This window comes from Perna viridis, chromosome 7, assembly GCF_037379345.1.
Source record: "Perna viridis isolate PV_CMFRI_1.1 ecotype Kerala chromosome 7, ASM3737934v1, whole genome shotgun sequence".
In the NCBI taxonomy this organism is placed as follows: domain Eukaryota; kingdom Metazoa; phylum Mollusca; class Bivalvia; order Mytilida; family Mytilidae; genus Perna; species Perna viridis.
This window is the reverse complement of record NC_142451.1, coordinates 10805631-10873100: the sequence shown is the minus strand read 5'-3', so window position 1 is coordinate 10873100 and position 67470 is coordinate 10805631. Positions and strand designations below refer to the sequence as shown.

The following is a 67470-nucleotide window of genomic DNA, read 5'->3' as shown; positions in this document are numbered from 1 at the left end:
TTATCAACACTTTAATCAACAAGATCATTCCATCCTCTCCATGAAAGTTCGTATTTTAGAAAAAAAAATACCATCCTACGAACAGTCCCGTTCGAAGTAAAAACTATCGTAGGAAAAGAGAGGAGTACTGGATACGCAGACTAGGTACTGCAATACCTTACGGATGCAATGACAACATCAAAAGTATAGGAAACCTTTCAAGCCAATATAACAATAGCATAAATGTGATGAATTTATTTGACAAAAAACCAAGACGGGAAAGGAGTCATGGCCATCGCCACTATACGTCACCTAAGTTATATTATGTCTCCATAGATGGTCTCCTTCCTTTCATACAAAAACCTCTTGGACTTCATCACATTAGAACCAAACTTTATTCTATACCTCTCACTCTACTACACTCCCTTTACAAAACAAGTCTTGACACTCCTGTTTCTGACCCCACCTCATCATTATACAGACTTGTTGCCATCATTTTGGATATTGGTTTCCACAGACTCTTTAAACCAGTTTGTGTAAAAAGTCAAGATGAAGAAAAACGATCATTTCTTCCACTACCGTTTGTCAACAAAGGTATAGATGCAATTAATTTGGGTAGCATCCTCCATAACAAAAACGTTCCCAACAAAATTCCCACATATTTCAAAAACAAATCCATACCAATCATTTCATATTCCTATACTTCACCCATTGCATCAAAAATTTTCAATTATAAAAGGCTATCGCAGAACCTCGAGATTGAGGACTTCAAGGCTAAACCACCTGACTGTTCTTGCAAAACCTCTCCATTCAAATATGGTCCTTCTGGTCACGTCGTTACGGGAGATTTAACCATTATCGAAAACGAATCTCTGTGTAATATTCTTTCTAAAGGTCTCAAGTACTGTGAACCACGCTCCATAAATTGGAATTATAACTTTAAAGTTCTTATGGTAACGTCGAGGACTATGCAAGAAAATGGATAAAACGAGAACAAGAAGACATTGATTCTCTGTCAGAGTGGTTAAAGGCCGTGAGGTCTTTAATTTAGAAACGAATGAAAGTTTTAAGTAGGTCAATGAGTGCCAAGGCTACATCAGTTTTCAAAGACCCCGATGTAGCAAAAACATTGTCTACTATATATGACAAATATGTTGTCGTAACAGCAGACAAAGCCTCAAACAACATTGTTTTTGTGCAAAACGTTTTATATCCAATGTTTATTATCAGAGGTAGACGTAGAAAATAATAGCAGTGATAAGACCTATACTGCTACCACTCTCTCCAAAGAAGAGATTGTGGAAAACCATAAATCTGTGCTATCCTCTTTTGGTCTCTCTACCAAGGACGATGATTGTGATTTACCGTCTATGTACTGGATTTCTAAACTCCACAAGAATCCATACAAACAACATTTCATAGCTGGATCTGCAAAATGTACCACCAAACCTCTTTCAAAACTTTTAACTTCTATACTCATAACTGTCAAAGAGGGTCTGCAGTCCTACCACAACCCTTGTTACTCCCGTACTGCCGTAGCGGTATCAATTCAATGTGGATCCTGAAAAATTCGAAAGATCTTTTGGAGACAATCAGTTCTAGACTATTATCTGAATATAATAGCATTAAAACCTATGATTTTTCAATACTGTATACTTCTATTCCCCATACTCAGTTAAAATCCCGACTTAAAAACATTATACATCGTTGTTTTTCCAAAAAAAGATGGTACACCTAGAAACAAATATATAGTTCTTGGTAGAAATTCCTCATACTTTGTAAGAAATAATTCCAAATCATCTTCCAAATATACAGAGGAAGATGTTTACAAAATGCTGGAATTTTTAATCGACAACATATTTGTCCAGTGTGGTGGACGTGTTTTTCAACAAACGGTCGGCATTCCAATGGGAACAAATTGTGCTCCTATACTTGCTGACCTATTTCTTCACTCTTATGAGGCTGACTTTATAGCTGATCTGATCCGAAAGAAAGAATATCGTTTGGCTAGATCCTTCAATCTCAGTTTCCGTTATATAGATGACGTATTATCTTTCAACAGTCCAGATTTCGAGGATTTGATACATCGCATCTACCCAAAAGAACTTGAGATAAAGGATACTACAGACACTGCGAAGTCAGCCTCATATCTTGACCTACACTTAGAAATCGATGGTAAAAGAAAACTATTGACTAAACTTTACGACAAACGTGATGACTTTTCATTCAGAATTGTCAACTTTCCTTTCATCTGTGGCAACATCCCATCGGCTCCTGTGTATGGAGTGTTCATATCACAACTTATACGTTATGCCAGAGCTTGCCGAAATTACGCAGACTTTTTGTATCGCGCTAGAACTCTAACAAATAGGCTTCTGGAACAGGGTTATGTTGCTAGAAGATTGAAGTCATCACTACAGAAGTTTTATGGTCGTCATCATGAACTCGTGGATCGTTATGGTGTATTCATCAGCACCATGATTTATTCAACGGGTCATAGTTTTCCTTTCCTCGTTTGTCTACCCCGGACTTGACTTTTTATGAGCAACTCAGCGGGTGTTTCTAGAAAAGCAGAGGTCGCTTACCCTACCGGTGCACCTGGTCCATGCTACCAGTTTTCAGTGGAGTCCGAGTTGCTCATTTACTTTTGTTACTTTGTATGTATGATGTTAGTTACTTTATGTTCTTTGTTGTGAATGTCTGTTTTCCATGTCTGGTCTTTGTCCCTGGATTACATTCTTTTGATTACCGCTATAACCTTGGTTCCTTTGATTACTCTTGGTAAAGGTCTTCTCAAACACATACAATTTACCTTAGCCGTGGTAAACAACGAACCCACATACTGTTCAGACATTCGATTTCGTTTATCATTGACAATGTCAATGCAGGTTTTCCAAAGAGTAGACTTTATATAGATAGATCGAATAGACGTCTTACTTGAGAAACTTTTTCGAAATGAACATTTTTATAAGGTCTCTTTTTGTATTTTTTCTTGCACAAAATGTGCCATCAGGTGATTCTGTTATACTTAAAGTTAAAATTTATATCGAATTTATTTTTTAACGTTCTAATTATTCTAGCATTTGATAAACATAAAGGTTTTCCACAGTTTTAATACATATATAGTAATCACTAATCCAAGGGAGATAATAATAATAAACTATCTCTGACGCGAATCAGAAATCCTATATTGATCAACCTAAGGGCCACCGGCCCGAGGGGTAATAAAATATAGGTCGAGGGTTGATACGTCAAATGATGCAGATTTTGGTGTGTCATATTCATCATATAATACATATTTCAAGTGTTCCGAGGAGGTATAATTATGATATATGGTGCTGCTGACAGAGAATAGAACCGAATTCAGAGACATAGAGTCTATTGCAATCGAGGACTAAATAACAATGGCACAAGAGTAATATATGGTTATTTGTTCGTGCATACAAACCATCAAACTTGGGTCAAAATTGAGAAAAAAGGCCAAATTTACGTCAGAACATGCAAATATTGAGTTAAAAACTTCTTTTTTTTTTTGAAAAAAAAATTTATAAAAAAAAAATCCTTCACTCAAGTGCTTGTGTCTGAAAAGAAAGCGATTGATGACTTCACGATGAATCTAACATGTGATAAGATTACAAAACAAGAGGCTCCCAGGAGCCTGAATCGCTCACCTGGTTGAATTGTGCCTTTCAAGGGCAATAAATTAAACAAGAAGTTTGCCAACAATTTTGACTCAAGAAGACTTTGATTGGATTTATCATAAGGGTCATTTCAGCAATTGAAAGTTTCTATCTATCGTAGTTTTCAAGCTATTGGCTGAAAACTGTATAAAAAAATGGTCCAGTAGTGTCAGATGAGAAGAGTTTGGAAAAATTGTTAAAGACGACAGACGACGACGACAACAGACGCCAAAATATGACAATTTTATGCTCCTTGATGACATGAATTTTAATATTAGACAACAATATAATATGTTTTTTTAAGACCTTGTTTCGACATTTTCTGATTGAAAAACTTTGTCAAGAAAGCTATATGATTCACCACCAAAAATTTTAAACCTAGCTAGTCTACTAGATTAAATTTTAACAAACCAAGTAAACAAATGTAGTTCAGTTGTAATTTAAGCGATGTTCATAATGTGATTGATATACAGGTCAAATGTGATTGGTATACAGGTCAAATGTGAAAGACCAACTTAATAAACCAAAATACAAGAAATTTTTTAAAAAGTTTTAAGAATTTTAATAAAACGGTTTATGCCAGACCTACGGGATATAAATTGGGATATTAATGTAAATGCAACATAAACCGTTTCAAATACAAATTAACAGAGGAAGTGAACAAACATGCTCCTCTCAAAGATAGAAAAGCCTTACTAAATCAAATACTATATGAATAAATATCTTAAATTAGCTGTCTCAAAAAATAATGCTTTCCATTAACTTCAAACTTATAACAACACAAAAACATTGGGAACATACAGGAAACGAAGAAGCTGTCACCATACTTTATATAAAACAATCAATAAACAGCTATTTTGTTGAAAGATGCTCCTGAGGTCCTAAAGCAAAAGATTGTTGGCCCATAATTAATTCATTTTTGACGAACAAAGGGGGTGTAAATAAAAAGATACCATATGAAATAATAACAAACCAATATGACATAGCAGAAACATTAAACCACTTATTTAATTGTGAATGTGGCAACACATATTGGTGATACAAATGGAAGTTAAAAACAACCATCCTAAGCCATGAAACAACAGTTTTCAGTCAGATGTGAGAAGAAAAGACTCAGATAATCTTAATTTTCAACCAGTTGATGAAGCTTTTGTTGCAAAACGTATTGAATCAATGTGAAGAAGGCTCCAGTTATTGGTGAGAAAACACTAAAAATATAACATTATGCAAACCAATTACCGAACTTGTAAATCTATCCGATCCTAATCTATTGCTGCATGCTTTCTCTGCATGGCAAGCTGAAAAAAAGCCCAAGCAGCACCATCAATCGGAACTCTTCAGCCTTTCTAGTTACACAATTTTTTTTTAGTGCGACGGAAATGGCCGATTAGTTCCGATTTGTGGCACCAATTAATTCACAAAATGAATACTATTCTTGATTAAGGCAATTACAGGTCTGTTAGTGTACTCTCTACAATATCAAAAATATTTGATACGGCCATTGAAACCCAACTATCAAGACATGTTGATAAGTTTTTTTAACCCATTCCTTGTCGCGTTTCGATCAGGATATGCATGTCAGTCACTCATACTATAAATACTTGAAGACAGACAAAAATAGATATTTAATTGCTTACCCTATGATTACCTTCTGTTAAAACTTTAAAAAAATATGGACTTAGTGAATCCACTGTAAATCTTTTGGAAAACTATCTTCGTAACAAAAAACATTGTGTTGAAGTTGGACAAAGCCTCAGTAAAATGCTAAATATATCAAGGTATACCACAGGGCTCCATACTTGGGCTTGTGTTGTTCAATATCTTTATTAACAACATTTTTCTCTTTGTCAAAAATGTGACCTTTTTAACTATGTCAATGATAATACCCTATCAAAACCCAGCGAATTTTTATAAAATCTCTAAATATATAGAGTCCCAGGCCAGAGGGCTGATATTGGTCGAGGGTGATACAGCATATGATACTGATTTTGCTATGTTTTATACGCTTTATTATATATTTGAACGGGAAAGAATTACTACTACTTTGATAACCATATCTCTGGTCAACTTTTGATGGTCAAGTACTCTTGTATTTCAATTTGATATAATTTTTTTTTCACATCAATAGGGTCTGCTATTGGGAAAATTCCTGAGAAAAACTGAATACAATAATGTTGGAGAAATCCTATCAGGGATACGTGTGATAAAGGTTGTGACATCATAATGCCCGATACTGATGAAACATCAATTCAAAACAGATGTTTGGTACAAAAAAAATATATGATAAGTTCCAATATCATACCAACACCTTAATGAGTCTTAAAAAATTAAAATAACACTTTCATTTTTTTTTATTAAAAAAAACCACATTGCTCCAAAACAGTAAACTATCTATAACAAAGTGTAAAAACAATTACAAAATATACTTCTCAAACAGTACCATCCACATACTGTAAAAGATTGCTTTTTCAATGTCTGTACCAGCAACTTTTTCTAATATGCATTCCATATTTTTGGACTAAACACTTTTAATTACTAAAAAGAAATGTAAACTTTGATGCCTTTCTGAAATCCACAAATTAAAAAAAAAATGAAATTTTGACAACCAACAAGACGTAATACCCTTGATAAAAAGTACTTTTTCAGTATAGAATTATTTTAGCAAAGTTTTTGGATTGTTTAGTGACATTGCATAGCAAAATCCTCATAACAACCATTCTGAGAGCAATGCATAAGACAACACACAATGTCCTAAAGGCAGATATTATGAGAATAGAATCCAGACTTCATGCATACATGTAATTTGTTAATGGAAAAGTGTGGCAACAGGTTTTTTGCATTAATTTTCATCTCCAAGGGCCATAACTTATAAAAAAACAATTACAAACAGGAACGGATTTTGAACTTGATCTGTGACTTTTCATTGCAGATAAATTTAGCAAGTTTCAAATGTTAATTTGCAGGCATGATGAATTAAAGGCAGAAAACTGATTTGCCAGACTGACAGATGGACTGAAAATGAAGATCTAAAACTAGGGGAGTAAAAAGCTGACATGTGCACATATTTTTTGTAGCAAGAAGATTTTTTTTCTATAAGTTTAAAAACAATTTCCCATGTCCTTTATTTTTTCTAAGTGAGATTATATCATCATATCTTAAGGAGGTAGCCCTAGGGTAGGCGACATAACTCTTGAAATCAGTGATATATTTGTATCATATTCAATTTTACCAAAGCCCATCAAGCTTTCCTATGAAACAGAATGAAATCAGTCCAAGTTATTGAAGCTTGCATGTGATTTATGTAAAATGCTGAATACAAACAATCCATTGATTTGTATGAGTTGTGTCCTTTACTCTTGGTCTACCTCCTTAATGCAAGGTACATGTATTCAAGAACATGATGCATATTAAGTGCAAGCAACTTGTACCAGGGTTAACGTTAGATCCAATTACTTGTACATTCCTTGAAATGTTCATGCTTCCTGTTTAAGCATTCGTGCATCCTTTATTGGCAACTACTCACTGATTTCTGTTCGCTTAACAACACACAATATAAGCATTCAATTAAACGCTTGATACGAACAATACGATAGTTCTTTTAAATGCACAAAAGAAGCATTTTTTTCATTTTTGTATTTTCATTATTTCCTCTTTTTTTTTCTTTTTTTTTCTTTTTTGTATTTTAATTAATTCTATTTTCTATTGTTTCTTTCTTCATTATTTGTTAATACCATTTTTTCATCATTTGCCTATCATGCTTCTAAAAGCACAATATGAGCATTTGTCTATCATGCATTTTAGCACACACTAAGAGTGTTTGCTTAAATGCATGATAGCTTTCGTTTATTGTGCAATTTGTGAGCGTTTACCATGAGTTTGAGTACCGTGCATACAGGAAACCTGAACGTCTCATGGAGTATACAATGTGAAATATTGACCACATCTACAAAAAAAAACAAAAAAAACAAATGATAAAGTTTTATTAAATCAATGATATTATCACACTATGATCCTTATTGACAATGGCATATCCTCATGATTCACTCTTCCTTCCTGCTATGAATTCTCTCACAAGTTTTTCTGCTTTGGCTTTGTTAGAAAGTTTGTTGCATTTTCCTTGATAAGGTCCTCTACTGCTAGAACCTTTCCCTTCTAATAATTCTGCAACTCTTAGAAGAAAAAACAAAACAACTGGGGTTAAGTCTACATTTAGAATACATTGACTGTTAATGTAGAAATTTACCGATCAGCCCCCCACCCCCACCCCCAATATGTTGAGAAGTAATAAAATATATATATATTTTTTAATTTGTAGTAAAATTTATGGTATCTGCTGAGATAACTGCATAAACTAGTACTTGGTGAAGACAAAGTAAAACACAAGAAAAGAGTCAGAATGTGGTTCAGTTATAATGACAAATCACAAAATATACAATATCAAAGCTTTCTGAGTGCATTCTAAACTTTTTGAAAGCAAAGAAATTGGTCTACATTTCTTCTTTTAAACTACATGTAAGTCATGCAGGTGTGTGAGGAAGGCGTACATAACTGAACTTGAATGTAAACAGATAAGGCAATCAGAACATATATACTCAGCTTTCCTAGTTACAAAAAGGAAAAAAACCTGATACGCACTAAGTGGAAAAAATTGTGTGTATTTATTTCAAATTCTAAATCCAATTTTTTATTGGACTATTTGATTTTTTATTTTTTTGCTTTATGCATCGAAGGTTATATTTTAATGAAGTGGAAATGTTCAAGCAGTTCCCATTGTAGAAACAGCAGAGAGACCCTTTTCCATAAATCATTTAATATGGGTGGTGCTTAATACATGTACAAACCATAACGAATTTTTGGACAAAACATTTTCCTAAGCTAAAATCTTACTTTGGTCCAAGTTCTTGTATAACAGGATCTTCACCTGATAATAAGAACAATCCTGGACCCTTCTCGTCACCAACTGTTAGAAAACACGTCACTGACTACAATTAATAACAAAGTAGAAACAATGTCATATGCTTATTCTATTCACTAGCAGTCTTTATAAATATCAGGCAGGAGGTGAATCATATATGCCATAAACCCACCAAGTTTACTTGTATTTAGTTACAGACAATATAATTGTTTGGTTGCTGCATTTTTGAGATAACAATTATTTAGATTTTACATGAAATAGGCATTTGCAAGTGTTGTCTCTCTTGATTTGGTCAATTCAAGTAGGAAATGAATGCATGATTTTCTCCAAAATACAAATCTGCTTGCAGAAAGGACAACAGTTACCAAAAAAAATATTGCATATGTAAATCAAAAAAGCATCCCTTGTTCGGTGTTTTTTTCTGCACCATGAATCACCTCTACCTTTGGCAGTGTCTGACTCTTATACTGAATGGTACGTCTATATTTTTTTATAAATCTTTATTTTCTTTGTCAATGAACACTGTAAAAATTATGCATAAGTTTTAGAGTTTCAGCCAAATTCACATAAAGTATCCACAAATAAACAATAAAAAAATAATTAACTAAAAATATGGTAAGGAAGCTCATGAAGAAAATGCCCCCACTAGGCCTTCCTGAAGTTAGATTATCTCCCCTTGCAGACATTGGACAATAATTATCTTCTTTCTTTCAAGCACATCTACAAAAAATGCCTTATATAGCTATAAAATTTCATCAAAATCCAAACTGAGCTTTTTAGGACGATTCAACATGTGAAACAGGTATTAAGTAATCTCCCTTTGCAAGCATTGGACAATTAGTACTTTTCTTCATTACTAGGTAATCTACTATTGCAGGTAATAGAAAATAAGCTTTTTTTCTTGCACATCTACATATGAGGAAAATACTGCATATCAAATTTTGTAAAAATCCACTGAGTAGTTAAGGAAGAGTAGTCATTACAAAATATATGGACAGACAAACAGACTGTGTGTTTTCTATGTACTACCAAAACTATGTTTGCAGGGGGTACAAATGCCTTACTACATCTCATCATGTAGCTTACCTTATCATTAATATCGTTGACAATTATGTTCATATATTCATTATCACCTTCTTTTCTGTAAATAAAACATGATATTTTTTATATTTAGTGTTGAGTTCATTGTCCATGTAAATCTCAATAAAAAATGTTTCTAAGAATCTAAGAATGGTTTATGTCATTTCCCTTCATGAATAAAATTAAGGAGAAGAGACATAACTTAGTTTTGGCCATATTGTCTCCTAGGCATGCCTTATACTGTACTAATAGTCATACATCAGAATCAAGCATACCAATTAGTGTTGCTCAAAGTAATGGTAACATGTCAGAATAAGGCATGCAAATTAGTAAGTCATACATCTGAATCAAGCATGCCCGTTAGTATCGCTCAAAGTAATGGTAACATGTCAGAATAAGGCACGCCAATTAGTAAGTCATACATCAGAATTAAGCATGCCCATTACAGTACCTGAACCGATCCGTGCAACAAAAATTGCAATCGGTCATTGATCACCGATGCGTCAAACCAATCCTTTAACCTGGTGATCGCATCACGCGACCACAGAGTGGTCAATGTATTTTACGGTTTTTGTTGTTTTCTTTGTCAAGTTTACACATATTTACATGATGTAATAGATTTAAACATTAATTTACATGTTTATTTTACATTTTTTATTATCTTAAATAGATCTAATGTCATTTTACAAAACTGCGATCATATAGGTCACTGGTCATTGATCCGTCAACGATCAATCAGTCAAATTGTTGAGAGCATCAGTTCAAGGATTGTAGTATCACTCAAAGTAATGATAAAATGTCAGAATAAGGCATGCAAATAAGTAAGTCATACATCTGAATCAAGCATGCCCTTTAGTATTGGTCATAATAATGATCATACAAATGAATCAGGCATGTCCATTAGTATTGGTCATAGTAATGATCATACATCAGAATCAGGCATGCCCATTAACATCACTTATAGTAATGATCATATGTCAGAATCAGGCATGCCCATTACCATTGGTCATAGTAATGATCATGTGTCAAAATAAGGCATTATAGTAATGATCATATGTCAGAATCAGGTATGCCCATTACCATTGGTCATAGTAATGATCATAAGTCAGAATCAGGCATGCCCATTTGTATTGGTCATAATAATAGTCATAAGTCAGAATAGGGCATGCCCATTAGTATTGGTCATAGTAATGATCATGTCATAGTAATGATCATACAATAGGATCAGGCATGCCAATTAATAATAGTCATATACATTGTTCTATTAAAAAAACCCAAAATCAATCCAAGCCTTCCATTTGAGGTAAGACTTCTTGTAATACAATTTCATAAAGTTCTGTACACAAGAAATTTCTATAGATGAAGATGATGACGACAATAGCATAATAACATTTTATAACTGCGACTTTTTTTACTGTTTCTTACTATTTGTAACAGTTTTAATGATAAAACCAAATATAGCAAAACATTTTTTTTTTGCTTTTCAAGGGAAAAACTGTAACAATCAATAGTCTTAATACCTTAACAAATCAAAGACTTCTTATAAGGATCCTGTCAGCAATTGACAGTTTCTTTCTATCTATTACAGCTTTCAAGAAAGAACCCAGAAATATCAAAAAGTATTATTATTGGCCTATCAAGGTAATAACTCTTCATTTAAATTGTACCTATACTTAGAAGTTAAAAGTCTATTGTAGAGCACTACAAAGCAGCAGCAGGAGTGTAACATTGATTTCCTGGGTCTCTTATAATTTTGAAGATATAAGTTTAACAGGTAACAGTACACCCCCCCCCCCCGCCCCCACCAACCACCCCCCAATCTTCTGTGTTCATAAATTGCACAGGCAATCATGCTTTATTTATGACCAGCACAGTCAAAGTAATATTTAAAAAGATACCCTAAAGATGCTTATGACCATATTTGGTTACAATCCACTAAGAAGCCATTCAAAGAAAAGTTGCCAATGTCAACTGACATTGAGGAGCTAATCTTTCCTTGAAGGATAAACTAATTAAAATCATAAAGAACTGAAGTATGAATAGTGATATACCAAAAAAAAGGAAAATAGTTTTAAATGTAAGAATCAGGCAGTAGGTGAGACATGGTAGGAAAAAAAACATCATTTTGATAGTGTAATTTGACTATTTGCACCATCAGAATCAAGAAAAAAAGATAAGATTTTCCATATCATTCTGGACTATTGAGTTACAATTTCATTGAAATGCACTAAAAATGAACATTTCAAGGGCAGATAACTCTGCCAAAAATCTCATTTTCCTAAGATTCTATTGAAAAATTTCTGAGCAAATCCAATGATGCAGAGATCAAATAATGGTCTTTTCAAATGAAGAAAGCATCGTTGAGTGGTATGTTATTGTCAGATTGGTGGGGTTTTGACATACATGTTTCCGATTTTTCCCATTTTGCCTGATTCTTACAAACAGTTATACTTAGTTTGTAAGTTTTTACGATTTCTATCCTATCTGAGATCTGAGTAAAAAAAACATCTATCTATAATCTCACCTATTAAAAGTATAAATACAGAATTTTCTGATTTTAATCATCTTATTGATAACCAGCATACCTATGGTATATACAAACTGGTTCCTTACCTGTGGTGTATAAAAACTGGTTCCTTCTCAGATTGGTTCTTAAACCTATAAGCTTCTAATATAGCTAGGTCTCTTAACAATGAAACAACTGCCTGACAGAAAAAAAAGAAAGGAAATTAGCAATCTCTATATACATGTATATTATTGTATGCATAATACAACTGATTTTTTTATGGTGGAGACTTAAATTTGGTAATTGACATTGTTTATATAGGTTGGCGTTAACCATTTATGAATCATGATAAGCATTGAATAAAGAGCTTCACAGAGCATAGCATGATACAACCTCAGCATATGTTGAACTCTGTTCACTAAGGACAAGAGTGGCCATAATATTTGTTTTTGACATAAGCGTAGGGATTTACAGTTCATAATGGACATTACAGATGGTCTGGACACAATAATGCAAAAAAAATTTTGAAATTTGATTAAAAGTGAAAGGAGTTCTGCTATAAGGGTGCTAATCAGCTATTCAATGACCCTTGCCTTTAATGCGATCCTTATAACTCAATTATTCTAAGAGATATCTGTAAACATATTGAAAAATGCAGGCAAATTTTCAAGTGTAATCTATAAAAAAATATTTTTAAAATCAGACCAAATATAAAAGAGTTGATTTTTCTGGTTGTGGCACACTTAGGCCACCTTAGAACTCGAGACCCGTGAGAGACATCTGAAATCACATTAAAAAATTCATGAAGAATATCATAAAACAATTCAAATTGAACCAAAAATAAATAAAATACTTCATGGAGCAAAGCTAGATACACCCGCAAAGGTCGAACCCTGAAAAGATTGGATGTAATATGGACACAAAATTCAAGCTAAGTACAGCTCTGAATTCCATTGCAACTAAATATTTGACACAAAATATATAAAAATCAAAAGGAACTTACATTAATGAAAATTCTTATGCAATTATGGGAAATTCCCCTTTATGAATGAAGTCCAAAAACCCCAAAACAGAAAATTCATAACAACTGAAGAGTGAGCTAACATCAATTGTAATATAAACCATTTTTCAGAAATGCAACCACTACCAAGTTATAGTCCAAAAATTGTGAAATTCACTCCATTTTTTTAGCTACTGCGAACAGACTGATGGTGTGGCCCAATTTTGTATCCCTTTAACTCCAAAACAGTTGAAGATAATCTATCTTGTAAAATTCTTTATAAACAGAATTTCAAAATGAAAACATTGACATCAGACTCATCAAAATTGGATTAACAATTAACTATTTCTATCAATCCTAATGACAGAACCCATTTCCCCCTCTTAGCCTCTTATTCTAAAAGGGGTAGGGTGAAAAACTCCAAATAGGCCCTCCACCATTTCCATAGTAACAATGTGTTAAAATTAAGAAAAAAGATTGGACAAATTTTACTCAAGTTTTCATGAATAGGCAAAAGTTAGCAGGCGCCCAATTATGATGCAGATGATGACACGGTGATACCATTATATGATTAAACTATTGCAGTGGTATAAAAACTTGCAATTTCCTTAGAGAAAAAAAAATGAAACCTATGAAAGCTAACTACTGTAGACTATGATATTTGCTAGTAGTGATTGGTTTACCAGTATAATCTGCTTTCTTGGCAAGATCAAACCCCTTTCAAAACTGATTGTCTGTTTCATTTTATTCGGTATAAAATCTGCATCTGGCTGTTTCAATTGTACTTCCTAGTATCACACAATTTTAAAAAATTTTTATAGTCTGGTAGAAATTTACCTTTTGTGCAGTTTTTGAGGTTTTGACAGCTTTGTCTGCTAAGTCTACCTGTTCCTCTAATGGTCCCCTAGAAAAAATACAATATAAGAAAATATGTACACAACATTCTTCAACCCGGTATTCATATCAGGAGAAATATTTATGTCATATCATGTTTGTTGGCATTATTAAAAAACTGTGCTCCATGTCAATGATGCCAGCACATAACCCTGTCAGTTTGGAGTATTTGTATCAAACAAAGCATCTATCAATGCACAGGCAACAGTGTTTTATTTTTTATGGAATATTAGTTTAAGGAAACATTGTTATCACCAGGCGGATCAACAATCAACACATTGCCATATTTGCCCCACTGCCATAAAAAAAAAAAAAAAAATGGTGCACAAGTCCAATAACTCCGTAAAATTGGTGGCGAAATATGATCAACTGGAAATGGTGACTAACAATCAAATACATTTTTGCACTTTTTTAATGGAGGTAAAGAAATACATAATGCATGCAAAGAATGAAATCTTTCCAGAGCATTTCAGTTGAAGAGAGAGTAATCAAGGGAACCAAGGTTATAGCGGTAATCAAAAGAATGTAATCCAGGGACAAAGACCAGACATGGAAAACAGACACACACAACAAAGAACATAAAGTAACTAAAATCATACATACAAAGTATCAAAAGTAAATGAGCAACTCGGACTCCACTAAAAACTGGGAGCATGGACCTGGTGCGTCGGTAGGGTAAGTGTCTCCTGCTTTTCTAGAAACACCCGCCGAGTTGCTCATAAAAAGTCAAGTCCAGGGTAGACAGTCCAGGGTAGACAAACGAGAAAAGGTAAACTATGACCCGTTGAATAAATCAGTTTTCATAGTACTGATGAATACATCATAACGATATAAGAGATAATTTAATTGAGAGTGTTACGAGGTGCTAGCATTATATTGCACATATGGACTCATTTTCCGTCAGAAAAAATAATAAAATTTAATCCAATTTCAGAGCCCTTTGATTCAACATTGACTCACATTCAAATGTTCATTTTCGTAAATTAGAATATTGACCATGCATTGCTAAATAAGTATTGACTATGTCAATAACTAATACCCAAACACTTGTTCAAATTTTATAGGATTGTTGTCATACCTTTGTTCTTCTATGATCAGATTATTTAAACAAATATATGAAAGTAGGGTTTCCTTCTGTATTATATCTTGCAAAAAATAAGTGTTGTGACAAAAAATACTTAATTTAATTTTAACTTTAACTTGATTTTATTTCTTAACTTCTAAAAACAGTTATATAAATTACTAGAATAATCTTTAATTGTTTTTAACCAGCAAACCAAAGAAACTCAAGGGAGATAATTAAGAATCATTTTTGGTTAAATGGTGTTCCACGAATGTGAACTAGAATATTACAAAAGATAAAGGCACATGCAGTGTCTACAATTAAAATGGAAAATAATTTAGTACAACCATACTTGTCCATAATCTATATTGGAGTCATTTCACAAAATACAGTCTCTGTAGATCATTTTTAATTTTCACCCTCGTAAGAATGGAGGCCCTCACTTGCTGCAGTTGCACCTGTTTTTACTCTATCACTTGTATGATAATGATATTGGAAGGTCAAAATAAATCAAAATTTACAGTTTCAAAATAATATTTCAATAGATAAGGTACTATTCATCTGGAAAATTTACATGTTATGTAAACAACTGAGTAAATCAACTTAATTCAAATAATGGTTCTTTGTAAGTAGGACTAAGATGATCATTTCTGTAATGACCAAAGGCAAAAACAAAAATCATCAGTAAATGATAATTTATTAATTAACCAAACCAATAGAGACATGAAAGATGCTTTGTTTAGGTCAAATAAAATTATAATTCTGTTAAGACCAAGTTATACCTTGATCCCCCTACCTAGAAATATTCCTGACATAAAAAAAGACCAATCCAACCTTTTTTCCAACTGTAGTCAACTTCCAGTTTACATAACTTTTTCCACAAAGCCTGTGCAGTTAATCAGGTGTTTTTGAAGTTGTTTTCTTTGAAATTTAGGGGAAAAAATTAGTAAAAAATCAAACAAAATCCCAACCTACTGACCCATTTTTTTTCTAATATGTAACAGGAAAGAGGTCTACTTTTATTTGGCTTTAAGGCAATGTTCCAGTATTAATAAATGCTTTGCAGGATGCAGCTTGATTCTACCTTAGAGATCAAACCATGAACAGATGGGGCAATTATGGATACACAAGTCAAGCATGAAACAGATTTGAAGTTTTGATAGTAACTTGACATTTGAGAGAGGATAACAATTTGACAAGAATCAAAGTAATCTCTTTATCTAAAATTCCAAAAAGGTTCAGTCACAACTCCCAAAATCAATCCCAACTTTCTTTGGGGGTAAGAAATTCTGTTGTAAAATTTCAAATAGATCCATTATACATTTACAAATGTACTTATATTATCATAAAAACTTTTTGGTAATGTCTGTTACTGGCATCTTTTTAGCCCTTAATTCCTAAAAAGATTCAAGCCACAACTTCAAAATAAACCCAGCCTTCCTTCGGTGGTAACACACCTTGTGGTTAAATTTTTTTAAAATCTATTATTTCGTACTGAAGTTATCATATACCGTAGATGTCATGAAAAGGCTTGTTTCTAGTCCCTTTTAAGCCCCTAATTCCTAATATGGGTCTAGTCACAACTCCATCATAAATCCCAGCCTTCCTTTGGTGGTGTGACACCTTATACTACAATTTCAAAGAAATCCACTTCCTATAAATAAGGTGATAGGACTTGCCACTGGAATAGGTACCATTTTTCAGCATGCAAATATGTGAATACCGGTAGGTGGGAAATACAAACAAAATTATATAATAAGTCAAGAAAGTTTACATTATGAATTATATGGTAAGTCACAAATATTCATGACCTATTATTTTTGTATTTATAAAATAAATGCATAATGGATATTGTTATATGTCCTAGTGTATCATAACCAAATGTAAACTCCTTTTTTATGGGATTAGTTCTCTTTTTTCTGACAAAACATATGAAAAGGTCTACATTTTTTCAAAAGCAAATTATTTGAATAGGGTTGGGTTACAAAATCTCAGCAGCACCCCTATCAAAGAAGTAAGTATTGGAGTGTGACATCTGCCCCTTCCCCACCAACTGCCCATCTGTGACATGTACACTCAGCTTATTGACCAGATTTAGACAAATGCTTGTTTCTTGTCCCTTTTTGGTCCCTCAATCATAATATGGGTCTAGTCACAACCCAAAAATGATCCCAGCCTTCCTTTGGTAGTATGACATCTTGTGGTACAATAGACAAATAGATTATTTACTCTGGAAAATGCTTATTTCTGGCTTGTTTATAAACCCTCACTTCTAAACAATTTAAATCCAAACCTCCACAGTCAATTCAAGTTGAACTTAGGAAGCTATTCCACCAACTTCACCCACAACAGAACCGTATTACTAATTATTGACAGAGTCAATAATGATCATCAGAAATTGTTTTGAAACTTAATAGGGTTATTAAATGCTTAGTCTGTCTGTGGACTAGATTTTTCAAAAAAGTAATAAATGAAGGGTATCCTTTTGTATTATATCTTGCAAAAAATGTGGGTTGTAATAAAGAATCTACAACTAAAATTCAGTTTTATCCTATTATATTTTTAGGTTGTAATAAACACTTGATTATATTACAAGAATGATTTTTAATGGTTTTATAACAGCAAACCAAATGAAACACAAATTCAAGGGAGATAATTAATAATGACATGAGCATGAACTAGAAATATTAGATACAAGAATGTTTTTTTATTTTTTTATTTTTATTTTATTTTATATTTCTCTGATTCGGTACATTAACACACACCTAATAATAGTTATTATGACAGATATATGCAGACTGAATTTGGGTCAGTTGTTTATTGTAAAATTGACTCAAAAAGGTAGAGCAATACACATACCAAGGCTGCAGTCTTTGACTTATTAAGATGTTTAGCGATGTCATCATATTTTAACTTGGTGTAAAAAAATAATGAATCCAAACGAAATTCAATATTCATGAGTATCGTGACCTAAATTTCATATCTTTTACCATCTTCCTATGCAAACCTAGTAGAAAGTTTAAGGAATACAAATAAAAAATCTACACAGAAGGACAGAGTACTGCATTTTGAAAACATCATATCTATCATCATAAATTGCACAAATGCAACTTTTTTATTATGAATTTCAATCACAATGTAAAATTTTTTTTTAGTTTGTATCTACTAATAAAATATACAAATCAGGGTTGGATCCAGTTCATCATGATTTTACATGCATTAAATGGTGGCATATGGGCCCTGGATCTGCCTATGTTGATTATCTTACATTATTAATCAATTATATGTACTTTCTACTGAATACAACTTATTTCGTCATATACAGGTGATATGTAGTACATGTGTACTCATACAATCAATGCTTGATTTGCAGAGTTAGCTGGATTGGTTGAAAAAAGAAGGTGTCTTCATCTGACTACATTTTCAAATATAATAATAGAAATAGGATTTCTTTTTGTGAAATGTCTTACACAAAATAGGTGCCTGTGATATAAAAATTTCAAATTGAATTTATTTGTAATTACATTTTTGATAACTACAGTAAACCTGTCTAAACCAAACCTTGAATAATCTGAAGAGGGGTTGGTTTAGACAGGTTTCAATGTATAAAGATTTCCCAATTGTAAATGAAAAGCACCCCTAAAATTCAAGGGAGATAAATACTTAACTCTAAATAATGTTAATATATTTCATTTCTTCCTACATAGACCCAGTAAAAGAGTTATAATTACAAAAAAAATAATAATAAACCATACCAAGACTAACACATACTGCATGCTTGATATCTGTACAAATCAAACATAGCTACATATCTAAAGAAGGAATTAGCAAGTTATATAAATTACCCAATAAATTACTTACTAAACCAGATTCTTTTTCTAAATATAGGTTTAAGTATTTAGTTTCTTATATCAGCAATCATAGATATTGATGGGAGTGATGTTAAATATACAGGGAAGAACATTTATAAAATGTCCCCTCCTTTTCCCATCCATCCTTTCAAGGATAACATATCAACACTGACTTGTCAGTAAATTTTATGACTGTGAACAATACATGTGTTGCAGAAATTGTTTTGACACTTTAAAGGACTAATTGAAGAAAAGAAAGGCTTTGTCCAACAGGACTTCCAAAAATAAAAGTATAAGTAGGGTTTCTTATTGTGATATGTTTTGCAAAAAATAGCCATTGTGAAATATAATTTCAAATTAAATTCATTGTAATTACATCTTTTTCAAATTATAATAAAAATTCAATTCAATAAGTATAAAAGATTTCTAAAGTTTTAAATATTTTAACACAAAACACAAACACACAAAACCAAGGGACATAATAACTGAACATCTCAAGCAAAAGAATGCAGGAAGCCACAATTAATTTTCAAGTGCATTTCAATACACTCATTTGAGCAGATTAGAAAAATTCCACTGGCACAAACTGAATAAAACTTCTCTCGCCTAAAATTGTAGAAAATTTTACCATCATTTTCTGAAATTAATACATATAACCCAGAGATGGGGTGAACATGACAAATCTACTGAGTTGAAAGTCCTACATTTTAACCTTCTTGGCCTGAACCAAATCACAACTTGTAGTCAGAATTGATTAATAAAAAAAAAATCCCATGTAATTTTAACCTATTTTCTATTAATTAAAGGCAAAACTTCCACAAATAAGTTTTCAGTGAAAATATGAAATAAAAGTGGAAGGTACCTACTAACAACGTAATGAAACCCAAGGGAAATTAATTGTGACCTGTATCTATAAGTTTGGAATTAATTATATAACATATCCAGTAGAAAATTCATTAAATACAAATATACCAGAGACATAACACCGCATGCTTGATCAGGGGCATATTGGGGGCTTAAATAGAGTTAAAGGTGAAGCACAGCCAGTAAGAAAATTTGGGGGATGTAGAATTTGTGAAAAATCAAAATTTCATGCAAAAAAGAAATGTTCTGCAATATTGGTGGGCAAAGGGGGGGGGCAATAAAGGCTCTGCCCCTATTGATCAACACCTGATATCTGACCAAAAACAATATAGTTTTAAACCTAAATTAGAAATTTGGAAGTTTAACTTTTTTAATTTTTGAATTTTAACTCACAAAATTATTACTTAACAAGGTTCAATTTTCAAATACATGTATAAGTAAAAAAAACCATTGCATTTACTTAATAAAGCAAAATATCATCCAAACTACAATGTGAAAATTAAATATTTAGTTCCATAACTAACAAATGAGCTAAAAGATTTATATCATACACATAAAATGATGATAAACAATACAAAGTGCTTTGGTGCATGATACATCTGCAGCATGTTGAACTCCATTCTCTTGGGGCAAGTGAGGACACAATATTAATTTCTGACACACTCAAGCATAGGGAAGTATGGATCGATATGGACACAAGAAAACTGGTTTGAACAATATAGCACAAAATTTAAAATTAAATGTGAAAAAAGTTTTGCTTAACAAAGCTGACTGTTGCCTACAGTTCCCGTAACTGAAAAAATGTAAGAATTTTAAGAATTATATATTACCCCCTCCTACAAAAAATTCAAAATTAGATAAAAAATAAATGAAACTTACATCCCCTTCCCCAACAAACTTCTTTTACCGGTATTATAAAAAGGCAATTTTTTTTGCCTTTATAACATTTTAGGCCAGGTGAGGTAAAAACAGCAAAGTTGCATTGAACCTTTTTTCTATTAGAATAGAAATAATTTCTGCTGGGTATGGTTCAAGAACATGGAGTTACACATGTTGCTGTGTTGTGCATACCCCACTCCTACAAATCAAATCAAATCAAGTAGTTTTATTTCCTGATCAAAGGCCTGCTGAGGGCATACAAAATTAACAGTAAAATCATGTTGAAGACATATACAATATCCACACACTCTCACAAGCAAAGTGATTGGTACATAATTGTTAATAATAGTGTGTAAAAAAAGCAGGAAACAACTATCATTTATATGTGATGAAGAAGAAAGCAGGTTATCTATACAAGATTTACAGAAAGTTGATACTGGAGAGGAACCAATTTTGGGAGAATTGTCATACATCGTAAATTTTACCATACTTTCATCCCAATAACCTATTACATAATTCAGTTAGTACTGACAATGTCAATACCAAATTCAACAAATATTTGAAACTTTATAGGATTGATTTGAATTGACACAAATTCTTAATCTGACCAGATTTTTTATAATGAAAATATAAGTATGGTTTCTTCTAGTGACATGTCTTGCACAAAAAATGGGTGTTGTGAAATTATATATCTACTGATTTTATTCTAGATTACATCTTTTTAAAATTTTACCCAGTGATGAACTTAAAAGCTAAACAAATTTTAATGGTTTTCAACATATTGAAAAAAGCAAACACACAAACCCAAGGGAGATAATCACTGAACTGAAATTTCATATATCATATTAACCTGACAAAGAAACAACACAGGCACTAACCCAATATGTTATATTACTACATTACTGTATAATTTATCCCTGAACAAATAAAATCATAAACACAGCCAATAACCAAATTCATTTACTGTGCAAGTACTTTATTTCATGGGTACTAATTTTCATGGTTTAGGGGAAAACAATCAGTTCATGGTTTCTTGAATTTGTGGATTTGACAACTTTTTCATACAAATGAATTAAATATTTTCTTTTCGTTAGGATCCAAATTTCATGGTATACCAAACCCATGAAATCCACAAAAATTGGTATCCCACAAATAACAATACTTTCAAAGTAATCTTTTCAATATTTTGTAATCACAAAGATATGTCTCACCTGTAGCACATGGATGCTGTTATTGAAAGCTGAACTGATGGTCGCATTCTTACTTGTTTTATATACTGTGTACAATTTATAATATCAATATATCTTTTAGACACCACCAGACTGGACAGATGCCTCAGGTAGTTTATTGTTTGCAAATATGGAACTGTGACTAAGTGGTGTTTCAGACTTTCAGTATATACCGGTAAAATTTCAAAGACTGATTGTTGGGGCATGCGCATGAAAAATAGAGATGATTCTCATGCAATTGACCTAGTACAAGTAATTCATGTTAAATGACCTTATCAGAAAACTTAACATGAAAATCTTAACAAAAAAACTTGTAAGTCAATTAACAATGACTGCAAAGGCAAAGGCAAGAAACAGATACAGAATTGTGATAAAGTGCATATGATGCTAATGACATAGCATACCAAATACGATTGACCTAGCATAAATGGTTCATATCAAAATAACCTAATTAGAAAACTTTACAAAATCTTAACATGAAATTTGAAATTTCGAGGTCTACAGACCATGATTGCAGGGGCATATATATGAAATGGATATAGAAATGTGGTATATTGATGCTAAGGCCAGTGCATACCAAATATGATTGGCCTAGCATAAGTGATTCATATCAAACTGACCTAATTAGACATAATCTTAACATGAAGTTTGAAATTTCAAAGTCTACAGACCATGGCTGCAGGGACATACTAATTTTCACTATTTTTGTGGTTGTCTCAAGAACATGGATATTAGTACCTGCAAAAATATATTCACATTTCCAAGCCTTTTGACCATAATAATCCTGGTTTCCACAATTTTGAATAGAAACATCTTTTGTGTTGGGGTCGTATCATTAAATGCAATCAATGAATTTATACTACGTCTATTATAAAAACGTATACCGTAAAAGCATGTGGGTTATAATTTCTAAATTCATGATCTTGTTTACATAATGATTTGTATCAATGGTCACAGATTACTTGTCACATTAATGAATAGAAATCAATACTGTGCAAACATTCTACCGGGTATTCAAAAAGAGCATACAATGTGTCAAATACACGCTACAGGTCATCACTGATAAAAAATTACCATTAAAGTTAATCCATAAACATGCAATAAAAGTATCAAAATTTAATCCCTACTATTAGCTACAGCTTGGGCAATTAAGTGAGTTCTTTTTAGTTTTGAATAAGAATAAACTGTTAGATTAAAATGGCCAGAGGAAACTTTATATGTGCACTTTCCAATTTGTTAATGTAATATTAACAGCAGTCATTAATTAATTGAAATATTGACATTAAAATAACTGATCAAAAGAGGAGTCACGCACTGCCAAGACTACTGAAAAAACTTTATTTCTCCAACCGTGAAAATTAATACCTGCAAACTTGTTGACTTTTCAGAAACTGTGAAAATTAAAACATTTACAGTACATGAATGGATATAGAATTGTGGTATAGTGATACTAATGCAACTGCATATCGGGTACAAAATATGATTGACACAGTGTTAGGACTGAAAATTGGACAATACTATTTCTCTAGTGCTTATTTTGTTTTCAATAATGATAAGGGCTTGTTGACCTAATAATTAACAGATATTAGTTATATGCACAGACTGATAACTGGACTTTCTCATAATCATATTTTCTTATCAGTGATGATAATTGTAAAAACAGAGTGAAGTATATGCCTGTCGATGAACTGTGACCTCCAGTGGTGCAACAGTGACAGATCCAATTATGAATTATGTTTAAACTGAACTTTTGTATATAGAAGACCAAACACTGTTCCGGTAGAACTATGTATTCTGCAGAATCAGCAAATATTTTTGTTATTGTAATTCTATCAGTAAATATAAAGTTAGGGACTTCCCACATTTAAGTTAGTTCTCAGTTATTTGTAGATGCTTTCACGTTTTTCATATGTTACACTAACCAGGGAATATTAGTATATAAATTGTCAGACTTTAATATGGGTTTGTTTAGTTATTGCCCAAGTGATTAAAGGACAGAAAGTTATGTGTAACACATAGCATAAGTAGTTCATACCAAACTGAACTAATTTGTAAACTTAAAATGAAAATCTTTATTTGAAATTTCCTAGTCAATAGACCGTGACTGTAGGGGCATATGCATGAAATAGATAGAGGATTGTGTTATAGTAATGTTAATGCCAGTGTATATCAAACATGATTGACCAGGGACATGGGGATTAAATCAAACTGACCATATCAAAAAACTTAACATGAAAGTCTTCACAATGACACATACACTGATGCCCATGCCAATGCCCACACCAGAAAAAGTAATACATTAATGGCTCAAAATCATTCTATTAAAAATGATAAATGTAAATTGGAAGTAATAGTTTAATCTTGAAACAAAGTCACCAATCAGGTGTAATAATAGTTACATAGTCACTAAATAACTATGTAATGAATTTATCACATCAATGACCTACAACATATAAGTAATTGATATAATTAGCTTTTTGTCTTTGTCACGATAACTCCAGCATTGACTGTGTATTGCTAAATTAGTCATCAAGTATAAGAACATCAACCAGGTTTAAGAAATACACAGCCTTCATGTAACACTTATGAGGCGCAGGGATTGGCCGATTTTTTCAGAGGTGGGGTAATATGCATTACCCCATTGGTTAAGACATTACCCATAACAACATGGCAATGCATTATCTACAAAGTTGTTATTGGAGTGTAAATAGCTCTGTCCCTCATATTCACATTGCCTTGCACAAGCAAAATATTGTGAAGTCAAATTTTATGATCCTTATGCACAGAAAAATGATAAGAAAAATTTTGAATCTATCTGCAATACTGATAGTTACTTTATCCAAACTTATAATATGAATACAGAAAAAAAAATTTCTCTTTCCAATACTTCATTCATATGAATGATAAGTAAATAATCTTTTAACACTCATTAGAAAGATTAATGCCATACCTTTATATAAGTCAACTAAGCATATTATTCACAACTACTGCCATCGCAACACAAGCCAAATTAAGCAAAGGGTTTACTGTTAGATACTCTATTTATCATTAAGTTAAACACCTACCAAGGGTCCAGAAATTTTGACAGCCCAAGTCAGTCATTTTATCAAACTGTAGCAGACATTTGTGTCAGATCGAGAATAAACTTTCTTTAATAGTAATTTAAAGATTAATATTGGAATTTGTGTTACTTCATCACATACTCTGTCTTTAATAAAATATCTGAACGAGTGAATGAGTTTGGTTTCGACCACACATGGATGTTCTGACATGTAAACAAAACACTGTATCTCTCGGACTTTTTCATAACATCGGCAGACAGCCGAAAACATCTGAGTGATGAAAAAAATGTTGATTATTTATAAAAGAAAATCGCAAACACATTTTGTATATTGATTTAAATGGGTTATTGAATTCTGTGTTAAAACGATTCAATCAACAAATTAATAACTACAAACTATGGCTGATTTCAGCACCATGTGCTTTCGTTACCACTAAAAGATCAGCGGGAAAATGATGGATTTGTCAAGCTTTTCCTTAATTAAATCAAGTTATAAATGTATGAAAATTCTCTAGGTCACTTCAATTAATTTGCATACACAATGGTGCTGCACATGTATCAGCTACAGGTAAATCACAGTAACAGGTAGCTGCACATAAGCTAAAATTGATGCACATCTGTCAATTAATTTTCAATAAACAATTAGGAGACAGGTAGACAGGATGTTTATACACTAATAAAACCACACAAACTGTAATTTACAAAGGTTGACAATTTTTATGTCTGATATTGGAAATGGTCGTCTATCATTTGCAAAATTTGTCGGTCAATGACCGGCATTTTTGACTGTTTCCAGACCCTTACAATCTACTATAAATATATATTTAAAGTCCTCTAAAAATCAATCCATTCATACACTTGACAAGCTAAAAAGATAGACCCACTCAAATTGCAAAGCCATTTATGCATCTATATATCTATACAGGTATTTAACCTCATGTGGTAAGTATATATCAAGAAATATCCTCATATTCTACGATATGACTAATCCTTACTTTAGTACTGTCATAAGAGACTTTTCAACTTGATAGCTGCGTCCCAAATACTGTCTCACTCTGTCACCAGCAACAAACAATAAATTGGTTTTGTTTTTCTTTCCTTTCTCTACTCCTAGTAATTTGATAAGCTATAAACGATAAAACTGTTGTTTAAAGACTAGTTGTGTAGTAAACAAGAAAAATTGAAACATATGTTAAACATGTTTTTCATATCGGTATGTTCAAGACCACCATGAAAAACATATAAAAACATGTCTTTCTGACTAAAGAATTAAGTACTTCTCCGTCTAAGAATGGGGCAAAATGTATATAAGGTGTGCCACATACAAGTAAAAAACACAGAGATTTTATTGCATTAACCAAGTATTTATACCCGATAATCTCCCGAAATAAGCAACAATGTGTTAGTAAAATTTGCCATTTTAAGATAATGATAGGTCAAAATTAGTTAAAATTCACCATGGAAAAATGGTGGGAATATTTTCCTGCACATTTTCCTTATATAAACGGTCAAGTAATATCTATGTCACAGATGCTTCAGGATGAATTTAAATAGCTGTTCAGATGTTTTTTAGATGTATTGAATATATGTGAGGCAAAAAAGACCAAATTGAGAAATATGATGTGCCACCCATTGCCGGATTCTTATACAGAATGGTACTTAATTCATGAAAAGCAGTGCAATAAAAATCATACGGTATCTACAACTTTTCAATATGGATATTATTTCATATATTAAAAGAGTATGGATTTTATATGATTTTCAAAAACATATAATTTCATGTATTTTTAAAGTCACAAAAACATATTTTATCATAGTGGTTGTAAACATATGCTCCTATATGTTTTAAAACATATGAAAACATCTGTTGTAATTTTTCCTGTACAGCTGTAAAATTCTGGCCCTATCTTTATAAGACAAAGTGTCCGGATTGACCATCAATTTTTATTACTATTTCTTTTATAATTCAAAACTATTTATATATGAGTGCTTTATTTTCAAAGTCTGCAAGAATTCTCACACATTGATGTCAAAAACTGTCACTGACAGTTTATCAAACCATACAATATTTTTCAGGGAGTTTCACCTTTTGTTTCTGTCTATCTAGCAATCTCTTTTGTCGTGTAAGAAGCCCAAAAATTGTTTGTACCGGAAAGATAGAAGGCAAAAAAAGGTTATGTAATAGAGCTGGGGTGTAAAAATACCAAAATACCTGTAAGTGAGATAAATTGGAGACATGTGTACCACAACACAGTGTATTGTCTAATCCTTCTATAGATAAAACCCTGACTGGGCCTACATGATCATCAGGCAGACCTCGACAGCGAGCCTGTAAGTACAAAAGTACATATATATATATGTTAGAGAAACTTCTAAACACATCCCTGTATTCATTCAAAAATACATGGTTGACAACATTATTAGGGAGACCTCTACAGTGAGCGTATTTTCACAAAATTACATAAATATCAGAGAAACTTCTAATCACTGCTTACATGGTTGACAGAGGTAATAAGGGTGACCTCAATAGCCAACCTGTGTAAACACTGGCTTGACAAAAATACATGGTTGTCAGATGCAATAAAGGAGACCAGAATAACAGTGACACCCTGTCTAAACCAAACCCCTCTAGAAGATTGGTTCAATTTATACAGCAGACCACATTTTTTTTAATGTATCTCCATAGCTGCAAATACAAATAATAAAATAGTTTGCAATGCACAGCTTGATACAATTACAGAAATTGAAAATTGTTGGGACAAATAGAGACTTATCATTTAAACTTGATTTAGCTTCATATTGCAATGTTTGACAAGATTCTGACCAGAATTAAAGTAGTTAGAGAGTTTTGAAATTACATTTAGATACATTAGAAAAATGTTATTCAAACAAAAGGCTCCCAGGAGCATGAATCGCTTACCTGTTAAATTTTTGCCTTTCAAGGGCAATAACTCTAACAAAACGTTGTCTGACAATTTGAACTCCATGAAGACTTTGGTAGGACTTATCATGAAGATCATTTCATCAAGTGAAAGTTTCAATCTATCTATTATAGTTTTCAAGATATTGACTGAAAACTGCAAAAAAATGTATTTTTTTGCCTTTCGAGGGCAATAACTCTTATATGGAGTCGTTTGACAACTTTGATCCCTGAAAACTTTGGTAGGACTTATCATGAGGATCATTTCATCAATCAAAAGTTTCATTCTATCTATTATAATTTTCAAGATATTGACTGAAAACTACAAAAAATGTATTTTTTTGCCTTTCGAGGGCAATAACTCTTATATGGAGTCGTCTGACAACTTTAATCCCTGAAGACTTTTGTAGGCCTTACAATAAGGAAATTTCAGCAATTGAAAGATATTGGCCAAACCTAATGGTTTTGGAGATATATGCAAAAAACTACTGTACTACCCCTATTTTCTATTTTTAGTAAAGACGGCCATGTTTTTTAACCGATCAAAAATCCAAACATTCTTTTTGTTAAGGATACCCTAAAAAACAAAAATTACAACTTTCATTGAATTCTGTACAGTAATTTTTGAGAAGGAGATTTTTAAAGTAATAAAATCAAAAACAGCAAAAAAACAACCAAAAGGGCAATAACTCCATCATGGGTCAACATATTTTCACCAAAATTTGACCACAGATAGATCCCATCATGCTGAATACTTTTACCCTCATGTCAAAATTTGGCTAAACCTAACGGTTTTGGAGATATATGCAAAAATCTGCTGTCTAACCACTATGTTCTATTTTTAATAACGGCGACCATGTTTTTTAACCCTTCAAAAATCAAAATGGTCATTTTGTGCAGGATACTCTAAGGAACAGTCACTATAAGTTTCATGCAAATCTACTCAACAGTTTCAGAGGGGAAGATGTTTGAAGAAATTGTTAACAACGATGGCGGATGCCAAGTGATGGCAATAGCTCACATGGCCTACGGCCAGGTGAGCTAAAAAGGTTGAAGAAAATCCTTTGTCTGACCCTCTTTTGACCATTAATTCCAAAAAGTTAATTTCTATAACTCTTCTATCCATTAAAAACTTTATTTGTGGTATGGAACCAGTACAATTTCATACAGATCCATACAATTTCAATCATGTTATTGCGGGAAACAAAAAGAAGAATGCTGCTGTGCTTTTTTTATATACCCTCAAACAGCAATAGTGATATGGTAGAATGGTGTTTGTGTAACGATTATAGAAAATCAAAGAAGCAAAGCACAATGTTTAAAATTCATTGGTGTTCACCTCTAAAATCAATCAAAGCATGACTTAGATGGTATACTTAAATTATGTTATTGTATTTCATCAAATCTGTTCTTTTTTTTTTTAAGTTCAGTAGTTGAAGTTCAAAATGCTTTTAATTTTGGACCCAAAATTTTAAAAGAAGAAACCAAAATAAAAAAAAACATAAACAATTTGTTTGATTCAGAATAGCGAAGAGCCCAAATAATTCAAAGTAGAAAATCTGAGTTAAATGTAAGATTCTTCATATCAAGTACTAAAATATATCAAGTCTTTTAATCAAATACCACTTAAATAGGTCAAGGAATAAGCATTTCAAACAATGTTTAAGAATATAATACAGGATTTAGCCACTAATGTTAACTTCTAAATGGTCAGGGTCATAACCTCAAATCAAATATCTACCTGCCTTGTCTGGTACAAAACCTTGAGGTAAAATTTCATACAGATTCACACGTGTATACCCTAATTATAGTATAGAAACAACTAAGAACAATGACAAATATAATAAAATGCTTCACAGAGTGCAGTTAGATATGCCCCAGAGATCTGACCTTGAACAGATGGGGCAAATATAAACACAAAATATCAGCTTGATACAGCTCTGAATTTTGATTGTGAAAAAATATTTGTTACAAAATATATAACCATAAAAGATGAGATTACAATAAAACAAGCAACTTAACAAAGTTTCATGAAAATTTGCTTTCAGCATTTTCATGCTATTGTGAAATTATGGGAAATCTCCTTTTTATTAATTAAGTCCAAAAACTTTAAAAAGGAAAATCAGAAATCTATAACAATCGGAAAAGGTAGGTAACATTAATAGTAATAAACTGTTTTCCAAAGTTTCATGAAAATAGGTGCAAGCACTACTGAATTTTTCAGTCCAATAAAATGCATCATGAGGCACACCTTGATGTGACTGCAGAGGTCAAACCCTGAACAGCTAGGACAAGTTAGACACATCATGCAAACTTGATACAGCTTTGATTTTTATGGTGATTTGACATTTGGCACAGGAAAATGATTTGAGCATTTTTGGTCCTTAATTCCTATTAAAATGAATTCAGTGGAAGCCTGACCTTCCATTAGGGAATAGTCCTTTATGGCAGAATTTCAAAGTGGTTACGATAATTCCTTTTACACAAGTAATTATCTAGTAATCAGAAAATAAAAATCTTGTTTTGGTCTTTTCGTGATCCCTTTCTTGTGAGCTCAAGTGTCAACCCAAAAAAATCAATCCTAGCCCCCTTTTAAAGTATGGCCTGTTGTAATTTAATGTAAAAGAAATCCTCCCTAATTCCTAATAGGTTTCAAGTCATAGCCAAATAGATAATCCAAGCCTTCCTTTCATGATACCTTGTGGTATACTATTAAAAAGATACAATTACTTAAAGTCAAGCTCTTGTCTGAACATCATGAAGATGCTTGTTTCCAGACCCCTTTTAGGCCCCTCATTGCTAAACAGTTCTTTAAATTCAAAATCAATTCCAGCATGGCCTTTGTGGTATAGATTATTGTGGACAAATATCATAGACATCCATATCCTTTGACTGAAGTTATATAGTTTTTTTAAAATGTATGTTTTTGCCCCTAATTCCCAATAATGGTTAGGACCATGCCCCCAGAATCAAAACCAACCTTCCTTTAGTGGTGTGGAACCTTGTAATAGATTTTTTATACAAATCAACCAACTGATATTCATGCTATCAGATGACAATCAAGTCTCTACAGACAAGGACATAGACAACAACAAGGACTATGATAATGCCAACATCAACATACCATAAATTTTAGCCGTAGTTCTATTTTGGTTTATTTGGTATCTCTCTTAAAAGTGCAAAATTTAAACACACAAAAATACAATGTTTTCTGAAAAGTTACAAACCTCAGCAAGTTTGGGATCATCTTTATCATGATATAAAACTGGAGTCACAGGGACACATTCTCTTATTTTCTCGTTGACAGCATCCTCTAGGTCTATCATCTGCTTCTCAGTCAATTTTTGTATGTCAAGTTCTATAGATGAGATCTTTTCACCTAAATTCCTGATTTTAAAATAATCAACATGTACTACTCGTTATTACATTTTTCTTTTTTTTTTGTGTCAACCATAATAATTTGTTTCATGCAGTTTTATAAATAATAATATTCCCCATTGTTAGCTTTAATTCTAGCATTGTATTTTCATGAGGCCAAAAGACTAATATAACAATAATCTGTGTGAATTTCTATTTGTTATCATTGTATAGTACATTGTATTCACAGAGACCAACTAAACTTTCACAAAAACCTGAAAGCATAAAATTGACAGTATGGAAAAAAATACTGTGACATTCTACAAATGACAATATTTAAATATGACTTTCTAAGAAACTGGCTCTAAGTTAACAAAGAAATAAGACAAAACTAAACTCTTACAGTCTACACTGTTACCACAAAATAGTTCATACCATGATGTTGTAGGACAACCATACATACTTTCTGCTACAGTTGTTATCAAATGCTGACCTGGAAATTAAAAAATGTGCACAGTGACTGATTGATTACAGTTTCATGTCCTATGGCAGACATTTCATAGTAAAGCATTATATTTGTGTAAGACACAAATCAGTAATGTAAAAATTGAAGGCTGGTTTGAGTCGTTGGGTATTAAACCTCAAAGTAGTGGTAAGGACATATTTTGTACATAAATGAATGGCTGCTGCATTTTCTATGCTGTGATGCCTTCGTACATCTCTTATTTTGTTTTCTATCTGAATGACTTTTGGAGTTTCTTGCTTCAATACATGGACTATATCATTAATCAACTAAGAGTGAACTATCTTCTAATTCACAGCTCCTCTAAAAATGCTGACCAAATTTAAAGAAACATTAAAAACAATGAAAAGCATACACTATAAAGACAAAAAGAAAACACTGGACAAAATTTGTATGCACAAATCATTCATTTGAACTTGAGATAAAATTTCAAGAATAATGGCCATCAACCTTGGTATGTAACACATCATCTTGAGCTGATCTACAATCATGCCAAATATCAAAATCCTACATGAAAAAATAAAAAAAGTTACAGCCTGGACACAATTTTTTCATGGATAGACAGGCCCTAATTATTTTATTTTTCCCAACTTGTTCAAGGGAGTGCATCAGTCCAATGTATCAGAAGGAAAATACTGTCAGTTGGTTGTAGAGAAGCTAATCATGCAATAAAACAGAAGCCAACACCAAAGCACTTGTTTCATCCATCATCTTAATTAATAAGCATTAGAGACAAACACTTCAAAGGAGTTGGCTATTGAAAATTAGCAAGTCATAATTGAAGTCAGTAAGATTGCATTCTAAGTCCAATAACTGCATCAAAATAAAAATTAATGAAAACTATAATGAAAAGAAGTTTCCTTCCTCGTGCCATACTGTCAATTCTACCCAAATTAATTCAATTCCAACATGCATTTTTATGATATAAGGTAAGAAATACTGGCACACAAACAGCTTCTTGACATTTGATACGATAAACTTAAAATATTTCTGTTATATATATTGTTTTTATAGTGTCTGGGTTATGAAATACCTGTATGTGATTTAGTTTTTCAGGTATTACCTGTGTGTTGCTGCATGTGATCAAATCTACGTGTCCAATCAACTTCCAGATCAACATCTGTATCAGGTGAGATTTCTGTAGTAACAAAATGAACAGCATCTGCTCCTCTTCTTGTTATTCTCAGCACAGGTATACCATTTATCTAATCAATAGAACACATCAACTCAAATATTAAAACATAACAGATAACATAAGACAGGTTTAAAATTAAGTGGTGGTCCAGGAACCTCAATTTCTAGCCTAGGACCTTTGACATTTCATTTATCTGGGTCCCTGGAACCCATTTAACTGACACTTTATTGAGGACTTTTTCTTTTCCTCAAGTGAACCATTGATTTCTAACTCGGAAGGTCCAAGCCCATCCACTTTTGAAAGTAAATTCCAACCCTTAATATAAGTTATATAAAAAAAAAAAACATACCAGTGAGATAATTGTTGAAATAATTTATTTGTATGAAAGAGTTATTGTTTGAGTGATACCAATTTTCACTGTTGTTGGTGAAAAAAAAAAATTATGATTTTCTAACCTTTTTTACACAGTCTAAATTTCAGCTCCATTTCAAAAGAGAAATATGCTCCAAATTTCCCAAACTTCAGCAATTAAATTCCAAATTGTGACTAGAAAGATAGTGTCAAGATTTGTACATAACTAAATGGAGATTTGTAAAATGTATAGAACCTCTCTCCACTCAACTGTATCATATTTACATTCAGAGGTCACCTCATGCACTTCAACAATGAAAAATGTAATTGCAATGGTTTTTAACAAAAAGATTTTAATAAGAAATTATTTTTAAATATTGTAAAAAAGTCTCTGCCCCCATACATGTATAAGTTCAGATTATTTCACAATTTTCAAGCTCTTTTTGCCAAGTGAATGGGGTCCATGGCCAAAAAAGTAGGATAATCACTGGCTAAGTAAAGCATTATGTACAATTAACATACTAAATATTAATAAAAGGTAGGCTTTCATGTCTCTTAATGTTTAATGAAATTGTTATAAATCGTTTATTTATTGTATCATTTTTGTGTTTGTATTCCAAATATACTTTTTACAATGTTATCTCAACAATACATATACCAATGTCACCTCAACAATACATGTACCAATGTCACCTCAACAATACATATACCAATGTCACTTCAACAATACATATACCAACTTATGTTATTGTAGATAATAGCTCCATTGTCTGTATACCATTGCTTCTTCCTTGGTTTATTAGAATCAAGCTTGGGGTACAGAAGTAAATTTGCATGTAAAAGTACTATCTAAAGAAATAAAAGAACACACTTTATACAATACTCACTGTGCCTCTATCATCTGGCTGAAAAAGATTTAAGAAACATACTTTCAATAAAGCCACATGTGCAAACAAGAATTGTAAACATTTCTAAACAACAGACACTTTTCCAACTTAAAGTGTTTCTACAAGATAAAAATGATGAATGTAAAACAAATCTGAAATAAGGTGATGTTTTTGTCAACTACCCAGCAACTACATTTGTAAATAAACCTGAACACCCCTCTGCCTGAATTTCAATCAAAAGTGCCACACATGACAATCAAACAGTTTGCAATATATGATATGGAAATCATAAGAAACAAGCATGATATGAAAATCACAGGTTTCAGTTCAAAAACACATGATTATCATTTGTTTCAAAGCCAAAACTAACACATAAGAATCCTACGATAATCATATGACTATCATTTGTATTTTACCATATGACTATCATATGAATTGAGCACCATATGATTATCATATGTTTCATATTTGAGTGTGAACACTGCAGGTAAAATATAGATACATACAAGTAAAATATAAAGAAAAGTACTTCCTAACTTTAATGTTCTGTTACTACATGTATTGGTAATACAACCTAACATAGAACATATATAAGATAAGAATTACCTGACCACCACCTTCTGGAAACAGAACTGTGTCCTCCAATATAACTTCAAAACCTTTGGTTTTTTCTTTCTTATTTTTCTGATTTGGGAGTGAAACCTCACATGGAGAACAGCTTTTCACTTTTGTTGAAAACTAAAATTAGAAAATGTTTAAAATATTAAAATATTTACAATATACAAAGTTGAGCAAGAAGAACATGCCATATAAAGACTGCCGTACATAAAAAAATACCAAACAACACACATCAAACTACTCTGATAATATTGGATTATTTACTACTTTTCAACGAGATGAGCATGAGAAACTCCTGAGAGTTGAAAAAATATTTAATAATCTGTTTATTGCTGTTTTGCTGAATTGTAAGGTATTAGTTTTCTTTTATTTTCAATAGTCCTGACATAAATATGTAAGTTTTATAAGCGCTGCAAAATTTCCTTTCGAGACTATTTTTGGCGACGTGCTACATGACGTCATGTATGTTGTGCAGCTGTGATACACATCATTTGAAAAAAAAATTGTTTAACTATGACGGTCACGTTTAAAATTTGTGGAATAATTTTGGGATTTATTCATTCTAATTGGGTAAGTTACTGTATTTAATCATTTTCCATTGTAGACTAGACAATATTGCCACAAATTAGCCATTATTTCATACGCAGTAAACAAAGAGACGGTTATTTAGGTCGTCAAATATTCCTACACTGTTGCTTGTATGTCACGCGAGGACATAGAAACTAGTGATAATTTTCATTATCACTCAACTGGAGCGAGATTGAAAATTGTCGTATAGCAAGATCAAAAGGATTTTAAACAAAATAGCCATAAAACTCAAATATTAAATGTAGCAGTTTAGAAAGATTATTTTTAGGGTCATAACTACCATTAATACAGGTAATGCAGCCACTCATCTGATTTCTGTGTTGTGTTAATTTCTTTGTTTTGTTTTTGTTTTGTTTTGTTTTGGTTTTTTTTTGTGAGTATTTTTGTTCTTGCTTTGTTTTTTTTTACACGATCAATAATTGAATTGTATGACATATAAAAAGAAAATTTTCATGTTCTGTTTGGCAATATCTTTCCATGATTTCCAGAGGTTATTTTTTAGACATTATGGTACAGTACTGAGAAGCATTTCCAGTGATAAACATATTAGGCAGATCTAAGCGGAACATAGTCAAGCTCACAATTATTCATTTACGTAGTAAGAAATAGTAGGAAGAGGTTAGTATTATACAGTCAACTCCATATAATTACAGCTCAAAACTCCATTATCATAGTTATTATTGACATGATTGATGAGTAAACTATATCCGATAATTGAATTAGAATATTGTATTTTAAATAATGTTGCAATTGTTTCATGAAATACTGTATGGGGAATTATTTTTGCAGGTGTAAAATTTGGCAATTTTTAGACAAAAAGGTATATGAACAATTTTGGCATTTCTTATTTTGGCGGTACCAATTCACCAATTGAATGTAAAATAAAATAAACAATTAAATTAGTTACTTAATTTCCATTTAATCTATGAGGTTTTACTCCCCTCAAACTAACAGATTTTAAAACCCAAAAATGTTATATACATGTAATAATGGTTTGAAATGTTAAAATCATAATTTTTGGTAGGGCCAAAATGGGGCCTCAAAAATGTGGCCCCGTAACACCTGTTCATCTGTTTGATTACTAAAACTGAGGCACATTCACAGATGTAAGGTCATGTTCTTATAGGCGACAAGACATCCTCCCATAGTTACCTGGATTATACAATTAACAGACATTAGCTGCTGACCAGTAGCTCTTTATAGTCCTTTTGCTATTTTTTTTTAAATATTTTTGTGGACCATCTATTTTGGGTTAATCCCACTCTGGTGGTCAAAATACTAAGTCTCAGATAAAAAATTCAAAACAATAATTTGTGATAGGACAGTGGTTAGACATTCTTGATTAAATAATGTTAGTATTTGAGAAAGGGAGGAGAGTATATGGACATTTTGAGACTTTATAACTGATATTTTATCATGTGAACTTTTGATTAAATTAATACCTATAAGAGGTAAAACAACTATACAAAACATGAGAGCAGGTACAAAATAACCCCAATACATAATGAAATTGCAATGTGGACAACACATAATAAAACAAATTATAACCGCATACTTGGACAAATCAAAAAGGTATGCCATGTGTACATGTAACAATCATAACATAGACATGAACAGGGGGTTTGACTAATACATAGTTGTTTTACATAATCGTTAGTATATATATGGAGATAGGGAACTTAGAAAAGAGGACTAAGAAGGAACTTATTAAAGAGAGAACTTAAGAGATTTAAGTTCAAGAGGGTTCGCCCTCAAGAAGGGAGTCTTCTGACTCTTTCTCTCTTCTTATTGTTTGTACGTTGCTGTGGTATTGTGATTGCTGAATAATCCAAGAACCAGTCGTACATCTGCTTATTGATTATGGCCATGAAAGGTAACAGGAACAGATTTTCACTCTGTTACAAATTAATGTTGTATACGGATAGCCTCGATATTCTTCAATTAAATGTAGATAAATTCTTATGACTGTAAATATGACCTTCTAAAAGAATGGATAAATGACATGGGTCATCACTCATCAGCTTCCATTATCGTTCTTGTTTAACCTAGTTCCAGGGCAAAGGCGAAATTCTTGGTTATGCTTGCATTCAATCATCACAAGATTTAGTGAGAAATGTCTCCGACAAAGCAGACCATTAATCAGTTCTGTTTATTTCATTGTATGTTGGAAAGCAATATCTAAATATAATTTTGAACGCATACACAGATTTTAGGGGGTGTACAGTAAATTGCAATGGTGAGCCAGGGACTTTATATGTTACATGCTGATCTGAGTATGTAAGTAAACACCTCTAGACCTGAAGTTGATGACATATGATCCACAGGATCAGTTTTCTTGTCCTTGTTACAAAAATTTAGGTTACATACATGTACCACTAATTCAAACAATGAGCTTATAGAACGTATGCAATTTTGGTTCTACACAAGTTTTAGTGCATTTGTGTTATGTTTCTGTGGAAAAAGGGTACATCAAATTTGCACAAGTAAGCTTGTGTTTGGCAGGGAATTATATTTTCTTTATTTCTACATAAAATGGTCACTGTAACTTACTGAATTAAATATTTTTATGAGTTCTGCATGAAGGCCCATATTTGTGAAATGTAGGGAAATTCCCATTCTATTTTAGCTCATTGTCTTGTAAGAGCCGGTGTAGCACTGCGTGGTAGTAAACTCCACAAAATATTTTCAGGACTATTAGTGTAAACATGCAGCTTTTAGCAATTTAGGTGATGTTTAGTCTGCTTCAGGCTAATCTTCAGGTAGAAGCTCCATAACTAATTGAACTTAGTGAAATTAGCATTGGAGCATATGGGAAGTGACAGTAGTGGTTTGTAGCCAAAAATACACCGGAAAGATGTTGCACCGGACCTAGGTAAAACCACTATAATCAGATGAGAATTGAGATGCTATAATTTAGCATCCGACATTGGATTCAAGATACCCGTAACAGAAAGTTTGAAATATTAAAAATAAAATGGGTCTTTTCCAAACCTTCTTTAGATAACTGTCTTTCTGACATGCTAACGCCATTATTTACAAGATTCTAACTTTCAGTTTACAATTGTTCGTAAATAATTGTGTCGGGAGTTCAATTTGGACAGGGGGTGGAAACGTGTGATCGGAATATTTATTTCATAATCAATTCGGTTCATGTTGCGAACCCGGGTCAAAAGCTTTACTTTAAAATCGATACATAAAACATATACAAACACGGAGTGTACACACATATTAAGTGCTGCTGTGCTTTTATAACAACATACATTTGTAACAATACAGACAAACAATGACATAAGACATTATCGTAGAGGTAACAAGTCAAGTCGCTCCCAAAAAAAAGTCGCCCCCGTGACAAGTCGCTTACTTCTCAGGACAAGTCGCCCACTCACACAAGACAAGTCGCACACTCTCAAGAAAACTCACCCATTATCTAACTTCAAGTTATGTTATCTTGTTGGTTTAAAAAGTTTACTAAAAATATGAAATGAAGGAATATTTAGACATCTGAAAACGTGATTTCAAGTCTATAGATCTCTAATTTTTCACATCATTTTGTGGTTATTTTATGAAATTGTATCGCGTTATAATGTCATATGTGTAATCATGCTCATATGCTTCATTGTAATTCTTATCTACAGTGGTTGGCGGTAATTTTGTTTGTGCCGATCTGAAGGCAATATGAAGAGAAATTCGTATTCAAGTTTAAATACATTTTATTCAGGAGATATATTATTTAATGGCACATAATTAACAGATACCTTACAACAACAAAGACATACAAAACATATATATAAATAATTAAAGTCTAAGTCTTCACTGGCCACCGTAGATCTTTCCACACTTCTTTAGGAGCTGTTTTTTTTTTGCTGCCGTTGAAAATATCTGAAAGATTCCAGACCATATTTTGTTGTTCGAACATGAAATGTCACTTGTTTGGTCACATCTGAAATTTTTTTGCTATTTCTTCTATATCTATTAGACTTAGTAAATATACAGGACTTGCTTATTTATTCTGGACTTGACTTGATTATGAATCGGATTAGTGTTCGGTAATTTTGTTGTTACCTTTATTTCATCCTCCAAGTCAGGGTTTTGAGTCCACTCTCAAAACCCAGACTTGGGAGGATGCCTTTATTTCAGTGATGGTTATTTAGATCATACAACCTCAGAGCTCTTTTTTGAATCTTTCCTATTTTCTTTGTTTGTTTATTTGTTATTTTCACTGCAAAAATGAAGTTTGATGCTTTTACCATATTTCAGAAATGTGTATATTAAAATTTGATTATATATTATAGTGACATCAAATAATTTTACAAGCACCTTTTTACTACCTCTTAGCCCCAAAACAATACTTTTAATCAAAACTTTCCCCAAACTTCTGAGGCCTGAAATATGTTACCCTCATACTAATTTATGAAAAAAGTGATATTTTTCCAATTGTTAATTTTCCTTTCTAATAGTAATATTCCTGCGGTATTTACATTTCACGACTGGTGCGTTTTGCTCGTATTTTAATGAATGGAACATATTCCTCGCAGAAAACATTTTACCAGGGGTATCAATATCTCAAATCTAGAAACATTTAATTTATACTAAGTTTTTTTTTCACTGTTATAAAACTTAGATACAAAAATATAATAGCATTTGCAGGTGGTGTTGCTCACCCATTTTTTTAACGGAAATGTACAAAGCACATCATTTTTTTTCAAAGAAAATCCAATGGATTTATCAACTGCTCTTAAAAGAATTATTCGTAAAGGATACGAGTTTCGAATTATTGTCTATTCTCTGAATCTTGTTTTCACAAATAGAGATATTCGATCACGAACTTAAAATGCATCCCTACGTAAAACCTGGGTCATTTTTAGTACTGCACTACACCGAATCTTACCTATTTAATACTTGACGTTATTACTCCAAACCAGTCCACTGGAAATGTTGTAACCAATTGTTTCTATATGTTGTATGTTGAGATATTCCTTCGAGAGAATTAGATGTACAACTGAGTGAATTGTATGGTGGGTTTGCTCGTTGTTCCAGTTTATTTTTAATTTACATCAAGGGGGTGGTTTAAGCTTTATAAAACTAGTTTAACCCCACCGCTGATTTCATGCGCCTGTCCACACTTAAGAGATATTGATCATTAATGTCTCCTTGTGTCGTTATATCACTTTTTAGAAATATCATCGTTCTGTTACCGTGAAGTTTATATAACTTTTGTCGTCGGGCACGGAAGAGGACACTTCTTTTAAAATTTGGTACGGGGATGCAGCTGGAGCTGGACAAACTCGTAATATATATTTGTCTGCAAGAAATACATACCCATTCATATATTCTACTATTGTGTATCAGGGACTATATATTACACTCCCTACACAGAGGCTTGCTCCCACTATCAAATATGCAGTCCCACTAGTATACATACTAGTGGGGCTGCATATTTGTGGGAGCAAGTCCCTGTGTGTACCTAATATGTTTTTGAATTAAGAGACCATTTAGGTCCAGCAGGCTACAGAAAAACAATAAATTATACATTTAATTGCAGAAAAATTGTAAAAAATGACCCATTCATAAATGACAGCCCATTGATTTAGGAAAGGGATAAAATTATGACCCAATCATATATTTCATTTCTAGAAAAACAGACCCATTTCAGCGACACATCTGTATATACTGGTATATAGAAAGTGACTCTCCCCCCCTCCCCTCGTGTCGTCGGGGCCTTTTTAGAGCCAGAATTTGATGTTTGAGGAGACCAAGAAAAATAAACATTCGCCCTTTATAGTTGGAGGTCTCGATCTTATAGTAAATTCATAAATTTGTGTGAAATTTTAAATTAATTTCTGTTCCATTAGTAAAATATTTTGGGTTCAACTATCATAATGAATACAGCTACAAAATATAATCTAAATCTCTATTTCTTTTATCCATAGCTACCCCAAAAGAATACCGTTAATTTGCAGTATACCCCCACCCTCACAAAAAATACCAAGTATATATTTAACTCCTTGATTCAATACAGTAAAGCAGATAACAATAGTAATCTTTATATACACTCCATGGTCAATGATTTCTTACATTTTCTATCCATGATGGTTGCAGTTACTGTTGTGGGTGGGTAACTCAGAGAAGGTTTAAAATATTCACCAATAAATACATGTATGGCAAACCAAAATGGGCAAAAATCAATATTTTGTAATATTAGAAAATATATTTTAAATATTGCAAAATAACTTTTTAATATTAGAAAATATTTATTAATATCTGAAATTCATTTTGTAATATTAAAAATTCATTTTGTAATATTAGAAATTCATTTTCTAATATTACAAATTTCTGATTTAGTAATATTACAAAATATCACACATTTAGTAATATTGCAAATTGAATTTGTAATATTAGAAAATCACTTTGCAAAATCAGTAACGTTTTTTAATATTACAAAATGATTTTCTAATATTAAAAAATCATAACTGAATGCAACAATTCCATTTTCTAATATTAGAAAATCAATTTCTAAGAATCGCTTTTAATTTTTTGAATATTCAATTGAATGTTGAATATTAAAAGCTGGTTTAGAAATAAATTTTGTAATATTAGAAAATGGATTTTTAATATTAAAAATTCATTTTTTTAATATTAGAAAACACTTATTTTGTAATATTAGAAAACATACTTTTTGATATTACAAGTTCATTTTTTAATATTAGAAAATATTTTTTTAATATTATAATATTGTAATATCAAAAATTCATTCTCTAATATTGCAAATTCCTGATTTAGTAATATTACAAAATATCACTCATTTAATAATATTACAAATTGAATTTGTAATATCAGAAAATGGATTTATTATATCAGAAATTTAATTTGTGATATTAAAAAAATCACAAAGTCACTCACATTTCTTAATATTACATAATGATTTTCAAATATTAAAAAATGTAATAGAATACAACAAATCCATTTTCTAATATTAGAAAATCAATTGCTGATATTAAAAAATCATTTATTTTAATATTAGAAATTCAATTGGATTTTTAATATAAAAAAAATGATTTTTTAATATTAAAAAACATTTTCTAATATTAGAAAGCACTCATTTTTGATCACTTTGGCTTGCCATATACATGTATTACCAAAATTTCCCATCCAAAAATTGGGACATTATTTGCCATTTTTTTTTTTTTTGGCAAATTGACATTGTAAATATGAAAATGACAAATTTTCCAATAAAAGGGAATTGCAACCCCCTCTGGATCCGCCTCTGTTCTGTGTACCCCACTTTGGAGGAAATTAAGTCACTGTCCCGACAGAAAGAGGGATGTGATTTATATGATAAATCGTAGGTGTACACAAAAGCTATATATTTTAGTTATTGATGCCGCATTAGTAACATTCGACATTTTCTGTAGAAATAGTAATTTGGTCCGAATCGGAATGAGCAAACGCGGACCTCTTTGAGAACACCGAGCGCCTGTCATTAAAAAAATAAATAAAAACAACAAAAACGGGAGACAACTGCGTTTCCCTTCTCAAATTATGCAAGCAGGGCATGCGTGGAAAGCCGTCAGCCATTTTATAAATGCAAATTTAGAAACCTCAAAGTTTGTTTACAATTGTTAAAATGAAAACGACAACCTGAAACTCTAATGTATTTCGTGAAAACAGGTAATGACGGTGTTAAATCATAACAAAATATTGTCATTAGACTATTGCAACACTAATTATTCGTTGCTGACACCTGTCGGATCCCATTTGGGACGATAACAAAACATGTCTTAGACTTAGTACTCTTACTAGTTATATTCGCCAAGCAGGCAACGTAATTGGAATGTAAGTTTTTTTTATCTTGCAAGTATAAACCTCAAATGAAATTCTGTGTTTTATTCATGGATCCAATTATAAGAAATCTGCACACCATGTCTGATTGCCAGTATATCAAATACATGTACCTAAATAATATTGGCCAAAAGTTATGAACCTTCAAACTAGACTCGCACAAGGATCTAGTAGTAAGAAAAAATATAATCGAGAAGCAGAAAAAAATTGAGCTTTGTTACAAGAAAGTTGTCTTTTTTTCTCATAAAAGTGTCAAGCTGTTACTTTATATCTGATTCTGTGTTAGTTTGATACTCCTGAACTATCATACTTACATGTGGCATTCTCTTGACATACACAAATAACAATTTACAACAATGCATTAACAAAAAGTTCATTATCTTTTCAAGAATTCACCATACAGATTCCACTTGGTGGAGGAATTTTTGTATTAACCAATAGGAAATATTCTACAAAAAGTTAACATTCACATACAATTTGTATAGTATTTCACTATTACGCACAGGAATTCTACTGAGGTTTTCCCTTTATAGGTGTTAAGTCTTTGTTTAACAGGTGGTATTGTATGTTTTTTTTATTTTAGAAAACATGCATTTGTGCTCTAGTTGTCTCCCTTAGTATCAAAAGGTTTACTGAACTGCTTCCTGTTATTTTAAACCTTTACTATGTGCTTTTTTTTAGATCACACTGTTGTGCCATTCCCAACATTTATGTCATTTGTTAGAAAAAAAAAATTATTATAGGGCTGAATTTCACATCTTTCCTTTCTCTTTTGTGTCTTTTATCCATCAAGAATTTTACCAAGTCTGGTTGATAATGGATGGCACTGTTTTCCACTCTCAAGGACCTGCACCCCTTTGCCACTTATGAGCACATCTAGGTCCCTCTTCACAATATCAAAGTGCCCTGTTGAAATTTTTACAAACAATCAAAATACTTCATATTTGCATATGGTTTGCATAATTATAGGGAGCACCGCAAAGCGGTGTGAGCTCTATGGTTATTACATATACTTTATAAATTTCCCTTAAGGTTCCCCAATATACTAGCGAAAAAAAAAGTAATGTCCCAGAAGTAACAAAAATGGACAGGTCTTACAGAAATAATTCATCATTACCTTCAATCAAACCAATAAAAAAAATGTAAGTTAAGATTATATTTCAGTAAAAATAAATTCATTTTATGGTAGTTTTCAAGTCTTTTTCTATTTTTTTTTTTTTTTACTTATTAAAGAAGTGAATCTGATGTGTTTAAAAACTTTTGGAAACACGTGGATGTACGTACATGTATCTCCACTGTTCCGCTGTTGCTGTTGTCAAGAACCTAACCCGCCTTGGAAAAAAATATAACTCCGATTGTATTATCCAAATCGAAGCATAGCTTTTCTAAGGTAGGAAAGGCAGTCATTGTCATGCTTGCTTTTGTCAGTTGCATCTGAATTTGTTTACGTCACATGATAGGTGTAAAATATTCCCACCATCTTTGGAGAACTGTAATATTTCCAGTATCTGTACATATTAATTTGACCGGCCAAAACTGAAAAGGATGTTGCTAGAGATGCTCTTAAGGGTTAAAAATGTGAAGTATTGCAAAGTGCTATAAAGTTATAGACCATTTTAAAAGCAAGGGAAAATGGGGGTATGGGATTGGGATTTTGGAGAAAAAAAAAATTTTTACAAGTTACTCATTCATTGAAAGAAAAAACTCCCCCTTTATTTAACAAGGCAGATTTTCAAATAAAAATATTGGTTTCGCTTGCTGCTTAAACATAAATAAAAAGATTGTACTTGTGGAGCAAAAATTTTCATTCTCTCCTCTTTGCAATGTCCTTTGTTATGCCACATGTATGGTAAAGCTCATGGTGCTCCCTGATTTAGGCATTGCCTACTCCATATTATAAATGTATTATCACTCCACATTATGCTGCAGATCTGTGCCTTCTTTACTGTCATAGCATCATAGTTCTAGCTTCATACGAAATAAAAATGTACCTCTTAAATATACATGTGTATTCTACGTGTGTTTCTTGCTTGTATGACAATTGGGAAGTTTACATGAAATGATCAGTTAGCATTGAATAATACAGTTTCTGATTCAGGTACAGGGGCTCAATACAAGACTATATTGGTCATATACACTAGCAGGGCCCGATATCTACAATTATTCATTGCCAGTTGTTTAATCTGGTTCACTGGTCAATATCATAAGTGACCCAAAGATCACTAAAATGTACCTCTGTTATGGCCCCAACCCTTTTAGAATTGCCAAAATGGGGCTTATAACAAGTTTTTCATAAAATTTAAATATACACTGTCACTCCAATCAAAGGTCAATTTTCAAAATTAGGCGCCAAAAAGGGAGGGCAGAAACATGCATTTAAAGATTTTTCTGATGACCAAACAATAACTTCACTATTAATGAATGAATCTTTTTTTTGAAATGGTATTACCAGGTGCCATACCACAAAAGAAAGACTGATTGATTTTTTTGGGTTATGACTTGAGTAAAGTAAGAATAAAGTTTATTTCTCTGATTATTGATCAGCGGTAAAAATAAGGAAATATAAGCTGGTAGCCCAGACCATTTTTCTGTTTAATATTTTCTATATGTTCAACTAAATTTCACCCAAAAGTTTGGTAGCTAAGCTCAAAATCTATTAGCCATGGGGTACTGAGTAACTACTAATTTTTATCCCAGTAGAGCTTGTTCATTCATGGTGCAGTTTTGAAAAAAAATTGTTGCATGTAGTTTCCTCATGAAAATCCTTGCCTACATTATTCAAATCAGGTTGCAAATATCTCTTATGTATTTTTAGTTATATGGGGCCAAAGGGGACCATGCTTAAAAAAATGGAGTTATTTTATTTTTGGTGCAATTTGCCAAAAAAGTTTTATTTGATTTCATGTGAAAGTCCCTGCCTAAATACAACAGCTTTAAGAAGTGTGGTTACAAAATTGACCCTATCATTTACTGTTTTTGAGATAATGAGGTACAAAGTGATCAATGAATGCATCAAGAAGCAGACCTTTATACTTAAATTTTATTTTAAAATATTGTGCAGTATTGTGTCCTAATTTGTTGTTGTGTCCATAAGGAACTGAAAGTTCCTATGTTTATTGTGTCAAAAATTAAAATATTGTGTCCATACTTGCCATTGACAAGTATAATGAGTTCAACTGGCTGCAGTTGTATCATGCTGCACTTGACAAAGCTTTTCATTTTTCCTGGAACAGATTTAAAATGTTACTTAGTGTCTGTTGTATTTGGACATTACCCCTCCCCATAACTTGAAATTGGTAATTTCCGGCTACATGTATGAACCTATGTGAACAATAATAAATTAAGACTTTTGTTAAGGGAAGTATTTGTAAGAATAGGACTAAATTCTTTTCAAATGGATATATTGTGCCAGTTGACACAATTCGTCAGGTGAGTAATGTCTCCCTCCATTTAGGCGCCTAGACGTTGTTTTTTGGCTTGTCCGTCGCAAAGTTTGTCAGCGCAACTCCTAAGAAACTACTGAACCAAATTTTATGAAACTTGGTATGTAGCAAGAACATCTTGTGTTATTGTGCTTATTACCAGAAAATTTTCATCGCCTAGTTTTTGTAGGAGTTATGCCCCTTTGAATTTAGAAATTTGCCAAAAATCCTCATAAATTACCTTGTCAACGCAACTCCTATGATACTACCGAACCAAATTTTAGGAAACTTAGTGTGAAGCAAAAACTTTTTATGTAGTTGTGCATGGTACCAGGAAATTTTGATTCCCCAATTTTTGAAGGAGTTTTGCCCCTTTGAACTTAGAAATTTGCCTAAAATCCTCATAAATTACCTTATCAGCGCAACTCCTCTCATATTTTTTAACCGAATTTTACGAAACTTGGTATGTTACAAGAACATCATATGTTATTGTGCATATCACCTGGAAATTTTGATCCCCTAATTTTTGTAGGAGTAATCAAGGGAACCAATGTTATAGCGGTAATCAAAAGAATGCTATCCAGGGACAAGGAACAGGCATGGGAAACAGACATATACAACAAAGAATACAAAGTAACTAAAATCATACACACAAAAAAACAAAAGCAAATGAGCAACTCAGAATCCACTAAAAACTGGGAGCATGGACCAGGTGCACTGGTAGGGTGAGCGTCCTCTGCTTTTCTAGAAACACCCCGCCGAGTTGCTCATAAAAAGTCTAGTCCGGGATAGAGGAAAGGAAAATGATGACACGTTGAACAAATCAGTTTTCATAGTACAGATGGATACAACGTAACGATCCACGAGTTCATGATGATGACCATAAAACTTCTGTAGTGATGACTTCAATCTTGTAGCAACATAACCCTGCTCCAGAAGCCTATTTGTTAGAATTCTAGCGCGATACAAAAAGTGTGTGTAGTTTTGGCAAGCTCTGGCATAACGTATCAGTTGGGAGTTGTGCCTCTTTGAACTTAAAAATTTGTCAAAAATCCTCATAATTACCTTGTGAGTTGAAATTCTCTGGAACCACTGAACTGGTTAGCGGAACTTCTCTGCAGCTTCTCAGAAGAATTTTATGATTCTGTTCTGTGGACATGATGGATACTGCAAGTTGATCCAGTTTGTGGGTTTGGGGGGGGGAGATATATGTTTTTGCAGACAAACTTTAATTTCAGTTTAATTATGCTCCCCACATTTTGGAGGCCTTTTGTTTTTTTCCCAGTCCATCTGCCAGTCTGTCACACTTGTGCAAACTCTTGATTAATACTGAACCAAAATTTCAGGTAACTTTTAAGGTGGTGACATGATTGGCTTGCACTCTTGTCTATGTTTTTAAGTCTGTCCATGGTACACTTTAAAACTTTTTTTTATTGTTGGATGTATTATTGGTTACAGATTATGTTTACCTTAAAGGCTTCACTTTTTATAATTTTGGACTAAGTCATGGGCCTTGGAGTTAGTTAATTTCACAAAGATAAAACCCTTTCCAGGCTTTTTATTATGTTTCCAGATGAGTTTTGGTTTACGAGTGAGAAGTAACGAGTTATATACATGTGCAAGAATAAAGTTAATATCTTCAAGTTACATACATGTACAAGAATGAAGGTAATAGCTTAGTCCTGTTTCATGATTGATTTTTGATGAAATGAGTTTTTAGGACTTTCATAAATATTTTTTGGAAAATTTTCCTTTAATGTGTGCAGATGTTGAGCTGATACTTAGTAGGCAAGTATACCTATTGTCCTAGAAACTTATAAGTCACATATGAGATGTTTGATCTGCTCAAGTTGGCTGTTGTTTATATGTCCTGGCTGTCCATGGTGTCCATCAATCCATTGGTCCATGTACAACTTTTTCGCTACAGTTTTCTTTGCATCTACCAATCACAGCCACTTGATATTTTTACAGAAACCTTTTTATTTTTACCATATGATTCCTAAGGTAGGAAGCAGGGTATCTGTTAGTGAGCTTTGTTATAGTTTTAGAAACGATCCTTTTCCATACCCAGATAAAAGACTTAATGAGTTTTGTTGAAAGTGAGGACGACAATTATGTCATTTCATTTTCATTTTGCAGCCCATGGTAGACCATGTATTGATGTGAAGAAATCATTATTAATCTTTTGATCTGAGCTCATTGCTCAAATGTAAATTCTTATCATCTTGCATGAAATTGAATCTGATCAATCAGACATATGTGAGTTTCAGACTTTCATATATTTATGGACAGTACATGCTCCTTTCTTGTTGTCGAAAGACTATACATGTATCTTTCTATTTTTAGGTGAAGAAAATCTAGGAAGAGTAGAAAATTCAGTCAATGAAGTAAAAGGAAAGTAGATCTCAAGAGACTTTTTATGATGGAGTATTGTATTGATACTGGATAACCATCAGGTCACTAAACATGGATCCTAACCTGCAGAATACAGGTCAAGGGGTCCAACAAAACATCACCCAGCCTGATATTAGCTACCAGTTCCCACGAATGCCACAGATGCAAAATGTTGTGGGACAACAGGTCAACACATTTGTACCAGGGTATAATGTCATGCCTCAAGCTCAAGGAGCTGTTGTCACTAACCTGCAGACTGGATTGCCTGTCAGTGGTTTCCTATCATTAGGTAGCTCAAATGGATCTGGACCCCTGCCTTCTATGGGATCCTTCATTGCAAGTCTAAATCAACCATCTCAACAAGTTGGCATTGTGCAAAATGTGGGTAAAAGTGGAGTTGAAAATTGGACTGGATCATCTCAAAACAATAGTACATTACCAAGTTTCGGTCATTTCTTGCTTCCTCAGCAGTATCAGAATCAGCCTCAGCAGACATTAATTGGAACCCAAACATCACCACAGCAACAAATTTTCCCAGTAAGCCAACAATCACCACAACAGGTTTTCTCTCCAGGACAACATTCCACACAGTTTTTTCCAGCTGCCCAGATGTCACCACAGCAACAGATGTTTACAACAAATCAACATTCTCCACAGCAAATACTTGTCAATAATCAGCCTACTGCTCAATTTTTCTCTCCAACTCAGCCATCACAGCAGTTCTTTGGATCTACAATTCAACAGCAACAGGTATTTACTGGACAGCCTGCACCTCAGCAAATTTATACTAACACTCAACCAATGTTTAGTCCTGTACCAAATCGTTTACCTGCTGGGCAAATTATTGGCAGTGATATGCTACCACAAGTCATGACTACACCTCGTATGAACATAAACACTAACTATGTGGCTGGTGTGAATAACATAGTTGGTGTTACTGGTAACCAAATGTTACCACCAATAAACCAGCTTATGACAACATCAACTGGCCAGGTTTTACCTTCTATTGGAAATATGTTGCATGGTCAGGCGTTACCTTCATTTAACAACTTTGTTTCTCCATATGGTGGACATATGAGTGCTACTGGTACAGTAGGGAACCATGTTTTCCTGCCAACAAGCGTCTCTACAAGTCAGGTGACTTCTTCTGTTGTTACAACAATGTCTAGCAATCCACATCTTGTAAACATTCATGGTGAACCAAAACTGCAGATGAGTAGAAATGTATCACAACATTCTTCACATGTGGCACCAGTTTCTATGACAACACCAACAGTGAGTCATTCTCGAAGTACCAAGAAAGCAAAGACATCACCAAGCTATTCAAATGTTTCTAGAGTTCAACCAAAATCTACTTCAATTGAAGACTCTAGGACTTGTGTAGTTCCATTTGGTTGGAGTAGAGTTGTTGTAGATAATGCCATAATCTACTACAGGTACTTGTAATGTTTTTTTTTTTTTTATTTACTGTCACACTTATTAAATAGGTACTGTTTAAAAGAAAAGTATGAAAACCAAAAAAATTTAAGACAGTTTTACCAACTACATAATTCCAATTTTCTTAAAAGAGCCTATAACTTGAACAAATCACCAGTATAGACTGAGTCACTCAAAGAAATATTCAAACTTTTTTTTATACCACATGTACATATAGTTCTAGAAACTGGTTTGAATAACATCTTACATGTACATGTGCTTTGTGTATCTACATATACATGTTCCTATTTGTTATTAATCAAAGAATTACTATGTTATCACCTCAGGATTTGCTTCTATTGGTTATGTTAACAGTGGCTTGATAAGTGGTAAGACATGAACAATGTTACAAATGTGTATTCTCCCTATTTGTGAAAATTAAATTCAGGGGATTAAGTTACTAATGGTCCAAGGTCCAGGGACCCTATATTATTGAATTAGTACCTATTGAATTTCATTCACCAGGGGCCTAGATCTTCAACTCTTTATTGTGGACCATTGATTTGAAACTTGGAAAAGTCCTAGACCCTCCTCTCTTGAAACCATGTATGTTTTTGTTTCACAGTAAGCAGTTCTAAACAACTACACTGGCTTGTTACAAAAAGCTTCAATGGCCTCAGATCAAACATACTACAATTTAATGCACAAATTTTGGTCCTGTGAAAAGTCTTGAAACTATTACACTTAAACATATTGTGTAAATGTACTTGAAAAAGATAGTTTGGTATATTATATCAGTGATGTCACTAAGTTTTTGAAGTAGCTGGCCAATTAGATAAAGTAGGCGGCGAACCCGCCCATTACGGCAGGGGGTCTGGGGTAAATGGTGCAATATCCTGCATTCTAGGGCTCTCCTGGGCCATTGTACAGGACAATAAGATTACAATTTTTATACAAGTTTCTGTTAGTTAAACCTAAAAAATGTGATATTTTTTTTAAATTTTGAACAAATTGTTTATTATTGAAAAGTTCCCCATTGCATAGACCCTTCTTTTTTCCACTTAAGACAAGTGACAACAAAGTCAGAATCCAATGGGAACAAAGTCCAAGGAGCAAAATCAAAGGGGAAAATCAAATAGACAAGTTACGAATCCATGACAAGTATCTAAAAACACAAACTAATTATAAATAATTTGAGCTTTTAATAATTTTTTTTTCTAAATTGTTTTGCTAACTAGCATAATTAACCACTCCCATATCAATCTTTTCTCTCATTACACGCTTGAACCATCAATCGATCCAATCTTGTTGAAAATTTTGTTTTGACAAAAATGGCACTTGTCATACCCAATGACCTTGCTAGTATTTTATCGAATTAAAATAAGATATTAAATATCATTGATAATATGATTGTTAATTTATATCTACCATTGTCACTGTCTGTCTTTTTGGCCTTAGCTGGCCCTGGTGACAAAAAACTACAGATAGATGATTGTCCCTGTGTCACAGGCTTTGACCTTTTACGGCCCGACATGTTGTTTTTTGCTGACTGGAAACGAAGTATTTTTAGTTCGGTAAAAATAAGAAAGTCTATATTTAGAAACAGGGAAAAAACGCGGACTATTTATTTTAGCAACCGAACAATGCATTAAAGTCACACCGATGCGTCATTCAAATGCAATCTTTAATATTTGTGGATGAATATTGTCAGTATATTATATAAAGAGGGTCTTGAAGAATATTTCATGAATTTTATTTTTGTGGGGTACGAAAGTAGCCGGCGACGTTTGAAAGAGTAGCCTGCGATTTTTGCCGGCTGCCGGCTTCTAATGACATCCCTGTATATTAAAGTGAACTTCATTTTGCAGCCCCACTAATGTAGCACTAAAGACACCAATGGAAATAGCTAAATACCTGACAACTGATGGCAGTTGTAAATGTGGATTAGAATGTCCTGTCTACATCAACAAGGTGTTTAATTTTGATGTTGGAATCCTCTCTCGAATGTGGACACTAGATGTAGACTGTCCACAAGATTTGACCAAATTGTGTAACCACAAGCGGAAAATGATGGCCATGGCTGCATTCCATTCCAATTTTTCTGTGTCATCATCCCAGTTGTCAGATACAGTGTCTGTCAATTCTGTGAGTGGTGGTATACCTTCTGCATCTACTTCAGCTAAAACAAAAACAGGTTTGTGTGCACTAAAAGTTTCCAGTAGTTTGTATATTTCATATAAATGCTATGAATTTACAATTCAGTAGAAAAACAGGAATCACAAGGATTAAAAACAAATCATATAAACAGATGTCACAGTTATGTTTTATCATTTATAGATATGATCAATAAGAAGTGTCACACTTACATTTACAGGTACATGTATGTTGTGTTATTAAAGTCTTCATTGATTATTTTGATTTTTTAATGACATTGATCTATGTAAATGCATGTAAATGATCCGGGTTGTGTCTGCAGCTGGGTGGTTGAAAATGATATACATTACCTTTTGGAATGCCCATTATATTTAGACACACAAGAACTATTGAAAAATAATACTGCCTTTTTACCAGAATTAACAATCGAAACTTTGCTTTTTGGAAATGAAACCTTATCTGATGATTTAAACAAAGGTATATTTAAATCAGTTCAATTATTCATCAAACAATCAAAGCGTTTTGACATAGGATGATCACAGCAAGCAATTTAACTTCATCCTGTTAATACTTCCCATATTTTCTCTCTTTTATACTCATTTTTTTTTTAGTTCAGATAACTATTGCCACATATATTGAAATGACAAGTTCATCACATATGATAACATATATACTGTTCTTGATTCAGTTTTGTCACAATTAGTTGTTTACATTGTATATTATGTTTTATTGCTGACGTATGTTCACAAAATATTTATAATTGATTATGTGGAAAGGACATTTGTAAGTTGTTATAACTTATGTCCAATCCATTTGCCTGTAAATTTTAGCAATAAAATATGTTTAAACTAATACAAGTCTATACTGGTATCCAATTGGAATGGCATTAAATGTACATTGCATGTTAATATCAGCTCAGCCTGTTCTTTCAAAATAATTTTAGAAGTTCATTTAAAAATAAAGGCAGTAAAAAAGTTATGATGTAGTCAAGTGTACAATATAGGAAATATTGCATAATAAGTCATTATTATGCAAAAAAAAAATACCAGTAGTTGTGTTTCCTGCTTCCAGCAAGAAAAAAAATAGGGTATGTAGGTAATGAAATTATTTTATTTTTCAAAACCATTTTACATTGAGTTAATGGGAAAACAATCTTGATTTTACCATAAAATGTTAAGGTAGGCACAAAACATTCAAGGTAGATAGGCTAGCAAAAATATACACAGACATATTATTGTCTGGCTTTACACTGAAAGCCTTTACAGGATAAGCCATTGTAGTTTAAATATCCTGAAATGTTTCTAATATAATGTGGAGTATTACAATACTTTAGATATTGCACATTATATCATAATCTTTCCATTATACAACAGCAACAGAAATAAAGTCAAATTAAATATACAGTGAAACTTGTCTAAACCTTTTAGACTGAAAGACTTGTTCAGCAGAGTAGTCAAGGGAATCAAGATTCTAGCAGAAATCGAAAGAATGCTGTCCAGGGAGAAAGACTAGACAGGGAAAACAGACACACCCAACAAAGAACATAAAATAACCAAAATAATATATACTAAGAAACAAAAATAAATAACTTGGAATCCACTAAAACTTAAAGCATGCACCAGGTGCACTGGTAGGGCAGGTGTTCAGTTTGCACACGTTCAAAAAGTATTAAAACTGATATGAATGGGTATCAGACAATGTCTGGCTTTCACAGTTTACAGGTTTATCCTGTGTTAGGTTAAGACAGGTTTCCATGTAGTTAAATCTATATCAACATTTTTTGGCTCATTTGGCAACAGTGCATTAATGAAAGAATATTGAAAGTTTGTGGTACTGCCAGTTATATGGATCAGTAAGGAATTAATAAAAATAATGAATTAGATTTCATCATTGTTTATAAATATTCCTGCCTTATATCTTCTTAGTGTCTAGTGACCAACAAGGATGCCAGATCCCTCCTGTATTTTTTTGCAAAGCTATACTCCCTTCTTTCCCCAATATTGTCCATCATTTTAAATACATTTACATAAATTATTATGGTATAACAGTAATTGTCAGGTTAATTTTTCAGATTTGAAGAAGACCAGCAGACCCACAGGGTCCAAATCTGTTCCAGTTGGTGGTATTTTGGTTTCTGATTTAATGAAGGAACAAGAAAGGAAAGAAAAGTTGGGAAGTGCATCCAAGGTGTCTCAAAGTATGCCAACCAGCATTACTCAACCAAAGTCATTACAATCTGATTCCACAGTATGTTTAAGTAGGAACACCATAGCTCAACCAAACACTACAAAATCTATCTCACATGGGCGTGTAAGTGGTCCATCAGGTTTAATGAATATCACAAGTTCAAATGTCAACTCAACCAGCACTGACACTTTATCTCATGATTTGTCTAAAAACAATAATAAGGACAGTCCTTCAGAATTAGAGGATATGTCTGTAGTCATGGAAACTAATGATAAAAAACAAGAACCACATCAAGTGAATGAATCAGAGGCTGAATTCACTAAGTCACAAAATAACCTAACAATGGGAGATAAATCTGGGCTGGCCTCAGATGTATCTAAATTAGTGAATGATGCTGAATCAGAGACTTGTAAGGTTCTCAGTATGGAAACTGACTCTGTATCAAAAGAGGAGCAAAAGATAGTATCTGAACCAAGTCAGATAGAAATGTCTATGGAGCAGGAATCTCAGCCAAGTGATAAGAACCAAGAAAATGTGGAAGTAGATAATGTAAAATGTGTGAATAAATCTAAATCAGATAAAATTTGTTTATCAACTGATGATGTATCAGAAAATATTGAAACTAAAGGACATGATTCTGGAATGGATTCCGCAGATAAAGGAGGAGACAAGGTGGACAAATCTGAACCTAAAAAAGACAATCAAAATGATACAACTGAAACAAAAGTAGAAATTAAACCATTACTGGACAGTGAAAATGTTTCTACTGGGTCGGAGTCAACAAATGCAATTGATTTAAGCACAAGTTCGAAGACAATACCATCCAGTGTTGAAAAAGACAAATCAGAGGAGTTGAATAGAAATGAGTCTGCCTCCACTCCATTGACTTTGCCAAATGATCGCCCAGGTGGTAGTTCATTGCCACCTATAACTAATCCTTTGCCGAGTCCTGGTAAAACTGTCAATGCAGCTTTGCCTGTAACAAGCAGTTTATCAGTGGTAGCAAATAGTTCTACACAAACTTTGACTAGTATTTCATCTATTACTTCAAGCCTAGTAACCTCATTATCTACAGTAACCACTTCATCAAATTCTGTTCATGTTTCCACATCAAGTTTTGTAGACAGTAGTAAACAAGTGACTAAAGGTGAAAACCATGATTTAAAAATCTCAGTTGCAAGCACCATTGTTACATCAATTTTATCAAGCATTAATGCAGTAAGGAGCCATGATTCAAGTGACAGAAAAAAGTCACCTAAGTCTCCGAAGCAACATAAGGGGCACTCATTACAGAAATCTCCCAAATCACCTAAACCTCCAGGAACTTATGACTCTTTTCCAGTTTTTCAGATGCCACGATACCCTTTGAGTCACCTGCCACCTGTCTCGGGCTCAGAATTTAATCCATATGACTTGAATCCATATTCAGGACAGTTTATGACACCAGGCATGTTCAACATAGACCCATATTCACTGTTAAATGACAAATGGTTAGATCCAAAGAAACCCAAAAAATCGCCAAAGTCTAGTAAGAAAGAAAATACCAAGACAAAAGTAAACAATGTATTTGACAGTGATACACCGCCTCCAAATGTTGATGTTAGTCTGCTTCAGGATCATGGCAAAGGACCGATTCCTAAAGTTTCTCCATCTTTTCTGGATGACCCTACAGCTTTTCTTGCTGAACAAAGTGTTCTAATCAGTAGTTCTTTATCAACAAATTTGTCAAGTCCTACAAAAGATTCGCATAAGGCTGTTGGTGTAAAGGACAAAAATGATACAGTCGATGGGGATCTCAAATCATCACCTGTGTCGTCTACCACAGGAAGTAGAGCTTCAACTACTCTCCCTATTCCTTTTGCATTAAGTACTGCTTCTCATGGAATGGTTGTGAACAGTAGTGCAAACCTTTCTAAAGTAGGGCAGTCTTTTAGTAGTAAATCTTGGGGAGATGAATCTCATTCAATTCTAGGATGTGCCGAATCAGAAATGTTCACAGAGGATCGCTGTGAATCATTATCACCTGACTCTGGATATGAATGTCCGTCAGCTAATGAAACTATTACTCCTAGTTCAGTAGTACATCACACTGCTTCTAACCTATTGGTAGAGAAAAAAATGGAATCTCAATTAGATAAGACTGCATTACAAAACAATAAAATATTAGATATATTGTCAAATGCAAGGAAAGGATTTTTGCCTCCATGTACTGTTGGATCAACGAAGAAAAAGATCTCTCCTCAAAAAGGGATCTCTAGTTTACAGTCCCCACAACCAGTATCTAAAACATTTCCAAGTAGAAGTGCAATACAGCAAGTATTAAGCAATGCTAAATCAAATGAATTCCCTGCAAGTACTTTGTTATCTGCAGCAGCTAGAGCTCAAATGGCTAATCAGACTTTGAATTATCCAATGATTTCACAATCAACACAGAATCAAATTTCCTATGTTAATCCAATTAAACCAAGCAATTCTGACAGTGTTTCAGTAGCACCTTCTGAAAAGACTGCTCTCCTAGTCTCACAGCCTAACATTGTAGTTTCAAGCTCTGTGAAATCAACAGGAAGTGTTACTCCATTTACAATGAGTGATATTGTATCTGGACATGAATCTGTTGCCAAGCTTTTAAGACAGCCTGTCAATTTGAACATAACTAACTCGTTAAATAAAGGAACCACTATTAGTAAATCATCTGAAAGTGCACCTGTTACATCAACAGTATTAAGTTCTGTATCAAAAACTGTCAATTCTGTGACTACAATACCGTCTACTAGTTCAAATGGTCAGCAAAATATACCAGTATCAAGTGTTCAAAGCAGTTTTCAAAATATACTACCAAATCTTTCAGCATTACCACCAAACCTTGGGCAGCCACTTCTTAACATAGTAGCAAATAACTTAGGAATTAATGTACTTCCTGGAAGCCAAGTGATGCCTGAGTCTGCTGGAATAGCTCAGAATAACTTGCAGTACATTCCAGTACCTGGTCAGTCATTGGTCAGTGTAGACAATAATCAAGGTTTACAAGGGGTACCAACAGGATCTAATATCAATCAACAGCTGATTACTAAAGGTCACCAGTCTGAATCTCAAAATCTTAAGTCAGCCGTGCCTGGTAATGACTTGGTGAACATTCCTAAATTACAGATGCCATGCTTAGACCCAGTACAGCAACAACAAAGTCAGTCATCTAATGTTGCTAATGGACAGATGCTTCTAATGCCCAACTTACAGATGCCGTTGTTGCAGTACCTTGGTACAAATCCTGTACCAGTCAACATGGGACAGGATAAAAATAATCTGCAACAGTTGTGCAATCCTCCTGATTTGCAAATGATGAATGGACAAATGCAAGTCAATATGCCCAATATGGGAGCACCATTTAATGTGATGAATATTCAACAACAAATCTGGAATAATTCTGGAAATTTGACTGCTATGCAGCTGCATACACTTCAGCTGCAACAACAGTTGTTACAACAAATCCAACAACTACAAGACATGCAGTCTTTAATCAGTCAGTTTAGTCTCCAAGGTAACAGTGTTCCTATAACAACAGTTGCAAATAGCAGAGATGATGCAATGACAACAAGGGAAAATTCTGTGCCAGGAAAAGCTACTCCAGAAACCATGGTATCTATTGTGTCCACTACTTGTCAGGAAAGTCCTGGAAATGGAGACGATGGACAAGGAAGTTCAGAAGACAAAGGAACATCGACAGACTTCGATGAGGACAGTGCTGATTATGTTGATCAAGAAATGATAGAAAATGAATTTGAAGGTGGTGGTATAGCTGATACTACGTGTAGTGTTTCAGCTGACAACGAAGAAAGTTCGTGTTCACAGACTGAGACTATTGTTAATACTAGCATATCACAAAGGGTAGACAACTCTGGTGCTGCTGTTGATAATGGTGCTATTGATGATAGCGGTGTAGACTTGTCTGTAGATGTGTGCCATACAAACAATGAACCGGTGAATTTTTCAAGAGAAGATAACTCTTGTATAAGTAGTAGTAGTGTAGAGACCAAACATAAACATCTGTCATCAAGTAATGAATGCATTCCAGAATCCAGTAAGTCATTAATAAGTAAAGTGGATCAAACTGCAGACATACCAGCCGTTAAAACAAGAAAGGCAGTCAAGGAACTTGCACAGAAAAGGAAACATGGAGAAGATATAGATGGTAAGTGGAAACCGTGTTGTTTGATAAAAGATAATGATTTGAATAGAGAAATACATGTACATGATAAAGTATATTTGTATTGACAGAAAAAGTTCATTTGTCATATAAAATATATGGGATACTTACACACATATTTGCAGTAAGCATTACTGGTACTTTCTTTTGATATTAATCTATTGTTCTAATATGTAAATGTTCTATAAAGGCTTGGAGTGTTTAATATATATGTACATGTATGTATACATTTGAGTGGCAGGTGCAACTGGTTTGAATATATTTCATTTAAAGATCCAGTTACAACCTTATGTCAAATGATTCTAATGATAATTTTAGCCATTTTGGTATTCATTCTGATTTCTTGTTGCTGGTTGGTTTACCTGAAAATATAAAAAAGAAGTTGAAAAAAAAAACTTTGTTTACATCTTGCGGGTCATTAACATGGACCAGTATTTTGAATCATATTACATTTCACATGTACTTTGGGAAGCAGGTTATGCATTTATGCTGGTTACTGGCAAGATAAATTCAGGGTAAATTAGAGTTGCCACATTGATAGCATTGTCTTTGCTGTTTTAGATGAACTACTGGATTCCCTTGAGATTAAAGGCATTCATGACTTCAACATAGGAGATTTGGTGTGGGGACAGATTCGTGGTTTCCCTTCATGGCCTGGTAAGGTTGTACATGAGTCAGAAGTCTATGATGCAGAGGAATTGGAACCCGGAAAGGTATATAGCTAATATCAGACAGGAACTTTTTTTCATTTTAAAACAGAATTCTACTTTTTTCATTAGGATTTATCTGTTACGGTTCTTGTATAGTCTGTTCAGCCCTTCTGATTGCAGATTTCATTTTTTTTTCTTTGACAGCAGAGTAAATTCATGTCTGATGTAGGTATAACATTTCATGATTCAACTGCTATGGTATATTCTGACTACTGTTACTGTATTTCCATTTTATCAGTACTGTAGTGTATACAATTGCCACGTGTAGCCATCTGTCCCCATCTACTAGATAAATGAGAAACATGGACATCTAAGTCCCTTAACTCTCACAAAATTTGTTCATTGAACAATTATGTGATTTGTCAAACCATCCTACTATATTTCAATAAAATCCAAACTGAAATCAGTCAGTGGCTCATTAATTTTATTTTCTATGATTTGCAAGCTAATTGTGTAAAGTATTTATTTGTATACAATAATGTAATATGTAATATGGTATAGTGGGTTATTTTCATGGGGTGCTTATCATACTATTTGAGGGGTCTGGCAAAAAAACATCAAAATAAATTTTGCAAAATATTGACTAATGGCTTAAGAACTTAATTCACCACTTAGCATCTGCCAAAATTAGAAACACAAAAAATTTTGAATACCATTTTGCCTGAAAATTGCAAAATTTTACACCTGTGAAAATAACCTCCAATATGGTATATGAATGTCAAAAATTCCTATTGATACAAACACATTAAATTAATTTGAATTGAAATTACTGTATACCATTTTATTTTCGTAGATACTTATTTTTGCATTTCTGAATATCATCTTGATTTCACCACTATTTTCATGCTAAACACAGTTTCCTTGTAATAAAGGGACCTATTTGTGGCAATTTAAAATCGTGATATTTTTTCTTGCTATTTTAATTAGCTAAAATAAATTTCTTACAAAAATAGGTTAGTTCACAGTTAACCACACGTATATGCTTTTTTATTTACAGTGTTGGGTTAAATGGTTTGGTGATCATACATTTACACAAGTTGAAATGCAGAAGTTGAAGACTCTAACAGAAGGACTTGAAGGCCATCAGAAAGCTAAGAAGAAGAATAAAAAGTTAGTATATCTAGAGTTAATACATGAATGCACTACCATAATTCTCCACTCTTCACTTTGGAGTCACTATTTTTCTCCACTGAGTCTCCACAAGAGAAAAAAAATGGTCATAAAAAGTCAAGTTGGTATATCTAGAGTCAATACATGAATGCACTACCATAATTCTCCACTCTTCACTTTGGAGTCACTATTTTTCTCCACTGAGTCTCCACAAGAGAAAAAAAATGGTCATAAAAAGCCAAGTTAGTCTATCTAGAGTCAATACATGAATGCACTACCATAATTCTCCACTCTTCACTTTGGAGTCACTATTTTTCTCCACTGAGTCTCCACAAGAGAAAAAAAATGGTCATAAAAAGCCTGAGATAAACTTGCTTTATTTTAATACTTTTCAATGATCTTGTGGCTACTTAACTGAAACGAGTGATTCTGAGAAAGCATTATACCAAAGTAGAAGCTGAAAAAATCTGTTACAATAATGTGTAACAGACGAACAGATGGACAAGGTGATAGTAATATCAACCTCACGCTAAAGAATCGGGGTATAATGTGTAACAGACAAACAGATGTACAATGCAAGGTGATTGTAATATAAACCTCACTCTAAAGAATCGGGGTATAATGTGTAACAGACTAACAGATGAACAAGATGATTGTAATATCACCCTCACTCTAAAGAATTGGGGTATAATGTAACAGACAAACAGATGGACAAGATCATAGTAATATCACCCTCACTCTAAAGAATCAGGATATAATGTGTAACAGACAAACAGATGGACAAAGTGATAGTAATATCACCCTCACTCTAGAGAATCAGGGTATAATGTGTAACAAACAGATGTACAAGGTGATTGTAATATAAAACTCACTCTAAAGAATCAGGGTATAATGTGTAACAGACAAACAGATGTACAAGGTGATTGTAATATCACCCTCACTCTAAAGAATCAGGGTAAAATGTGTAACAGACAAACAGATGTACAAGGTGTTTGTAATATCACCCTCACTCTAGAGAATCAGGATATAATGTGTAACAGACAAACAGATGGACAAGGTGATTGTAATATAAACCTCACTCTAAAGAATGAGGGTATAATGGGTAGAATGACTGAATATTTATCAGTAATTTGTACATTTTTCCTTTGATTTTGATGACAGATATTTTTCTGTCTCTCAAACATGACAAGATATTCAAAAATATGTGTCAAAACATTGTTAGTGATTGTGACATAATCAGACTTTCTTTAGTTATGAATGAAAATGACATCACACACCAAAAAGTACATTGAAATGATACAAAAATGCCGGGATCGTGCTGGGCTTCGCCAATGTCGCAATTTGCAATTTTTTATTTGAAATTTTATCACTTGAAAATAGAATCAAGTTTATAAATAAAAACAAAATTAAATTTTAGGATAAACTTAATTTAGACCACAAAGGACAATGGTCAACAATGAACATGATTTAAAATTAGGGACTATACAAGCATAGTAATATAAAGTCCTTGATAGAAATAAAACACCTTTTTCTGGAGTAGTACTTTATTATTTTCCATATAAAGTGACAAATGATTTTATATTCTAAGACTAGAGCTGAAAACCTGCTTTATACATGCATCAAGAGTGAATCTTAGATACATGTATGTCATGAATGAAGGGGTTATTTTGATGAATTCATGACTTGATACTGTCATATTTTAAAAAAAAAACTGAAAAAAAAAGATTTTAGCTCCCATTTTGGCTCTAATTTCTGAAAATTGGCGACAAAATTTTGCAGCTGGCGATTTTTCTGGCAACAGAATTTTGAAAGCCAGAGCAGCCCCTGAAAAATGCTATTATTAGATGAACAGAATAACTACTTCTGATAATGACAATATCATGTTAAATATCTCAACTCAAGCTTACCCTACCAGTTGATAGAATCCAGTTGAAATTGTCAGTATCACAATCTAAAGTAACTATTGTTTTATATATTTGTATGTAATACATAGAATGAATGTGTTATAGCTCCACTGTGTTTCTTGGAGATGCTGTCTCCATTAGTGTCTTTACACTGTGAAGAGTGGAGAAATTAAAATAAGTGTTAACAGTAGTGTATGGTAAAAAGAAATCAATAGTTTGACATGTTACATGTACATATATGTCTTGGTATGTGAGTGAAGTTCATTCTGTAAATGTATAGTTTGTAAGATTTTTTAAGTATGTATTGACCACTTAGAAATGTTTTGTAGAAATCATTTGCATATTACAGTGCTGCTTTGTGAAGTAGTAGACAATGAAGTCAAGACTTGGGAAGAATTTGATATGATATAAATAAATATAGCCAATGTACAAGTTTGCAAATAGAAAATAATGTGAACAGATATTCAATCTTAATTCGTATACAGCAACACATGGAAAAGGAAAAAAAAGATATTATTTTCAGTTCTATAAGATCAGTGTTTTTCGAATACGGTTTACACTTCTTATGTTTTGAATATTTTTGTCCAAGCTTTTTTTTAATCATGAAAGAAAATATAGATAACTTTTTTATAGTGTCTCTTAAACTTCTTTATTGATCTTGAATAAATTCTTGTCATAATTATGTTAATTGTAATCCTTGATCATTTTAGAAAAGTTAGTTGATGGCATGGCTGAAACACTAACACACTGAAGATGTGTTATCCTAAAAATCTAATCACAGTTTTCTTTATAATATATTTACTATTTTATTGTAGGGGAAGAAAGATGAATTCAAACTTGGAGGCAGCTATACATGAAGCTCTGATAGAACTAGACAGACAAGCATCAATGATGCAGATAGATAAAGATAGTGTGGCAAAGAAGAAGAAAATAAAATAAATTAAATGTTTTATTGTACTGTAAAGCCATTATTGGTATATATTACCTATTACCTGTGCAATGTCACTTTTGATTTTTTATCCATGGCACTGTGATAAAATTACAAGGGGGAGATAACTTTTCACAAGCATAGACATATCAGAGTTTTCTCAGAAGAAATAGTAGCTTCCAAATAGATCTTGATGATTTTATTATAGACAGTTTTAAGGGTTAACCACTATTCTCACTCAAAAGTGAAGCTAACAGTCCCTTACAAAAGGGTCAAATTGAGATTTTCGTAGCATTTCCTTATAAAGGTTGTCAAACTTAGTGGTTGTGTAAATGTTATTAAATCTAAAGGCATAGGGCATGCATTGCTTAAAATCAAATTAATATTTTACATATTCATAAATCTCTATTAAAAATGTAAGCTTTATAAATGTTATAAGATTTGACTGCTTGTACTTATTAATACCAATTTGCTAATGAAGTATTAATTATTTTTGTTACTCTATTTCGTAAGGCAAAAAAAAGTATGCTAGGTTCTCAGGCCCCGCCACATTCCTAAAAACCCTCCTGCATCTGCGGTTTTTATTACAGTAAAATCTGGAAGTTTTCATATCTAGTTTGTAATTGACTTTTAATTAGTTATTGGAATTGTCTGCATGCTTGACAGAAAGGTAAAAAGTATGATGTGTATGAGGCTGTATTTAACATAGATCATTAAAAACGAAAGTTTGTCTCGTGACAAAGAGATTGCTCTTATTTCTTGCCACATTTCATATTCCAGTAAAGTTTTAATGCCATGGAATATTTTATTTAACTTCTCAACATCCTGTACATTTACAGCATTGTTCAATTCGATGAAATTTCTCAAATAAAAAAAGGAAATTTGCTTCTGATTAAAAAAAAAAAAAAAAAAAAAAACTCTCTCCCGCATCAATTTTTTTAAAAAGTGGCCTGAGAACTTAGGCATTTTTTTTTTGTATGGCCTAACTGATTTATGTAATTATATATTATCATAATTTACAATTCCATTTAATGTAACTTCTGATTGGTCAAATTATTTATGACTATTTCTCATAGATTAAATGTTCTACTTGACTGTGATGTCTCATTAGAAAGAAGTCCAATTCAGGACATTTGATATATTTAGATTATAATGATTGAATGTATTATTTTGTGTTCATTTGAAATTGTAGAAAAGACATGAAATGCAGTTTTTTTTCCCTCCTGAACCATAAAATGATGACATTCTGTTCTTTAATGTTTTGTGTAAGATGAGAAACACTTAAAGATTAATATAAGGCATCTGTGATGTCGATAAAGCATGAAGTTTATTTGTGGCATAGAGTTTGTCAATTGTATCTATTTTATTAATTGATATAAACATTATTTGATGTATTTTACTATTGCTTCTGATAACTTGCATTTATTTACCAGCATTTGTTTTATATTGTTTGTTTTGTTTAGACATTAGTGCTTATTTTTTTTAGTTTTTACAATAGTATATAAGTTTGATCTTATTTAAATGCTAATTTTATGTTTATAAATATTTTTTGTTGTTGGACCCTGCTTTACTATACCAATAATATCTTTACATATACTAACACAATAGAACATTTGTAAACCATCACAAATTATGCCAGAATATACAGGCTGTTGAAATAAACTAGTTTAAAAACAAACAAATTAAAGATTATGGGTGATAATTTTCTGAAGCTGTTACAAGGAAAGCAATAAAATCAACGACTGAAGATGCCTAATTATTATCTGTTTAGGGCACACAAAAAAATATGTGTGTTTCCTATCACACTTTAAAAAAATAGGATAGGTAGGTAGGTAGGGATTTGTTTTTTTACATTGCATCCTGACTTTTAACTGTGCTTATTGAAAGTAAGGGTAAAGGGTGGGTAGGGTAATAGGAAACTCATGTCTTTGTGATTTGGCCTTATTGATATTTTTTCCTACAACACACAAGAAATGTTGCAACATATGAAAATGTATGCTTAGGACCTTTATGGAAATATATGTGTATAGCGCAGAGACATAAATTTTTATTTAGTCTAAAAGAACCATTCTCTTTTCATGTAAAAAGTGTAATGGAAAACTTATTTCAACCACATTATATTTTATTTTCGTGTTTACATGAATTAATTTGTTTAGGGTTAATTTGTTTACCGTGAAATTATGTTTTTCATGATAGTCCTTTACATATGAAAAATGTCTGTGAAATTTTTTTATGTGTTTTGAAAAACATATGTTGTAATAATTTCTGTGTATTGTATATGTTCACAAAAACAACAGCATGTGAAATAGTTTCTAGCAATAATTTCTGCATTAACTTGACAATGCTGAGAATTGTTAAAGAAGGAAAATTTCTCTAAATAGAAATAATCAATTACGGAACTGTATCAGATTTTACAGGCTTCTGAGATTCTCATTTCTTTTATTATACAGGTTACATGTTTGCTTATTCTTATTTGTAAAGATCAGCTATTGTAAATTAAGAAATATTAATGTTTGTAATGGCAAATTATGTGACACATAATGGGTTCAAAGACAAAATATGAAGATTTGTAATTTGGAATATTCACCAAATTAGAAATGAAAAAGATTGGGAAATCACAAGAATATAATTAAATATTTGGACCTACAATAATAATATGACAATTTTATGTGCAAGTCCTAATCGTAGAATTTTCGGTGTTTTAAGTTCTGGTTATTACGATTATCGTTTAATACTAATTCATACATTACAATATTGTAGTTCAATATTCAGAAGTTACTTAGACATGTTATCCTTATCAACAATTAGATATCTTGAGAATGAATGATATATACAGAAACAAATTTTGCTATTCATTTTTTTCTCTCAACCAAGGTGCTAAGATCATCAACATGTATTATCTGAACCTAGGTTCTTGTGTAAATTTTGTGTTCTGTTTTTCGTTGTCGATTTTTACTATTGTTTAGTAAGACTGCAGTCTTCTGTGCAGTGAGACTTTTTGTAATATTTGTAGCCAATAACAAAAATAGGTTATTTTTCTGAAAACATGCAACTTTAAACACATTTTAAGCTATCCATTATATATGTTTGAATAGATGGGCATAAAGGCAAATTTACAGCTTAGAAATACAAATTTACATTTCCTCATGAAGTAAAGATAAAAGTTAAGTGAAATCATTAACATTCACTCAGTTTTTAGAATTAGCTTATGCTGCAAAACACAAACTTTTTTGTTTTTTGTTTTTTTAGAAAAGGTTAAAATTTACTTAATAATGTTCTTGCCACAATCCTTAAAGAGTGGAGATTAAACCAGAAAATTTATAGTCAATACATACAAAAAATGTAAATATTTTACCATTTGATGTCATACCATTATACTCCAACATTTTTATAAGCTAACAAATTTCTTTGGCTCTAGCCTAAAAAATCTAATGAGCCTTAGACATGGGTTCCGACTAATATTTCTATTTAAAAGTGAATTGTTTACTTGCTCATTATATGAATGCATGCAAAGGACGTGAATTACACTTTTATTTTAGTGGCTGTTACGATATCTCTCTATTTTTATAGAAGCTATGTTTTTTTTCTCTCAATTTATTGCCTGTGATTTTGTTTCACATGTGTAAATTTTGTTAATGAGACATTATGTATATACGCACATAAATATGCACCATTTAAAGATATATATCTATATACCATTATGTTAATCTTCTGTAAATAAACCGGTTTTCAGTGCTTATTACAAAAAAAGTCAAAGGTCACTTGAATCAAAGATGTAAATTTCAGTGAGTGTATGTATAAGTGAGAAGTAAACCTGAATACCTT

The 67470-nt window shown here is 32.5% G+C and overlaps 2 protein-coding genes across 2 annotated transcripts; one reads left to right on the top strand and one right to left on the bottom strand.

Annotated features, from left to right (window-relative positions):
- Positions 1-7624: 7624 nt before the first annotated feature.
- Positions 7625-38518, bottom strand: LOC148611297 (alanyl-tRNA editing protein Aarsd1-like). The gene is made up of 13 exons (XM_088591702.1): positions 38372-38518; positions 34781-34912; positions 34175-34192; positions 32865-33006; positions 31714-31771; positions 31149-31308; positions 27214-27330; positions 25997-26127; positions 13998-14064; positions 12268-12359; positions 9661-9715; positions 8547-8641; positions 7625-7828 (listed from the first exon to the last, which is right to left on the bottom strand). Exons 1-13 carry the CDS (start codon positions 38408-38410, stop codon positions 7693-7695), a joined length of 1242 nt encoding a protein of 413 aa, XP_088447828.1. The 5' UTR covers positions 38411-38518; the 3' UTR covers positions 7625-7692.
- Positions 38519-42924: 4406 nt separating this feature from the next.
- LOC148611296 (uncharacterized) lies at positions 42925-64562 on the top strand. Its single transcript, XM_088591701.1, has 7 exons — positions 42925-43048; positions 48988-50471; positions 52320-52645; positions 54677-58978; positions 59555-59706; positions 60701-60813; positions 63533-64562. Exons 2-7 carry the CDS (start codon positions 49108-49110, stop codon positions 63654-63656), a joined length of 6381 nt encoding a protein of 2126 aa, XP_088447827.1. The 5' UTR covers positions 42925-43048; positions 48988-49107; the 3' UTR covers positions 63657-64562.
- The last annotated feature ends 2908 nt before the right edge of the window (positions 64563-67470 follow it).

Coding starts and splice junctions, on each gene's coding strand:
- LOC148611297 (XM_088591702.1), bottom strand. CDS start 38,410: ATGGCGTTAGCATGTCAGAAAGACAGTTATCTAAAGAAG. Junction 12,360..13,997: donor CCTCAAAAACTGCACAAAAG/GTAAATTTCTAC, acceptor TTTTTCTGTCAG/GCAGTTGTTTCATTGTTAAG. Junction 7,829..8,546: donor ATACAAGAACTTGGACCAAA/GTAAGATTTTAG, acceptor TTTTCTTCTAAG/AGTTGCAGAATTATTAGAAG.
- LOC148611296 (XM_088591701.1), top strand. CDS start 49,108: ATGGATCCTAACCTGCAGAATACAGGTCAAGGGGTCCAACAAAACATC. Junction 52,646..54,676: donor TTCAGCTAAAACAAAAACAG/GTTTGTGTGCAC, acceptor TTAATTTTTCAG/ATTTGAAGAAGACCAGCAGA. Junction 58,979..59,554: donor ACATGGAGAAGATATAGATG/GTAAGTGGAAAC, acceptor TTGCTGTTTTAG/ATGAACTACTGGATTCCCTT.